The sequence below is a fragment of the Ursus maritimus genome, unplaced genomic scaffold (assembly GCF_017311325.1).
Source record: "Ursus maritimus isolate PB19 unplaced genomic scaffold, ASM1731132v1 scaffold_20, whole genome shotgun sequence".
In the NCBI taxonomy this organism is placed as follows: domain Eukaryota; kingdom Metazoa; phylum Chordata; class Mammalia; order Carnivora; family Ursidae; genus Ursus; species Ursus maritimus.
Genome location: NW_024424453.1, coordinates 30,477,496 through 30,549,584, shown reverse-complemented (window position 1 = coordinate 30,549,584; position 72,089 = coordinate 30,477,496). Strand labels below are relative to the sequence as shown.

General features: G+C 40.7%; 1 protein-coding gene and 1 long non-coding RNA gene across 2 annotated transcripts; one reads left to right on the top strand and one right to left on the bottom strand.

Moving 5' to 3' along the window:
- Nucleotides 1-10,576: 10,576 nt before the first annotated feature.
- LOC121104279 lies at nucleotides 10,577-12,019 on the top strand. Its single transcript, XR_005836572.1, has 2 exons — nucleotides 10,577-11,255; nucleotides 11,675-12,019. It is a non-coding gene; the product is annotated as an uncharacterized LOC121104279 (long non-coding RNA).
- A 4,928-nt stretch (nucleotides 12,020-16,947) lies between these two features.
- Nucleotides 16,948-58,786, bottom strand: MRPL3 (mitochondrial ribosomal protein L3). The gene is made up of 10 exons (XM_008708703.2): nucleotides 58,544-58,786; nucleotides 57,351-57,535; nucleotides 55,088-55,179; nucleotides 53,094-53,192; nucleotides 43,892-43,991; nucleotides 41,714-41,774; nucleotides 28,829-28,937; nucleotides 23,970-24,047; nucleotides 21,961-22,038; nucleotides 16,948-17,456 (listed from the first exon to the last, which is right to left on the bottom strand). The coding sequence occupies exons 1-10, from the start codon at nucleotides 58,633-58,635 to the stop codon at nucleotides 17,304-17,306; spliced, it is 1,047 nt and encodes a 348-aa protein (XP_008706925.1). The 5' UTR covers nucleotides 58,636-58,786; the 3' UTR covers nucleotides 16,948-17,303.
- Between the last annotated feature and the right edge of the window lie 13,303 nt (nucleotides 58,787-72,089).

Below are 72,089 nucleotides of genomic sequence, written 5' to 3'. Positions count from 1 at the left end.
GAATTCTATGATCGGGGCCTTAATAAATCTTATCTAGAAGGAGGGAGGACGAGAGCAAGGCTAATGCTGGTCTTGACAAAGAAGCAGCGGTCACTACTCTCAGCCAGGAGAGCGGGATGTGTGGCCATCTTCGTGGTTTGGACAGTGTTCGTGTGTTGTGTGCGTTCAGACACGTTTGTAGGCTGCTTGGTTTGGTCTCTCTCCATCAGGGTCGCAGAGAGGCCCAGTCTGCCGCAGATGCTCCGTGCACGTGTTGGGTCTGATGGGGGGACACCAAGCCAGGCTTCGGGCCTCAAGGCCTGCCTTTCTCTCTTTCACCCCACACAACTGACCAAATGTTAAGAGAAAGAAAATCCCAGCTTTCAGTAAACTGAGTCTGCAATTGTGACATTCCCGAGAAGGGTTAACAAATTTCCCAAGCTCCCAACAGCAGACATACGATGACTTTTGAAGACGAATTAAAATTTCATGTCAAAACCGTTTAAATGCAAGAGCAATGAGACACTTGAATTTCACTTATTATAGGTACAGTCTGGAGACACGTAGTCCCAGAAGCTGACCTACTTTAAAACTGCGATAATCTTTGGGGCAATTATCTCCTGGATACTAAATAATTTACTTCTAAATTCTATTACAGTTGCTGGTTTTTTATTAACAACACACTTCCTATTCTCATAACAGTGAATATATAGTGACCTCCCAACATTTTAGTTATTTTAGCAAATGAATACATCTGGAATAAATATATGATTCCCGAATTCATACTATTCAGGGTAAAAGCAAATAATGTCGTGTTCATGCCCCAAGGAAGGTATCAGGGCCCTATTGCCAGGCTCAGCAGGCTAGAGTGGGAGCACAAAATGCTGGTCCTAGGCCTCTAAACTAAACTCCCGGCTTCAGCCACATGGGGGACTTCCCTCCCAGGCCCTAGCAAGTCCGCTCTGGGTGGGCAGAGACGTGCTGCCCAGTTCATGGCTGGATTCCCAATGCCTAGCACGGTGCTTAATGAATTATTGGTGCTCAATAAATGGATAAATAAATTACTTTAAAAAGTAGAGAAACAAAGCACAGTTCTGGAAAGTCAGCTCTAAGGGACTTTAGACCTTGTTATGCAGAATACGGTCTGTGGAACACAGCGTCAGCATCTGCTGGGCTCTTGTTAGAAATGCAGAATCTCAGGTTCCACCCCAAGTTACTGAATCAAGGTCTGCATTTTAACACGGTTTCCCAGGGGATCAGTTAACATGTTAAAGTTTGAGATGTGCAGGGGTAGGCATATCTCCCCTGGTGTGTCTCAGCTTTGGCTGGCTATCACGGTGGGGAGCTTTTTAATACCTATGAATACTTGGGTCCCTTTTTCAGAGATTCTGATATGTGAGCAGGATTGAAGATCAGTGACTGCAGCCCTGTCATCGTGTGACTTGAATGAGTTACTTAGCCTCTCTGTGCCTCAATTTTCTTATCTGTTAAATGGGCTTGCCAATGCCCTCCAGCTAAGGACCATTAGGAATACACTCTTGGAAAACGAAGTTGATTTAGTGGATTGCAGCAACGAGGGAAATAGCATTCTGCAAAGGGCTAGGAGGCATTTCGGAAAGAAGGTATTAGGAGGGGGTTGTTGCAGGATTCGAACTCCTATTAGGTGATTTGGGAGAGAATTCAAAGAAGTGTGATTTTCGCTGGTGGCTGTGGCTCAGAGAGCTGGGATACCGGGGCTGCACCCTGGGCCACGGAAGGGGTGGCCACTGCTGCCAAGCACAGCATAGCCCAGCTGGAGGGCCTCCCTGCCCACCTGTCAGTCGGCAGCTAATGCTCGCACCGTCTCAGAGTAAAGTGGATCACCGCCGATGAGGAGGGCTTAGGTTCTCTTACTAAGGCTCCCGTAGCTGGGGGTGCTGTGAACCGTCCCTAATCTCTGATTGCAAAGAAGGGACCGCAGAAAGCTGCTTAAAGAGGTGTTTTAACCAATCCTCTTTTTCCCAGTCATTGTACTGCAGCTGGGACAGTTGGAAAGCAGCTGTCGGTGGAAAAGCATCAGCAGTTACTGCAATGGGAGAAAAGAATCATTTGCAGGCTCTTTGACCGGAGTTTGGTGAAAGTACCCTCACCTGTGGCAGCAGTTGTGTGTTGATGGGCTGGGCTTCTCCTGTATGTTTTATGCAAAAAAATGGAAGTGATAAACCATTTCTTAAAAAAAAAAAAAAGCGTGGTTTTGTTCCATGGGGTGCTGAGAGCAGGAGCGATTCTATTACACCTTTATAACTGTTATCGCTCAGAGGTGAGAGGAACAAAAATCGGTAAAGAAATGGTCACTTATTTGAGCTGGGCGAGGTGAAGACTTGGTTATGTTGATGGTCTCCTTGGCGCTCAGACCCAGTTTCCGAGGCATCTTGGGTTTTGCCTTGTTCCGTGATAGTCACAAAGCAGCCTTGTCTGTTGCTGGGCAGATGAAGTTGTCTGTGCCCAGAATGAAAAACATATAAAAATCATTAATGGTTGGCCTTTTCTTTTTTTGGCACTAAGTTTTAGAACTCCAGTGTGCATTCTGTCTTTATACCATATCACAATTCAAACCAGTCAGTTTCAAGTATTCAAGAGTCCCATGGGGCTCGGAGCTCGCGTGTTGGGAAGTACAAGCGTTGAGAGTTTTGAAGATTAAGTTAGCTAGCAAGGTAGTCCCAGTTTTAGCTATTGTTACTGTCACTGATGCAAGAAAGGCGGAACTGACAGGAGCCTCATCTAGACTAGAGCTGGAATGAATTTCCCGGAAGAGAGTAAAATATTAATTCACGCCAAGAGGAGTCCAGGGGGCGTTTCGGGCTGCCGGGAAGTAATGGCTCTATAAACATCCATTAGATTGAACTTGTTCATTGTGTTGTTCAAGTCTCCCATGTCCTCACTGATTTTTGTTTGCCGCTTCTATCAGTTAAACGTACCTGACAAAAATATGTTCACATTTTGTTCTTTTGTACTATGATCCCAGATTTGTGATTTTCCCCTTGTAATTCTATTTGTACGTGCTTTACATATTTTATGTTAAATTGTGAGGAGCATAGCATGTCACGATAGAGCAATCCATTCTTGTTTCCCTTCTGTCCGTTTCTATTTTGTTATTGTTTTACCGTGTTGAATAGAATTTAAATTTTAGTCATCGCTTTGAGCATCCTAAATGCATTGATTTTCAGACTTTTGTTGTGCTGCTTGTAACCTTGATTTCATTCTGATTGCTGATTGTATTGGCTTTTTCTTAGTGTTTAATTTCTTCTTGTGTTTTTAGAATTTTGGTTTTGAAAAGGAGACATTTCATTGATTTCCCCTTAAAAATGTATCTCCTCTCTGTGTTTACCCCATTGCTCATCTGTCCTCATCCACGGTTTTGTAGTTGTTTCTACTTTGCTTCTGGGCCCTTAGTCCAAAATGATTTCAGAAGAATCTAATCTCTGGTGTTAATGGAGACATTGCAAATCCAGGTACTGAGCCAGGGGGTATATCTCTTGGTTATAAAACTTAGACTGGGATCTCTGACACAGCAAATGCCACAGACGACAATAGTTTTGTTTGTGTTTCTTTTCCCTTGTCTTCATTTGACGAGGATACTGGAACGGGCAAGCCCTTCCCCTAGCTTCACGTAACCAGTTAGCTTTGGTTTCCCTTCTTGGGGCAAGCATTTTGGTCCCTTGACCCCATGCTCTCATTTTCTTTCTTATTCATGTCTCAAGAGACATGTGCTTCAGGTCGTTCCCTGTTTTATGTTGTTGTTCCCCCCACCCCGCCTTTCCTGGTTTATTTGTTGTGGGACCCAGCTATGCCAACTCACATATTTTGACTATCGCTGCTGTGTTTGGGAGCAGAGAGGGTGGGGGAAATGTGATCTCATTTAACTCTGCTGATGAGAGATCCCAACTTGCCCTTTGTAATATGTCCCTTTGTTACAGAAGCCCCTGAGTGTGTAAGCTCTTCGAGGGCCAGGGCTGGGAGCCGCACACTTGCTGTCCCCAGACTTAGCCCAGTGCTGAGGGCACGGGAGAGGACCCTCCATGATTGTGGATTTGATTAAGTACGCGGACCTGGGTGGTGCCGGCCTTCTCTTGCAGCCCCAGGTCTTGAGAATCTGTCATCACCGTCCTTTTAAAAAAACTTCTTCTCAGAAAGATAGCATGTGCTCATTGATTTCTTTGTCCCCTAGGTACGGCTTTCTTCATTTCTGTATTTGTGCATTAAAAAAGAAGACCAGGGGTGCCTGGGGTGGCACAGCAGTTAAGCGGCTGCTTTCGGCTCAGGGCGTGATCCCGGCGTTCTGGGATCGAGCCCCACATCAGGCTCCTCCACTATGAGCCTGCTTCTTCCTCTCCCACTCCCCCTGCTTGTGCTCCCTCTCTCTCTGGCTGTCTCTATCTCTGTCGAATAAATAAATAAAATCTTTAAAAAAAAAAAAAAAGACAACCAAGCCAGTTTCAGATGAAAGCCTCCCAAAGGTAAAATCTTACATAAATGGTCAAAGAAGGGAAATTAGGAAGACGGGTACTGGGCGCTCCCCTCCCTCTCCAACTCCCACATTTCCGGCCAAGCCTCGGGGCAAGTTCCCCGGAGAGCTCCCTAACCAGCCTCGCTGTCCATCCTTCTCCGACTTGAATTCCTTCGGCAGCGGAGGGTAAGTTTTACCATCCTGTTGCACACGGTTCCAGGGCATTCTAGGATAGTTTCGTTGTTTCGTGTGTGAAAGTTCTGAGGCAGATTTTGAAGCGAGTATTTCCTGCTATCTCGCCACCTCCTTCAGTGCATCCGTCACTTCGCACTCCTACCCTCTCGTACAGGTGACTTGCTCTCAACTCCCCGTTCAGTTTTTTAAAAATTAATTTATGATTGAGGTATGATGTGTATAAGCGGACACATCGGAAGTGAACAGCTCACGACATTCTTATACATAAACCTATGCACTCACGTAGCCGTGACTGAGGTCAAGCTATGAGACGTTTCTGGAACCACAGACTCCTGCGAGCTCCTTCACAGTCGCTCTCCTCACCCCTCTCTGCAAGGTGACCTCCAGATTCCTATTCTGATTTCTCACATCATTTATTAGTTTTGCCTATTCTTGAACCTCACATAAATGGAACCATAACTGTGTGTACTCAAAAAAAACCAAACTTTTTTATTTGGAAATAATTTCAAATTTATGGGGCAGTTACCATAACAGTACAAAGAACATCCATGTGCCTTTTACCCCAATTCAGCGATTGCTAACATTTCCCCCACATTTGCTTTATCGATCGAACTATCTATCGATCTATCATCTAGCTGTCAGTCATCTTCTGCATAAACGTATTCTCCTGAACCTTTTCCTGAACATTCGCGAGTAAGTTGCATTCCCCATGGCTCTTTACCTCTAGATACTTGAGTCTGCATTTCCTAGAAATAAAGAAACAAGAAGAAAAAGGAAAAGGAAAAAAAAAGATGAAAAAGAAAAAATAAAGAATTTCTCTTACACAGCCACGGTAAAGTGATGGATTAGAGTAAGTTCGACATTGACACAATACCTTCAAGTTCATATTCCAATTGTACGAGTTGGCTCAGTGTTTCCTCTTTCCAATATAAGATCCAGTCCAGCATCAGGTATTACATTTGGTTGTCATGTCCCTTAATCTCTTTTACTGTGGTATATCTATACTCAGTCTTTTTTTTTCCTTTTGTCTTTTATAAAATTAGACATTTTTTGAAGAATTCAGTCCTTTCTTTCTTTTGGAGGTAGTTGCCTGACATTCCTTAACGACTGGATTCAGGTTATGCATTCTCAGCTGGGCTCCTACACAGGTGACATTGTGTCCTTCTCAGTGTCTTATAGCCAGTGACACATGATATCCATCTGTCCCTCATTGGCGATGTTAATTTTGATCAGCTGGTAATCACTCTATAGTTGGTATTTCCCCTTTCAACGAATAAGCAATCTCTGGGGAGCCTAACTTTAGGGCCAGGCAAATATCTTGCTCCCCATCAAAATCTATCCCCCTCCCCCTTGATTTAGTATCTGTTGATGATTCTTGTCTGAACCTACTTCTCACCTGCCAGGCACTGTGCTAGACGTGGGGACACAGAGGGGAAGCCAGACCAGAGAAAAGCAAATAAAGTCAAATGAAGAGAAGGAAAAACAGTCTTCATTATGCTCATTTCATTCCCTTGTGCAGGGCCTTTCAGAGGCCCCCTTATGTAACCCGTGAGACACGGCCAGTCATGGGGACACAGAAATGAGCAAACCACAGGCCTTGCCTCTGGGAGCGCACGGGAGACTAAGGGGCTCCCGGGTTGACACCTAATGAAGTGGGGATGGAATGATCATGAGCTTCTCTATCAAATTTCAAAAATCTTGACTATAGTGTGGCTTCCTGGAGCTTGGAGACAGCGGTCTAAGGCAGGTAATAGGAAACCCTGCTTGACACAGCAGGTGCTAAAGTGCTGGCTGGAAAATTATTAATGCAGTCTGATGATGAGCTTCAATGAAATGTTATATGACTAATTCATAATGTGTTAACTTGCAGCCTGGGGAAGCAGCGTGTATGCCGGGTAAGAGCACGTGGGGCAGAAAAAAAGCAAGGAGAGCGTATCTGACCATTTTTTGGGAACATTCTTTGCGAAAAATATAACTTAAAATCTGGAAACTTTTCCTGAGAGCTTCACTCTCTACATCCTGCCCCAAGGGACAAAACTGGGGACAGGACAGGGATTTCCAGGGGCGTCACCTGAAAGCACCGGGACGTCTGCTTTCTGTGCTCTGTCATACACAACTAAGATCATCGGACACCACTGGCCATTACAGTGAAGGGCCCTGAGAAGTGCTCAGCAAATGTCTTTTGGCTTTATTAGCTTCTCAGCATCTTTTAGGAAGCTGTCAACTCCTGGGATGCGGCCTACCTCTCCTGTGGCTCTGCCAGACTAGGCCTGAGCCCCCAGACACGAGCATTATGCACCTGGTGGGGAGAAACGGCCCGGGTCACCGCGCAATTGTGATTCTAGGCTTAGGCTCCCTCTGCGGCTTACAGTGATGTCCCCAGGCCGTAACTTATGTCTCTCCCTCCTTCTTTTCTTCTTCCCTCCTCCTTCCTTCCATTTCTCCTTCCCTCCCTCCCACAGGTATTTGGGAAACACTCTAGTGTTTTCCTAACTCCTGCACTTAAGTCTTCAGTAAGCAAGAATTTAATGAACATTTATTTTGTCCGTCTAGTCCTGCATAAATGGAAGGGAGTAAATTCTTTCCAGTATTTACATAAATCAGAGTGGAACCTGAGACTCACAGTTCAGTTTCAAAGTAGCCTTTCAGGAAACCTTCCAGCTTAACTTTTTTCTTTCCTTTGAAAATGTGGTATGACTTACCCTAAGAGACGCATACAGAGTAGGACTGTATAAACCTGGGAGTATAGACCAAAATATTGGTTGCATGCAACATGGATAGAAAGGAGGGGGTAAAGAGAGATAATTATCCCAGAAATCAGGCTAAGAATAGTCAGTTCACTTTTACTATTTTGGGGGGAGTCAAGGTAGAGGCACATGAAGGATAAAACCTTCCTTTACCTGATTCGAGGAATCGTACTCGTTTTGACTGGAGAGAAACAGATCTTTCTAAGTTACTCCCTGAGAGGACGTAGCATGCCGTCTTCTATATGAATGTGGACAATGTCCTCAGCAGCAGGGCTCGTGACAACCCCTGCCCTCTTTGGACCTTACAGACGTGGTTTACTGCAGATACACTCAGCCCACACCAGCTCAACACTGCCAGCCTGAGCACTGCCGTTCGCCAGGCGGGCCCTGTGCAGCCAGCCTCCTCCCCCCTTGCCGTGCGATGGCACACCCTTCTGGGGCTCTGGTGCAGAGACTTGGATTCACCCAACCTCCCAGCTTGAAGTGATAGGTGCTTTCGCGTTCCCTTCTGCTTGCCGTGCAATGGCCTGATACCATCACTCAGGCATGAGCTCTTCCTAGAGATTCTGGAAAGTCCAAACTGGTATTAAGAGACTTTGTGTGGCTCACTGAGGAGACAAGTCCTTAGGGGTCGAGGGAGAAGAGTGAAATAAAGGAAGGTTGGGCACTGACCACCCTGGCACTTGGGAAAGGAAAGCATAAAAGCAGCATCCCCAGCTGGAGCCAGGGGAGAAATACTAGGGCGCCTGCTTAAGGAGGACATCAGGAAGTGAGGGGCCAGCCATTTTTGTCTTAAGTAAATAGAGGAGATTTTGAACATATTTAACTTGGAACAATGTTTCTGAGGGGCAAGTTAGTATTACATGTCTTTTGAACCAGTGATTTTGCTTCCAGTAATTTACTTAAGGAAATAATTAATGATGTCCACAAAGGTTTAGCTACAAAGATGTCCACTGTGGCATTGTTTCCAACTGCAAACACACACAAACACACAAACACAAAAAACTCCCAAACTTTAATGACACAAAAAGATCTATTATCAACTGAAAATAAAACACTTATGAAACAGCAAGCACAGTATAATCCTATTATGCAAACATACACATACACAAGCAGGAAAGTTCTAGAAGATGTCAACAGTCTTAGTAACTGCAAGATGGGATCATGACGTGTTTTTCTCATTTTCTAAATCTGCACAATAAACAAATATTACTTTTACAGTTCAAAATAAACAGTTTATTTTTAAGTTTTAAAAATCGTATTACTCATTTTCTTTGGTGTTCTCATAAAATCAAACTGGGTGATTGATCCATAATGACCTTTTCCCAATCCTTACTTACTCATTCAGTGGGTTCTCCAAATGTCCCTTTATCATTTCAGTGAAAACAGGAAACTAACCCTGGTTCAACATAGACTCAACAAACCAAGAGCCCAGGAAATAACAAAGAGGACCTTGGCCAGCCAAATAATTCCACACAGACACCAGCAAAGAGGAAACAGTGGAATTTTCATGGTGGGGGGTGGGGAGCACTGAGATCCTGAAAGTTCAAATGATTTCCTGCCTGATGGTGAAAGAAAAAGATCACTAGAACATTTTTAAAAACCTGCCAGATCCTTGACCTTCTGTGTTGGATAAATTAGGTCAACCCAACTTACCAAATAAATAGGAGAAATGACTTCCATAGACATTCTTCCTAGGCCTGCCCACCCATGAAGAGGGGTGCAATGCACCTCACCACCCATGAGATGGAGAGAAAATTGGGATATCGGCCGTAAAAAGCTGTGAGAGTTCTCTATTCAATTAAATTTTTAATCGATGGTTATTTTTTAAAAAGTTGGTTCAGCNNNTTTAGTTGGTATGACCTCCTTGATATCCTGGAAACTCAGGATTTTTTTTTCATACTGTTCACTGCCTGAAGCTATTTGCAGGTCTAATCAATATCTGTTAGTCAGGCTCAAGACCCTGGCTCAGTTCAAAATAATTGTTTTGGAGCTGGCTGAGAGGGTAATACGATCGTCTTGACCTGTGCCAGGAGTGAAAGGGCAGAAGTTCTCATGCCCCCAACCCCTCGACCCTCTCCCCTCTGAGGGTGGTAAAGATAGCCCTGCCAGGAGAGCAGTTTCACCCCATTGTAAATAGGAGGGGCCTCCACCGAAGGTCCACGGTCTGGTGGCAAGAGACCCCACACACGCCCCACTCCTCCTCTCGCACTGACTTGTACCCTACGTGGGAGAAACTACCCCTCAGGAAAGTCGTCTAAACATGTCTATAGGTGCAGCGAGGAGGCACGGGGCCCCTGTCTCCTCATGGTGGAAGAGTGGGCGAACTCAGTGGTATCCACCAGAACGGTTAGGAAAACTCGGGTGCCTGGAAGCTGGGGCTCTGCCCAGAATGCATGAGTTGGAGTGCAGAGGTCACCTTCAGGTCTGGGCCAGCTCAGGTATTGGACGAGGCAATGCTACATCGTGTCCGAGCCTCAGTCTCCTCGTGCGTAAAGTAGAGGTGATGATAACACCTGGCGGCGTGGCTGAGGACTGAACGAGCCCCTGTGTGCGAAACATCTGACACTTGGTGGGTGTTCAATAAATGCCTCATCGTTCTGACTGCTGACCTTCAAGGCATAAGGAGGAGGGGCCCTAATGCGGCCTGAGAGGCGGGATTCCCTGAGAAAGATGTCAGCCCTTAGGAAAGTGCTGGCGTAGCTTCACCCTACACCTGGCACGCCATCGCCACATCAGCTTCCTGGGATTGTTCTAAAGCATTCAGCCACGAGAAGAGAACAGCCTTGATCTATCCCCATTTGCAGTTAAAGAAACTAAATTTATGCATATAATTCTCTCCATTTTCAAGATTTCCTCTCAGTAATTTTCCCAGAACCTTTGATATTTGCTGCAGGTACAGGACAAGCGAAAGAAATGAAGAAGCAAATATTGACAACAAAATAACTAAGGGAAACATTCCGACGCGCTAAGGTTGACAGCTTGTTTCACTTGGGATTTTTGTATCATTGAGGTGAGATACTAAAGTAACACATTTCCAGAGCAAGCTGAACAATGTATTTTTGTTTTTTAAAGATTTTATTTGTTTATTTGGGAGAGAGAGAGAGACAGATCATGAGAGGGAGAAGCAGACTCGCCGCTGAGCAGGGAGCCCGATGCGGGGCTCGATCCCAGGACCCTGGGATCATGACCTGAGCCGAAGGCAGACGCTTAACAACTGAGCCACCCAGGCACTCGAAATAATTTAATACATACTTGTGTATGAGGCTACATCCCAGTTCATAATAGAGGAAACCAAACGTATCAATATTTCAGGTTCTCTTTAAAGGTAGTCATGAGTCTCAGCCGTGTGGAGGGACATGGGGACATCAGGAGGCCTGATTTTAGTACAAGCTCTGCCAGTCCCTTGTTTAGTGAGGCCCTCTGCAAGCCCTAGATTTCTCATTCTGCATATGTTCGCAGTTATATATTGATGGTATCTAACATTTGTATAGTTTTACAGGAGGGTAAGCACTTTCCTGGGACAGTACTCCCGTAAGTACTACGCACATATAAAGCATTACTATTATTACGTTTATGCAAACATTTCTCCAGTGGGAAGGGCTTCTAGGAGGCTCCCAAGTTACGGGCCTGCACACCACAGATGAGCTGCCCGTCTACACATCATGTCGTTTTAGGCCACGGGTTCTGAGCCTTGATTGTGCGTCGGTGCTGCCTGGGGAGCTTTAAAAAATGCCGATGGCTGGTGCTGAGCCCCGAGATTCCAAGAGCGCTGGACTGGGGTTCTCCAAGCCCCCTGCGTGGTTCTGACGTGCAGCCAGGGCGCAGGAGCCGCGTGTTCGCTGAAGGTAAGACCTGCTTTGTAAACCACCGTGACAATGACCTGTGCCTGATGGGCTCCCGTCCACGGTCCTGCTGTTTGAGTGGCCTCGTCATCGCCGTGCAGCTCAAGGGCTCCTGGGCCACAGCACTTTGAGTCTCTGTGTGGGAAGTGGCGTCTAAGAAAGGGCTTTGGATCATTAAAACCCAGCCTTCTTCCCACGGCAGGGGTGTCCTTATCAGCTACCGGCTAGGGGCTGAGCCGTGCATTCCTCCCTGTTCTAATTTTACAGGTAGAAAAGGGTTGGGTTTTTATAAAACAGATCTTTTCCTGTTTACATTCTTTTTATCAGTTTTTTTCCTTTACTTCCTTCCTCAGCTTTGACTCATGTTTTCCTAAATACCCATTTTTCTCTGTGGGTGCTGTCGCCTGGGTTCTCATTCATAGGTATTTGGGCAGCAGGCTGGCTGTTACCAGTGCTCGTGACCTCTCTGAGGAGGGGAAGGACCCCCCTACTAGGCCCCAGTACCCCTGTGTGAGGGGAAGCATCGCTTCTGTGCTTCTCCAGCTGGCGGAGCAAAAGGGACCATCGGCCAACAGCCCTGCGGCCATGTTTGCTTCATCACCGGAACGCATGCTTGTAGATGAGGACATTTACGCTGGATGCCCAAGAAATCCATTTTTCTTGTTCATTCTGACACAGTCCCTTTATATAGTCATCCAGGCCTCTTTGTCAGGACATTCGTGATGAGTAATCCATTCCTTCTCAAATAAAGCAGATTTGATGCACTGTCCGACCTTGGTATCTTACCTCTTTTCTTTAAAAACAACAGACTTTCGCCCCAACACATACTTGGTGGTCATACAGAGTTCGCTTTAGGAGGCTCGAGGTCACAACTATCCCTTTCACTCCTCCAATCAAAGCCAGGAAAGAACAACTAGGGGCCTCTCACGCCAAGAGGATGCTTTGGCCACCTGAGTTAAAGTCGTTGATTTGCTTTTATGGAGTTACAGGTTGCATTCGTTGAGATTAATTTGGCTTGTCTGACTTGCATGGGCCACCTCATTAGTCTAAAAAGAATGAAAAACAAGGCGTGAGGTGGACTCCTGTAAGTTCTGTGAAACATTTAAAAGCAGAAAACCAAATGATGAGAAGAAGGCTGGCAACCCCGCACACTCAGGACTCTGGCTGTTTTCTGGAGGGGTGAGGACACCCCAATCGGGTCCTCTTCTTTCAGGGACTCCTAGACAATTGCTAGAGGCAAAATCTGGGTGGCTGGCACATTTGTCTTGTAAGGCATGCTCTGAGAGACCATGGCCCTTTCCAGGGCCAAGCTCCCACCTGGTCTGGTAATAATCATTATTATTACCAGAAGCAGGCAGATGAGGTCTTGAAGCATATATGGCAGTAAAACTGGAAATAGGAGAAATGTCTGCAGACTCAACATGGTAGAAAATTCCAGAAAGCGGAAGAAACTTTATCCATCATTAGTCAAGTAAACTGTCTTGTGAAGGACTGTTTCCTATATAGAAAACAGGCAGCCATGGAGTGGCATATATGATTCTAAAGGTCCTGAAGATGCTTGCCCAAGGCGCCTCACAGCACGGTGACCTACCTCTGTCTGTATTTAAATGCTCTTTTTGGTGCAGCAAAACTGAAATCAGCAACATGCCCTTCCTCATTACTAAAGTGCTCCACGACAGAACTAGTTCTAAAAACAAGGTAAACAGTCGAGGTCCACTCTCCCTGCCATGCTTCCTGCAAGTCTTGGGGAGAACTTCCAAAGTACTGACCTCAGGCGACACAGGCAGGGATGGGCATTGTTAGAACACTAGCAAGAGAACGGAATCATCCGTGGAAAAGCAAACAACAAAGGAGCCGACGGAAAGCATCACACCGCAGGCTAGACCACGTTGCAAGGTGGAACGGTCCAAGAGGCCAGTGGTGGATATTTCCACTGGGACGAGGATGAGGAGTGATGCGGCCGCTTAAAGGCATTCACGCGAGCATCCATCCCGGAGAGCCGAACAGCAGACCCGGTGTCAGAGGCTGAACGCCGCTCTCCCCCCGGCCCCCCGCAGTGGGTTTTGTTGTGATACAGTTCTCGCAGTCTCTGTGGGCAGTGACTTAGGACCAAGGTCCAGTTTTGCCGCAAAAACGAGAGACTTTCATTCTGACACATTTCTTTTGTTCTCAGAGACGTTCTTGTGATGACTAAAGCTGCTGAACATGAGACGACGCTCCCACAGGCTGGTGGGACTGACCCTGCATACCAGGAACCCTGAATGGCTGCTTTAACTAGTGTGTGAAGTAACACTTCGCATTAAAAAGCAAACAAAAACCCCCCCGAAACCCAAACCCCATAGTTTCGTGCATATCTCATCGTATATCCTCAGATGCACTCGGGTTCCATTCACAAATTTCCCCTTGGAAATAAGCTATAAAAGTCATCCTTATAGTCTATCCCTTGTGAAAAGTTGAAAAGCAGGTCTGTATCTCAGCACTAAAGGTTACAGAAAGCACTATTTATTGACTTTGAAAAACTTAATCTCCTTGCAAATTATATCCTCACATCTGCTGTGGGTAAGAAATGCTTTCACTGACATTTTAGTGTTTGTGACAGCTTGTCACCGTCCAATTTCCCCCCATGCCAGGGCCCACTGTGGAGACAGGACTAATCAGCACTCGCATTTCAGCCTCAGCTACTCTAGTAAGGTTAGGGTCCTGGAAAGGAAGCAGGACAAGCAATGCTTAGTGTAACCCTTAAGGCAGATGTGCCTCGACCAGGGGGCCTTCCCGAGGCCTATATAATTTATACAAGGTTTAGCATTTACCGATTTTCTAACTAATAGGACCAACTAAGGCTGGAATAAATGTCTAATTTGAATGAAGTTTAGTTATAAAAAGGTTCCTAATTCAAATCTAAAGGAGTAAATCAAGTTCCAGCCCAAATCAGGACTGGAGTGGGCTCCACTGCAGAGAACGAAATTGCCTCCACATCCGTGCGATGGCCAGTCCTGCTCAGGAGCAGGCTTGTGGCCCGGACTCCGAAGAGTGAGATGAGCGGCGGGGTCCAGACCATGCACTCCTTATCCGTGGTAGGCTGAGTTTATTTGATGACAGGCACTGTAGCCAGAGTGACCCGAGGTTCTTAGCAAATCACCTGTCTTGCTTAGTGCTGGACCAGGCCGACTCTGGCTTATGTATTCCATGACTCTGGAGGCTTCTTCCTTTTCCACGTGGGTCAGAACACAGCTCGGGTTACTTCTTCTGGGCTACTGAAGTTTGCAGGAACAGTACCCAGATCGTCTTCAGTGGGTACAGTACCTGTACAGGGCCCTGGCAGTGGGGACTAGGCGGATGAAGGTGGGGGGTGGAAATGCTTTGTTTCCTGGCTCTCTTAGAAGACAGGGTTCATGCTCATTATCTTAAAGGATGATCAGAAATTTTCTCCTTAAAACTCAAATGCAGATCCAAAGACCACTTGAAGACTCTATAGACAAATGGTAATGGTTCTAGGGCCAGCCCTCTAGTGGAGAGGGCTCCCTGCCTTCCTCAAAACACTGCATGTCCAGGGCAAATGACTGCTGAACAGCTCCTTGCTCACCCGTCATCTGTCATCTGGTTACCTTCAGGTGCTAGGATTCTTTTCTCTCCATCTCCACGAATACTTTATACTGAAACAAGATTTTATCTTCTCCCAGCAATAATTGTTCATTCGCCTTGCAAGGGAACAGCTGCTTCTCTTTGGTTTATCAGCAAATTTCACGCATCTCTAAGTTCATTAAAATCTTTTGACCAAATGCAACTGAAGTAGTAGAATTAAGGCATACGGTATTCCGGATTTCAAAGTTAAATAAGTGTAAGTCCTAAGGGTAGTGAGGGGCATAACAAACTAATGGTTATGATTTTGTATTTTGGCTCTTCTTGAATTTACACGTTCCCATGCATTTTCAAATCAGTTTGAATAGTTCAATTGGTAAGTCCTGTTGAGATTTTAAAACTAGGATTGATTCCTTTACGATATTAATTCATAACCATGATATTCTTCTCCATTATTTGTTTTCTTTTATATCCTTCAATAAAATTTTATCTTCTCCAATAAGACCCCAGCACATGTTAGGTTTCTTTTCTAGGCAACGTTTTAAAAAACTGCCATAGTGAAAGATATGCATTCCCCGCCCCATAAAATTTCTCAATTAAATATTGCTATTTATATATTAATCTTTTCAGTCACCGTTCTGAACTGCCTTCTGATGGCTTGCCAGTTGTCTTTGATCTTCTTGTTAGGTATTTCTTAGATATTGTTCTCACTTCGTCATATTTGTATCATTACTTTCTCTTGTAATGGAACTGACAAGGATGTCCAGGAACAAGAATGTGTATCTTATCCCTGAATATGTTTGAGATGATCTTTTAACAAGTCCAGGAATTTCTAGTTTGATAAGTTATTCTTGTTTTTAATGAAAAATGGTACAGTGGCCAAGACTTACTCCAGTTTAAAACAGTTCCTCTTGAGGAACTCATGAGTAAAGAGAACTATGTAAAAGATCAATGCTGTTCGACTTTGGTACCAGGCAGCTCAGAGGCAAAATGAGTATAACTCTGCATGTCTGCTCATCGACGTTACATCGTCACTGTTCTTTCCCGACTTCCCACCTACTCTTTTTTCTTTTTAAAGATTTGAGAGAGAGAGCATGCCCAAGAGCAAGTGGGGGGAGCAGAGGGAGAGGGACAAGCAGACACCGTGCTGAGCACAGAGCCCAGTGCAGGGCTCGATCTCATGACCCTGAGATCACAACCTGAGCCGAAACCAAGAGTCGGACACTCAACTGACTGAACCACCCAGGCTCCCCTTCCGTCCTATTCTGATTTATATTATCCTTGGTGTTTTTCCTCTTCATTTACTATTTTATTGTATGGATTTCCTGTCATTTGCAACATATCTTAATGGTTTAGGTGGAGAATAAATGAAAACTTTTTAAAGTTTTAAAGATGTGGCTACATTTCGATTTAAAATAGAGAATGAGAGAAATGTAACGAGCAAAAAAAAAATACTGTTGGATATTTCAAGAACAAATCCATTAGTTATAAGGAAATTATATGGAGATCTAACAGGATGATTAATAAATCTCTTGGGTGACCATATGAATCAAGTCTCAGAAAACATCGGGAGTTAAGTTGGATTCTGTGGGTCCTCAGGAATCCGGTACGGAGGAAATCCAGTATTTCAATGAGGCCTGCTTATACTTGCATTGTTAAGCTTGATTATTTGACTTAAGTAACGACTAGTAAACACATCTTAATTTCATACAATGAAGGAAAACCCAGGGGCCAGTAACATTTTCAGAAATAGGTCCTTCGTAAGTTTGTTGCATGTACAATCCCAGGCCATTTCAAATCCTTCTGGTAAGGTAACAGGAAAAATGATTAAACCTATCTATAGTTGAGTGATCAAACTAAAAAATATTCCTCCCAACAGAAGTGTAAACAGGATCCAAAACTGATGATTTTATTGTTTTTCCTTTGTCAGGCCTTTATAACATACATATTTCTGTAATTTAAATGAAAATCGTACTTCCTTTCTCTGTTTAGGGCTCTAAAAGTATTAAGAATGATAAAAATGAATTTTAGGAAATGGTTTCTTTTTCTGAATAGGTTACCCCACAGTTCCCGAATGGTCTGCCACTGTTCCACAACCACCCTTCACAAAGACAAATCTTTCATAAAAGAAGTTTAATTTGTAAACATCTTAAGGTAACTTGAGGAATATGGAGTAAAAAAAGAATGCAGCCCACAAATTACAAAGAAATTTAAATTAAAATTAAAGCTCATACATAAACTGCCAGTCCATTTAAATTTGGCATATTCAATCTACTTAACTGATCTGTTTAATGTGGTAATTTTTTTTTAACATAATTTAGTTTGGGGGATGAATGATATATTTATGCCCCTGACAAAGACGACAAGTTTGGTATTATGATTAAGAAAGGAAAATATATTTCCTGGTTATATTTCTCTTCTGGCTCATGAAAGCTCACAAAATATGTTAAGGTTCTGCCACGTCCAACGAGGTTAGGTAAACGTAATGGAAGGTGCGCTGGGCTGACACACATTTTCATCATACAAATCCTCTGGTAGTTGTTCTTCATCTCCATCAGGAAAATATGTAGGGAATGGGAGATTCTTACAGAAGTCCTTATATGCAGGCAGATTAGAATCTCTGATCTGTGGGGAGGGAGACAAAGATCTTATTAATAAGTATTACCAATTAAGTTACTTAAAGATAAGGTCTGTTTTAATCACTAATAATTAAAGAATATCTGTTCCTACATTTTCTAATGAATAACAAATGTTATATGAAGTAAAAGGAACTCAATGTATTCTTTTTATTCCAATAAATTTAATTAATCCAATGACAGAAATACAGCCTTCCTCAAGTTAATCATCTACTCATAATAACATTACTCTGATTATTAATTTATATCTTACCTACAACTTACAAATCTCTAGAACTGCCCAACAGGATAAATGATATAATTACTATTTAGATATTAATTCTATCAAAACTATGTACCTAAAAGTTATTACTACCCACTTATTGATTTTATTATCTACTCCTATTACGTATTTTTATTTTTTTATTTTCTATCATAGATTTTTTTGAGTTGAGGTTTAAAAAAGTAACTTTTACCTAGTATTTTTGTTAGTCTTTAAGTCAAGGGGCACATAACCAAAAACATCAAGTTTTATGAAGGAAATAAGCTTACATTTAACTAGTACCATTATCATTGAGAAGATAAGGACAAAATAGTATTTAGCAAAAACAATAATAATCCACAAGTCTTTATCCTAGCTCTGTTAACTCTTTATAATCTAAAAATATGCTAATTGTATCTGTGAATTCATAAACCAAGGAACAGTTCAGATATTGATATGATCTAGAATGCTGGGCTTTATTTTTGGAAAACGTTATTGGATTCTTTAAAGCTTCTGACTCATTCTACAGCTTTCATTCAGAGAGAAATAAAAAAAAATTACATGTAATTATACACACAGAGTAAAATAAGGCATAATCATTTTGGCAATAAGAAACGAATAATTTGGTTGAAATAAGTACACAGCTGCTAGGAACAGCTAAGTACAGAAAAACATCTATTTTAATCTCTCTCATTAAAATTGTTCCAAGAAATTTTCAGTAAGTTGCCCAGAAGAAAATAAACTTGTTTAATTTTTTTTTTCCAATTCACTAATCTTGGGTTGAACTTTAACTTGAGGAAAAAAAAGTCATATTCTTTTACCAACTTAAACTGTCTCAGAATTTAGAACTGAAAACCCAAGCAAATAAACAATAAAACCAACAACAGCAAAACTTTCTGTGCTAATTTGATAAATGTGAGAATTTAGTCATAAATGATCTAAATAGCAAATTCTCAGTTGTTTTTACATTTTGATAGATCTATCCTCCCTGAAGAACATTTCAGACAAAAGCACTGCTTATATATTCTAATTGTAAATGCTACAGTACTATACATTCATTGATTTGAAATATAAATGATGACATTTTATTTAAATCTCTCCTGTCTTGGTGGCTCTAAGGCTGAGGGCCAAAGCGTGTAAGCCATCTTTAACAAACGTGCTAAGACTCTCTAGTATGTAGTTTTGTGCACTTAATCGAACCTCTGGCTTCATTATTTCCCGGCCTTTACCGAAACTCCTCAACTCTCCAGCTCATTCTTTTTGTATTTATGGTATATTGGCAAACCAGTTCAAACCCTTTGAGGAAAGGTGAGGGCTAGGACACACACACAAACCAGGAAATCTAGAATAAACTTAAATTCTAAATTAGGGTATAGGACTGAGCACACACAAATAATAACATACACAACATAATGTTGTAAACAAGTTCTTTAGGCTCTTAATACATTTAGTGAATCCACACAACAACAAAAATGCTTACATTGGTTAAACGGGTTGGTCATCCCTAAGACTATCTTTACTAACTTTAGAATACAAGCAGAGAAAGACAACTATCATATGGCTTCTCTCATCTATGCAACATAAGAACTAGGAAGATCGGTAGGAGAAGAAAGGGATAAAGAAAGGGGGGGTAATCAGAAGGGGGAATGAAGCACGAGAGACTATGGACTCTGGGAAACAAACTGAGGGCCTCAGAGGGGGAATGGGGTGGGGGATGGGATAGGCCGGTGATGGGTAGTAAGGAGGGCACGTATTGCATGGTGCACTGGGTGTTATACGCAACTAATGAATCATCGAACTTTACATAAAAAAAAAAAAGAAATAAAAATAAAGGAAAAAAAAGAATAAAAAAAAAGGTATTGGTAGCCCTGTACTCTGCGAGGTGGCGGGGGCAGGGTGCAAAAGCTCCTAGGGGATGAGAGAACATTAAAGAGGCTGCCTGTCCACTAGGACCTGCCTCAATCCCCATGGGCAAGGGGGCTCTTTCACTTGCTATGGAATCAACAGGAAGAACAGAAAAAGTGGGATGAATGTTTTCAAAAAGTGTACGGCACTTCTGACATTTAAAACACAAGCCCACAAAACACTCACCAAACCCATAACTTAATGTTTCGAACAGACATTTGTGCAAGGTTACAAAAGAAACTTGCTTAGACACGATATTTCAAAGATTTTTTTTTCAAATGAGTTTTTTTTTAATCAAAATACGTTTCTTGCAAATACATTCATTAGTGTGTTGACAGTTCAAAGTGGACTAGACATTCTTTGATGCTAGTTTCTTTCTTTTTCTTAAAGATTTTATTTGAGAGAGAGAGCACACGCACGCATGCAAAAGTGCATGGGGAGGGGGAGGGGCAGAGAGAGAAGCAGGCTCCCCAGTGAGCAGGGAGGCTGATGTGGGGCTCAATCCCAGGACCCTGGGATCATGACCTGAGCTGAAGCCAGACCTTTAACTGACTGAGCCCCCAGGTGCCCCTATGCTAGTTTCCTGAAAGATATTCGGGACTCCTCCTTTGGAATTGCCTTTGGTATATCTTCTGAACGTCTGTCTTCAGTAATAGCAAGCCATCGTCCATTCAGAGGGCTGAGTGTTTGGAGGCAATCTGTTGTCGAAGTAGGTGGACGAGCACTGAAAGTTGTTGACTATGAACGGTTTATAATAACCAGTGAGAATATCACTGCACATATTATGGTTTTTCAAGACAGCTGACCTATTCATCTATTCAGGCATCCAAGAAAATGCTGAGGTGTACCTGAGAAGTCATAACAGCAGTAAGGCTCAGCTGGAAAGCCAGCCTAGAACTGTGTATGCAATAAAATGGGGAGAAAAGGGAGATTTGATATTTTTGTCAAAAATTTAAAAATTCACCTGCTATGCAGTAAAATTTTATTATGGAAAAGAATCATTTTCCTCTTTTCTCTTTTATTAGATTGTGATATTTATAAACATGCAATAAACCTGGAATGTGGAGGGATACATATAATTATGAAGCCAAAATGTTCTAAGTAGTACAATGACAACATGCCAGCCTCAACGATGTGTCTTTGTGTCTATGACCAGGTCACTTGGAGAATGGAAACCCACTTAAATCTAAAAACATGCAAAGTAAAAAAAAAATAAATAAATAAAACAAAAAACAAAACCAAAAAACTTGTAACAATTCGTTTAAGATGTATTTTTTCTTTAAGAAAAATGAGAATAATCCAGTCAAAAGGTTAATTGCTGAAAGGGAATTTTAATTACTATAAGACTAAAACAAGTATCATACTTCATGCTAGTAATGGAATCCACTTTAAGAAAAGAAAAGAATACATAAAGACACAATCTGAAAAATCTGAGGTTTAAGTTTTTAAACATTCTTGCTGTTACTATTGGAAAATTAATAAAGAACATATTTCCGGGAATAGCTGGTATCAATTCTACTATACATTTATTTTCAGAATGGAAGATTCAAAATTCAAAAGTGATTTCTCGCGTTCTAAGTCCAAGGCAGAATATTTATTTTCTATTTTATTTGATAGACATAAGTCTGTGAGAGTGCAAGAGTTTTTTTTTTTTTTTAATTTTTCCCGTACATTTGTTTTCTTCTTTTACTTGTTTTTGATCATAAAAATGAACATGTATTTTTAAGAAAAACACTAAAAAGCATAATCAGAGCAATGCTAGTATACAATAACAATAAAATAACAGTAACAAATCCCTCCTTAAAATGTCTACCTTTTATCACCTTCCTTTTTTTTTTAAAGTTTTATTTTATTTTTCTTTTAGTAATCTCTACACCCAACGTGGGACTTGAACTCATCACCCCAAAATCAAGAGTCACCTGCTCTTCCAACTGAGTCAGCCAGATGCCCTTTACCACCTATCTTGTTGACTCTCTCACTGAATTTCCATTTCATGTATTTCCAGTGCCTGTGTCAACGTATTTTGTAAAAAATTAAAAGTTCTTTTTTGAAAGGATATTGATATTTTGGCAATAGTTATCCTAATATCCTTTTTGTATTTCTAAAGAGCCTCTACATATTCGTCCTACCCTTTATGCAGGTTCGTGATTTTATAAACACAGGATCTGGCTATTTTGTACAATTTTTTCAGTCAAGTGCTACTGAAAAGTGGAAAAAAAATTAATTTAGCAGATAATGTGGAGAAACAGTCACTTATTTTCAAGCCACACTTATGGGTCAAAGGAGAATTTATGGTACACATTTATGTATCCGAACAATGGAAAATAAAGACGGTTTACATACATACCTTTACTAAGCAATTTTTATGTCCAGGTACAGAGCCATTTACATAGATTACATTGTGCTTTGTGTTTATTCTCCATACCTAAAGAAATGAAATAGAATTTTAAGAGTTAAAAATTTCAGAATATACTTGTATTAAAACAAGCAATATGTTACTAAAAGCTGAGGCTACAAGTAGCCTATGAAGTAATCATCATATTAGCACTTCAAAATGTTGAATGAGAACAGGAAAAATTCAAATCCTATTGACGACTTGTAATACATGATTGTAACAGATATGTCTTTTGGAAGTGGTAGCAAACACTCATTTTAAAGATTTATTTATTTTGGAGAGAGACAGAGAGAGAGAGAGCATAAGTGGGAGGGGGAGAGGGAAAGAGAATCTCAAGCAGACTCCATGCTGAGCACAGAGCCAGATGTGGGGCTCGATCCCATGACACTGAGATCATGATCTGAGCTGAAACCAAGAGTTGGATGCTTGGGGCGCCTGGGGGGGCTCAGTGGTTAAGTGTCTGCCTTCGGCTCAGGGCGTGATCCCAGGGTCCAGGGATAGAGCCCCGCATCGGTCTCCCTGCTCCGCTGGGAGCCTGCTTCTCCCTCTCCCACTTCCCCAGCTTATGTTCTCTGTCTCGCTGCCTCTCTGTCAAATACATAAATAAAATCTTAAAAAAAAAAAAAAAAAGAGTTGGATGCTTAACCGACTGCACCACCCAGGCGCCCTGCAAACTCTCATTTTAAATATAAATGTGACTGAACAACCAAGACTGCTTGGATATTTCAATGGACTCTGCTGGCACCATTAACAAGTGGAAATTCAATTTTATTTTATTTTTATTTAATACTAGCTTGCTGCAACTAGAAACTGGGGAAGCCACAACCTTTCTGGGTCTAATTTTCAAAATAAGTGTGCTGAGCAGATGGCCCTTGTGTGGGTGGCTTTTCATGTGGAGAAAAAGCTTATACAAATGGGGGAAATGGTCAAGAAATGGTAGTGAAAGAACAACTCACGTGGGAGGAAAATCAAGTCTGACCCACAGCTCATAGTTACTAATGGCTAAATGTTAAATACTATGGGAATTGGGAAATAATCACACACGTACGCATGTGCAAATACACACATGCACAGCAAACACACACACACAAATACAAACCGGTGATCTCTCATAGACGTAAAAGTAATAGAAGAGAAAGAAAATGCTAGATTTAATTACACAGAATTTAAAAGCTCCGCCGGCCAAAATTTATAAATAAAATGTATCCAGAATAGGGGCTTGAAGAACATGCACCAAAATGTTACAGTGTTTATCTTTGGGTATTGTTCTTATGAGGAGCTACTTTCTCCTTTGTACTTTCTATACTTTGAAACATGTACACATACATATATAAACATTCGTTATTTGTCAAATTCCTCAAATTAGTAGGGACTGAATTTAACTCCCCCCCAAATATATATAGTTATTTTATAAAGATGGATATATACCACAATGCTTTCGCTCCTACTATCTTTTCCCTCCTGTTTTGATGGGTCTGCCTCTCTCCTCCTCCTCCACATCCGCTTCTATCCACCCACACACTTGACATATAATCCAAAATACTCTGGCACATATTTCCACTTTTCTCTGTGCTTATGTAACAGCACAGTAACGTATACATGGAGGAAGCTTTTGTTCATTCTTTATAAAAGCATAGTATTATACACAATGGTCTAGAATCTAACTTTTTTCATGCACCGTCTTCTTGTGGAAATCTTCCAGATCAAACAGTAGGTGACTTTTTCTTTTCAATGACCACACATTCCACAGTTTGGATGTTAAATGAACACACTACCACGATTATGGCTACAACACACACACACACACACACACACACACTCTCTCTCTCTCTCTCTCTCTCTCTCTCTCTTCAGGCATTAGAACAATCCCACGCAGACACAGGTGTGGTATTTCCTCTGGTGCTTTTACATTCAGGTATTAATTAGACTATGCCTAAAAAAGAGCCACTTCAGAAACTTACTTTCAGTCCATATGCTGTCCTATCTCTGTTTCCCATTTGTCCAGGCATTTTAGTTCCAGGCCAGACTCTGGCAACATCCTACATAAGAAAACCAAAATTAGCACTTTGAAGTACTCTCAATTTTCCATAGCACTGATCAACCTGAAATGCAAACTGAGATGCGAGTTATTAAAAGGTTTCACTTTTCCCTCATTCTGCTCGGCCCCAGTAAGGAACCAAGTTTGGATTTAGACACAATGACCTTTAGAAAGGATTTCCTTCCTAAATTAGATGAGAGCAACAAAATAAATACAGACTAAGAAACAGATACAGGAGAAAAACTCAGTAACAAGAGTGGCCACTGTGCTAATACTGGTTAAGAAGTAGAAAAGAAAAATCACAGGATGTAAACACCCTTCACACCAGCAAAGAACAAACTTGACTGCCTGGTCTGTTTTCACTAATCTTCTGCATTAACTGACTTAATGGACTCCATCTACACCCCTACTGCTGGGATGGGCCTACTCCCCCACCCTCGCCTTTGATGTTACTTTACTTCCGCAGAATGATTAAAGGACAGAGTTAGTTATTAGAATACTGAGTCTGTTTGTCCAGCTCTGGTTGTCTGATTCACAGAAATCAAACAGCTTCACATGGTTTCTCTGATTTTGGCTTTGATAATGGATAATACTACATCTAAAGAAGCAAATTTGAATTACATCTAAAACAGGAAGCTTCTCATGACACACGAATTCCTGGAATATAAACACTTCTGTATCACTACTCTGACATTAACAGGCAAAACTCCCAGCGGAAGTAGCTCGCCATAGTATGAGAGTTGGTAACCAACTCAGATTAAAAGACAATTCTGCGCATTATAGACTAAATATCACTCTTATTCATTCTCCAAACACACTCTGTGATAGGTATACCTTGCTTAACATTACATTACTGAAAAAGGACTCTGCCCTCCCCAATTAAATCTACATTCTCATTAAAAGTACACCCTCTTAGGATTATAAAGGAATTGACTAGCTAATACTTAATGGCAGTATTTACAAACACAGAATGGTACATTTCATGACAAATAACTAACTTGAGGCGTAACAATAGGTTCCTCTACATGACTAATTTTAAAAGAGCTTTATTGAGGTATAATTCACATACCACACATTTTACTCTTTTTTTAAGTATACAATTTAAAGATTTTAATATATACAGGGAGTTGTATATGACTATAATCTTAGAACATTTTCATCAATCTAAAACAGAAATTCCAAAACCATTAGTAGCCAACCCCTCCAACTCCCCCCAACTCTATGCAACCACTAATCTGCTTTCAACTTCATAGATTTGCCTGGATGGACAGCTCATGTACATGGAATCATACAATATGGAGTCTGTGACTGTTTTCAAGGTTCGTCCATGTTGCAGGATGTATCAACACTTCATTCTACTTTATTGCTAAGTATTATTGTATGAATCTGCCATATTTTAATTATCTGTTCATCAATTTATGAACATTTGGGTTGTTTCTATTTTTTGGCTATTTTGAGTAATGCTGCTATGCACACACAAGTGTTCTGTGCATGTTTTCACTTCTTCTGGGCATACACCTAGGAGTGGATTTGCTGGGACATCTGGTAACTTTACACTTAACATTTTTAGCAACTACCAAACTTTTCCAAAGCAGCTGTTATCATTTCCACATTCCTATCCACAATGTATGAGGGTTCCCATTTTTCCACATCCTTGCCAACATTTGTTACTATCCATCTATCTTTTTAATTCTAGTCACCCCAGTATGTGTTGAAGTGCTATCTTACTGTGGTTTTGGTGTGCATTTCCCTAATGGCTAAAGATGTTAAGCATTTCTTCATATGCTAGTCGGCTATTTGTATATCTTCTTTGGAAAAAAATCTATTCAAGTCCTTTGGATTGAATTGGGTTATCTTTTTTTAAAAGACATGTATTTGAGAGAGAGAGAAGGGGGAGAGTGCACAAGCCCACTTGCATGAGTAGGTGGAGGGGTGGAGGGAGAGGGGGAGAGAGAATCTTAAGCAGACTCCCCGCTGAGCATGGAAGTCAATGTGGAACTGGATCCCAGGACCCCCGAGATCATGACCTGAGCCAAGATCAAGAGTCGGATGCTTAACCCACTGAGCCACCTAGGCACGCTGAATTGGGTTATCTTTTCATATTCTGGATTAAAAATTTTAGCAGATATATAATTTGCAAATATTTTCTTCCATTCTGTGAGTTGTCTTTTCATTTTCTTGATTGTATTGTTTGCAACAGGAAAGTTTAAATTTTGATGAAGCCTAAGTTATCTGTATTTTCTTTTGTTACTTGTATTTTTGACACCCTATCTAAGGCTTCGCCTAACCCAAGGTTACTCCTACGTTTTCCTAAAAGACTTTTATAGTTTAGCTCTTAAATTTACATCTATGATCAACCTAATTTTTATAACAATTTATTTTCATATAATTTATAACTGCATAATTTCACATTCATAAAGAAGTTGCAAAATACAAAAAACTCTCATACTCTACGCAGATTTACCAAGTGTTTACATGTTGCCCCATCTGCTCTACCATTCACTCTCTCTCTGTATATGCACATCTTCTCCTGTATGATCTAAAATCTGACGGCATGGGGCGCCTGGGTGGCGCAGTCGTTGAGCGTCTGCCTTCGGCTCAGGGCGTGATCCCGGCGTTCTGGGATCGAGTCCCACATCAGGCTCCTCCGCTATGAGCCTGCTTCTTCCTCTCCCACTCCCCCTGCTTGTGTTCCCTCTCTCGCTGGCTGTCTCTATCTCTGTCAAATAAATAAATAAAATCTTTAAAAAAAAAAAAAAATCTGACGGCAGACATGATGCTCCTTTATCTGCAAGTATTTCAGTGTATATTTCTTAAGAACAAGAATATTCTTTCATATAACCACAGTACAATTATGAAACTCAAAAAATTCATGTTCTAATCTGTAGTCTACATTCTAAATTTTGCCCCCATGATGTTCCCCCCAAGTCCAGGATCCACTTCAGAATTCTACACTGTGATGAGCTGTCCTGTCTCTTTAGTCTCTTCAGATCTGAGCAGCTCCTCAGCCTTTCTCCTTCATGATCTTGACATTTCTGAAGCTATTTTGTAGCCAATTATTTTAGAGATTATCACTCACTTTAGGTCTGATGTTTTCCCATGATCAGATTCAGGCGATGCATTTTTGGCAGGAATCACCACAGAAGTGAGGATGTGTTCCTTTCTGCTCTTTTTGTGTTCACTAGGTTAATCTACTCTAAGGCTATTATCTTTCCCTTTGTAATTAATCGATGAGTTGTTTTGGGGACTCTATATAACTTGTCTCCATCAAGTTTTCACCACTTGTTTCAGCATCCACCGTTAATTCCTGGCTGAATCAATTATTCCTATGATGGCTGTCAAAAGTGAAGTTCTAACTCCAACATTCCTTCTACATTTATTTGCTAATATTATACTGCAAAGAAGAGCAGGCCCTTTTCTCCCATTTATTTATTAACCTATCCATTCACTTATTCATCTGTACCAGTGTGAGATCATCAATTCTAATTTTATTCCATTTTCTGTCATTTTTTACATTTTCGGATCAAACTGTCCAAAGCTTTACAAGTGGGAGCTCATTTTAGCTGGCTGCTATGTCCACTGCATGTGCCATCATTTTTAAAGCATTTCCTTTTTTCTTGTTATTTTAATTTCTAAAGGAATTATTTTTTTATTGAGGTCTGATTGATATAAAGCATTACATTAGGTTAAGGTGTACAAAGTAATGATTCGATATTTGTATATATTGTGAAATGGTCACACAATAAGTCTAGTTAACATCCATTACCATACATACTTACAAAAAACTTTTTTTCTTGTGATGAGAACTTCTAAGATCTATTCTCTTAGCAACCTTTAAATACGCCCTACAGCGTTATTAACTATAGCTACCATGCTGTACATTACATTCCTCACTTTCCTGAACAAGCTATTTTGGGTTCCTCTTATCCTCTTCCTGCCCCATGCATGAAACTGGCCATTTCTCCAAAAAGCCCAAGTTCCTTTCAGTGGGCAATGACATTTAGAAACCAAGATCTAGGCTCTATGTGTGGCTCGCTGCTAGAGAGTACTTTTGCTTTTAGGTTCTTTTAGCAGAGAGGGCTAAGGAATAAACACACACACGCATACCTATCTATACCTATTTCTCTTTCTTTATATGCACATACAATAAGTGTATATGGATACCTGCAATCTGAATTCAGCACTACAGGGTTTGTTCTAATTTCCCTCCTTTTCATGCCGGAGTACCCTTTTCCAGTAGTGAAAAACTTGCTCCCATTATCAATATATTTACTTACCCATTCAATCCTACAACTTACAGAAAATTATTTCAGAATACAAAAGTCGTTCTCCATTTTCTCTGCTCTTATTGTTTCCCCATTTCTTCTCTACTACTTTTCCCTTGCACCATGATACTCTCCTTGACAATCTTTCCCAACTGCCTGTGTTAAGGCAAAGATGAATTTGTGAAGGAAATGGTGGGGCAGATGGAAGGACATTCTAATCCATGATTTCTTGCAGCTGACTTCAGAGGGTAGGATGGGAAACAGAGATGGAAATGAGAAAGTAGGCAGGAAAGTACAGAGAATACTGGCTCTAAGTATGGGGGTTATTACTAAATGATTCAAGTCTGGTTCTGGAAAATAAGCGAGGCCAGGACCCATAAAAATGTGACAAGTACTGTGACCCACCTGGAGTCAGATTAAAATTATGTGACCTGACCCCAAGGACAAGACTAAAGCACTCTAATGTGCAGAAGCTGAATATTTAGCATTAAAAAGGAGAACACTAAGTTATACTTACACCAGTTGAAATCGCTCCAGGTCTCCTGTGGGTTTTTGTTTGACCATGAGTAGCAGGCTGGCCTTTAAATCCCCATCTTTTCATGACGCCTTGAAAACCTTTACCAATACTGAACAAGATAAACAGTAGAATTTACATAATAAACAGAGCATAAAATATTCCCAATTGTGCATTTTCTTAATAGTACCTTAGAGTTTTAACAACACTGCTTATCTAAATACCTAGGAAAAGCTATGCAAGAAAAACTGCAAATGAACATTTCTTTATCTACGTCCTAGCTTGCATCCCTTCCTGGAGCCTCATTCCATACGACATGATTAATTCAAGATGATGAGACAAGAACAAGTTAAGCAAAGGGAGTTCTTTCTGAGCAGGGAGTTTTATCATCATAGTCCTGTGAAACAACACAGTAAAAGTGATAAATTTTTAGAAATTCCTAAGTACTCATAAGCTATGGGGCAGGCAATCATTAAGATCCCCATCTCCTGGTTTTCGTGCCCCTGTGTAATCACCTCCCCTGGAGTCTGGGTGGACCCAAGAACTCATGTCTAAAGAATAAACTATGGCAAAATGATAAGATGTCACTTCTGACATTAGATTTTATATAAAGAGATTACGGCTTCCAACTTGGCACACTCTTCCTTCGAGGCTCTGAAGGAAGTCAACTGCCATTTCCTATAGAGCGTCACGTGGCAAACATGTTTCCAGCCAACAACTGTGGTCCTGAGGCTTGCCAAAGGCCACATTAGTGAGCTTGGAGGCAGTGCTCCCCAAGTTGAACCGAGATGACTGCAGCCTTGACTGATGGCCTGACTGCAGCCTTGTGAGAGACTCTGAGACACAGGCACTCAGCTAAGTTGTACTGGGATTCCTGACCACAGAAACTGTGAGGTAATAAATGTTCACTGTTTTAAGCTGTTACATTTCGGGGTAATGTGTTAGGTGGCAGTAGATAATAAGATAATAAATAAAACAATAATAATGCCCTAATCTTGGACAAATTTTACTTCTATAAGATATCAGAAACATCCTGGTCTCAAGGTTTGAATAGGAAGCTCATACAGAAATAGAATCAGAGACTAACAACTTCTTAAAAATCTGTAATATCAATTTTTAAATGCAACCACTCTATTTTCAAATTCTGCTAACTAGAGAAGCATTCTGTGATGCAGGTAGAAAGCGGAAAATACTAATAAGGTTCAAGAATGATTAAAGTTTGTTTCTGTCAAATATATCAGTACAAAGATACAATAAAAGGGCTAGAATGAATTGCAAGACTGTACTGGACATATTTTTATACTCTTAAGATACACCTTCTTCGCGTTTCACTAGATAATGTGTCAACCTATTTTTATTTTTTTAAGATTTTGTTTATTTATTTGACAGAGAGAGACAGTGAGAGAGAGCACACAAGCAGGGGGAGTGGGAGAGGGAGAAGCAGGCTTCCCCTGAGCAAAGAGCCTGATGCAGAACTCGATCCCAGGACTCTGGGACCATGACCTGAGCCAAAGGCAGACACTTAACAACTGAGCCACCCAGGTGCCCCGAAGTCAACCTATTTTTAACGTCGTATTCCCTAACTCTAACAAAGCTAACTATTATAAAACAGTGCATGGTGCAGGCCACTAACAAAAAGGACCAAAACTATAAGATTATAAAAAACATGTTATTTCCAAAGGAGTTTGCTAAGCATTTAACAAAGAATTATCAGAGAGTAATGGATCGAAGTAAGCCCATACAAATAATTGTTTTAAATATGTCAAGAATTCAGCATAAAAATACTAATAACCTATGTGTAGAACCTAACAGCAGGATATTGTCAAATTGCATATCAAAAGTTACTTGTATATGAATAATTTAAATGTAGTTTACATCATTTTCTTCACATTAATCAACTGAAAACATCATTTATTGTGTGCACATAATTCTGCTTTGCCTCAAAAACTCAAAATAATACTTATTCCTGGTCAAAGAGCTAAGACAGTAATTTAACATACATTAAATGAAAAACCCACTATAAATTTTGCAAGGAGATTAACCCCTAAGAACAGAAACTATGATAATCAAATATTTTACTGAAAGTTTGCTTCAGAAACCTAAATGTTTCTAATTAATGCTGAATTTTAGAACACATTTGAAAAATAAAAAGCTTGGCAATTTAAAAATAAAGAAGAAATACCTACAAAGTCATTTGAGCCTACGGATATTGTCTGGCAAATAACACTTTAAAGATAAAAGAGGGGACTGGCAACACCAACCCTAAACTGAACATGTTTTAAAAATACCACATTCTAACACTGGCCATTCTTGGTAGAAAGTTTGTTGGTACCTTCTGAGTTCTCAAATTGATTCATCGCTTTACTTAGAAAGAATGCTAGTGTGTGCACCAGTAAACCAAATGCCAGGTAAATTACAGAAGATAATTTAGCTCATTTTAAGAGTAAATGCTTATAAGATGAAAATGGTATCCTGAAAGTGCTAATTATCTGTCAGCTAATTACAGACTGTTTTTCAATCTAGCTCTAGAATGCATCATGTTGTTATACTGTGTACAATGGGAACCTCTTCAATAAATAACCTTTAAACAAAAGGATAATGCAAATGACATGACAAATTATTGGCTTAATTCAGATTATGGAGAATAGAGTGCACCTGTTGATCCATGGGTGGTTCAGGTATCTATTCTACTGGTTCTCTCGGTTGTCACCCAACAGGAGAACAAAAACAAAACAAAAGCCAAGAAGAGAAGTGATCTATACTTAGCATACCCAGGCACATTTCAAATATAAGGTTTTCACAAGGTCACATAAAAGAAAACCTTTATATAACAATGATACGCAGCACATAACACACATGCTTTATCTCCCCTACCTCTTTTCTGCTGCAGTTTTTAACTAGCAGAAAAAAATCAAATAAAGGAAAATTCAAGTCAGAAAGAACACAATGTGAGAAGTTTCACATTTAGTGAGATAGATCAGAAAATTAGGAAAACATAAAAATATATTTAGAACATTTATACTTGATAAACCAAAAATTCATTTAAAAAACTCAGAGATCCTATTTAAATTTAGGAGACTCTATTGCCCTTGTTTCTCAGTCCATTTCCCCTTAGTATACTTTAAGCTCATGAAGGGCAGGGGATTATTATTATTTAACCCTTGTGCCCAACCTAGAAAAGTCAGAGTTGTTTTGTTACTAGCTATAACTGTGTCTTAGGAAGAAAGATATTTACTTTCCTTTATTTTGTCCTGTAGTTTCCAAATGTTGTGTAATGGGCATGCCTTTTATAAAGTTTATGAAGATGGTATTAAGAAAAGGGGAGGAGGGCCTTAAAGGTATGACAGTCATAAGTAACTCACAGAAGAAAATGCATAATTTAATGTTTCCCAATGTATTCTAGAAATCTCCAGAGATTACTGCTATGTGAATTTCATTCCCTTGGTAGACTGCGTCAAAAGCACAAATGGCTACCAGCCCACACACAGGTTTTAATACAAACCCATCATGTATTTCACCACTTTGTGGGGGAAGTGCCCCAAATGCATGATTCTAGATATATTTGTATGGGGGATAAAAGAAAATGTCCAAAGGTGAAGAGTGCTCTCAACTCGATTCATTCTGAGTCCTTGAAGAACTTGCCCCAAAATTCTCATCACTGAGGCTGTCCTTGACATGGGCTTCTTTTATCTCTTTCCTTGGTATCCCTCTTTCTCCACTTTGGGAAGCAAACTGTGCCCCTTTAATTCCCAAATCCAAGGCCTTTTATTAAAAGAATGTTTTATTATGGAAAATTTAAAAACATACAGAAAAGCAGAGAGACTCATACAATGAATCCCTTATATCCCATTACTCAGGGGCGAACATTAGTCTGTTTCATCTATTCCCCTCCTCTGTAACTCCAGTTGATTATTTTTAAATAAATCACAGATATATTATTATTTCATTCAAAAATATTTTAACATGTATCTCTTTGAAGGATCCTTTTCAAGAACAAAACCACAATACCATTATCATAATCTAAAAAAATTAGTAATTCTTTAATATCAAATACCTAGTCAGTATTCAAATTTCTATGGCCTTTCTAAAAATATAGTCCTCTATCCTTCCTGTTCACCACCCTCCCCTCCACTACTCTCAATCATTATTTCCTATTTTCCTGCTTCCCTAACGCTCCTTGAGACACTCCTTTCCCCTTGCTCCTACATGAAAAGATGGTCTTAGAGACTTGTTCCTGACCCTCTTTTCAATAGAGTTTACATCAGGAGTTGGCAAACTATGGCCTTCAGTGGCCACTTGTTTTTGTAAATAAAGTTTTATTGGAACACAGCCTTGTACATTTATTTACTTATTGCCTACGGCTGCTATGGAGCTATAATGGCAGAGCTGAGTAGTTTCAACAGAGAACATAATGCTTGTAAATCTCAAATATTTAATATCTGGCTCTTTGAGAAAAAGTCTGCTGACTCTTGAGCCTATTAGTAATAAGCTGGAGTTCCACAAACCTTGCCCTCTGGCAAGAATTCTGCTACTATCCCATCCCACAGATGCACTGACCATATCCAACCAGAAGTACCCCAGCCATTCAATTACAATGTTACAGAAACAGAAACTTAACATCTGTCTTTCTTCAAGCTATCCTCCTTCATAGCCACTAGAGTGACGTTCCCAAGATGGCAGTCTTTTCACACAAGCTGTCCCCTGCTTTAAAAAGCAAAACAGCAGCAACAACAAAAAGAAGCAAAGTAAACCATAACCTTAAGTGGTTCCCAGTAACTTCTTTAGCTTGGGGCATATAAAGCCTTTTATAACTGGGTCCAGTCGACCTTTCAAACACCTCCCATCACAAATCCTCATGATAGCAGATTATTCCATGAATCCCTAAGTATGCCACTCTCTCGTCTTTGCTCATTTTTTTCCTTCAGCCTCACACGCCCATCTCACTGCATTGTCTTTCTACTCTTATCATGAAAAGAGAACCAAAAGTGTTAGTCAAGTGTCACAAGGCCTACGAAGTAATTGATTTTCTTTATTAAAAAGAATCAAAATTCATACTGTAAGTAGAGGTTTTTGTATCAGAATCATTTCTAAATTGAGCTTTCAGATTCTCTCTTTAGTTGACTTAAAGCTGTAAAAAGTTTAAGTAGTCACTTTTACCTAATCTCTCAGGGAACTACTAAATGGAAGAGAGGACTCTTGACTTCTCTAACGATGCCCCAAGATCAGGCCATATTTTTATGGAGGTGAGGGTGGGAAGATGAAGAAATCATGGCTTAAAGCTAGTTTCTCTAAGGTTAAACATTACATATGAATACAGGGAAATGGAGATTCACATCAGGTTCTGGCCAAAATCATGACTTGGCTGCTTCTTTATGAAGCTGAACCACTGAGAACAGATTAGAGTAAGATGGTATCTTTACTTGTGAAAAAGTAATGTGGAATATAAAGGCATAAAGTACAAATCAACAATCAAAAGAATTTCCTGTAGGATATAATTTAACATTACTTTGTTGTGTTTTAGATTCAAACCACCCAAAAAGCTTTCAATTAAAAAACTTTTTTTTCTAGTAAACAAAAAAGTACAGTTTTTACTAAAATAAATTACATGCATATAAAAGGCCCTATTAGCTAATTCACTATCTTCATCAGGATTAGCTTTTAATTTATGATAAACTAATAAGGCACAAATGTTTTAATCTTTAATTATTGCTTCTCATTTCAACAAACTCATGCAGATAGATGTTATCTACCTACTTTCATCTCCACACATTCCAAGGATAAAGCATCTCTTGAAGACCCCTGTGAACTCGGGGAGTCAATTTCTACCGATTCAGTGTTGTCTAAACCATTTAAATCAGTGATGTACAGCTCCTGAGCCCACAGGTAAGCCATGGTGGGCTTTTTCAGTTGCTTTGTGTTCTATCACATTTAGTTAAAAGCTGGCATGGAAGAGCTGTATAGCTGTTACTCTCTCAGATGAGTTTGTGACAGCATGACCTGAAATGCAGAATGCATTCTGTTTCTGTCTAAAAACCATAAACCTCCCATCAATATCTGGGACCATTTTTATCAACAAGTGACTGCTAAGAGTGCACTGCTTATAGCTTTCCGACTTCAAATCTAGTTTATTCAACAGTACAAAGAGCCAAATGTGCAGTGATTCCTTTGAGTCCTTTTAAAAAAGGAAGCATTTCCTGGCTGTCCTAAATAAACCCAGAAAACCACATTTGCTGTCCTAAGTTCAATATGCATGTCTCAAAAAAGAAAACTCAAATAACTAAATAATTTCATAGTATCATGGAAGGACATAACAGTTTTCTGCAGATTGTCAGCCACACCACTTCTTTCAATAGACCAGAAGACCATATTGCTGTGTATTGCTGAATCTACTGTTATGTCTTACTTCTTCATTAATATAGATAAGAGTGAGGAACTAGGAACACTGAGGGATTATTTTCTGTAAATAAGTTTTTGAGACAAAAGCAATCTTAGAAACCACACAGTCCCATGCCCTTATGGTAAAGACCATGAAATCTGCACTCAGACATGTTAAACCACTTGCCCAAGGACAAATCCCTGGTAAATGGAAGCATTTGGCCATGCTTTCAACCCAGGTAATACTGCCTCTTGGGAAAAAGATTAGAGCAAAAATATGAAAATGTCCAGCACATCGGAGTGGCATGAAGCTATTTCAAAGGCATCCTCATTACTCAGTAAATTCTAGATGTAGCAAGTAATATGCAATCTTAAAATTACCTAGAGCGCTTTGTAAAGCTACAACTTTGCTATACAAGTCAATTTTAAGAAGGTAACAACTAGACACATTAGAAAATCCCACAAAGAATTCCTAATAACTTCATGTTTTTATTAATTTTAAAAGACATTTCCTATTGAAAAAAAGGATTTTTCTTTTTAAAATCTGAAACAAATTAATAAGCAGTAATATCAACAACAGTGATAGTAACCAATACTCCTGAGCATTTCAGACATGCCAGGCCTTGAGCTAATAGCTTTCTGTGCATTATCTCATTCAGTCTTAACAACATGGCTATGAGGTAGGTGCTATAATTATTCTCATGTTAAAGATGAGGCAACAGAGAGGTTGAGAAAGCTATCTAGGTCACACAGCTACTGAGAAGCTAAGCCCATGCTTTTAGCTATTTCCTATATTGCCTCTCATTAGGCCTTAATTTTGCTGGTTTTGAGTTAAAAAAAAAACGCTACTTCATAGGGTTAAAAGCAAGGCTATTATAAATGATTACTATACACATTTTTAAAGCAAAAAACAACAAAATATAACCCTAAAACACCACCCTCCAAACTCTCCTTTATCTTGAAACAGACATTCACTTTTGACTGATTTAAGAGGGATTAGTTTTTCTAGAGATAATTTCCTTCTACAGTTTAATCACTCATTTTGAAAACTGTTTCATTACTATGCTTAAAAATGTACTGCTTTGAAGAATAGTATATAAAGTAACAATAAAAATGACATAAAATTGGAAATGTACAGGGCTAAACAGCAATTGTATCCTGAAGGCAGCACATGTCTTGTTTTCCCCTCCTAGTTCAGAGCAAACATTTGCTAAACAGAAGAACAACGGGCTAGTGCAGAAGGTTTCTGACAGTGTGAAGGACTAGGCATAGAGCTCAGAGTCTTTGCTCTTTTAAGAATCCACCTAGTATCTCAATCACCTTAAAACTTTGATGGACAACCATATTTCTGCACATAATATGTTATTTTAATGAAAGAACCAAATTAACCAAATCTCAGCAAAAGTGCAAAGGTGTTCTACCAGTCACCTAATCTCCCCCCACTCCTTTCACTTCTACTACCAGGGATAACACTATCAAGGTAAGTGCCTGTTTTTCTATTTTGAGGCCAAAGGGCAGTAAGAATTGAAAGAGCACTGACAACTTTAAAGTAGTAAGATTATGTCTGAGAATATATGGATTGTTCTACTTAGCCTAGACTTGGAGACAAGAATGTTAGATTATCCTTTATTTAGAAAGAAAAGAATCTTTTAAAGTAGCTGAATGAACTTCTTCTTTTTTTTAATAGTAATTTTTTATTATGTTAGTCACCATACAGTACATCCCTAGTTTTTGATGTAAAGTTCCATGATTCATTACTTGCGTATAACACCATGCAATACATGCCCTCCTTAATACCCATCACCAGCCTATCCCATTCCCCCACCCCCCGCCCCTCTGAAGCCCTCAGTTTGTCATATGGTTTCACTCATTTACGGGACATAAGAAGTGGGAAGATCAGTAGGAGAAGAAAGGGAAGAAGAAAGGGGGGGTAAACAGAAGGGTGAATGAACCATGACAGACTATGGACTCTGGGAAACAGACTGAATGAACTTTTTCTGACTTCAATATGGGCTTCAGAATTTAAATAAATAAGGCAATAAATACATTTCAGACAACCAGAAAAAAAAAACAAAAAACCCACCTTACTTGAGGTATGCCACTGTCATGAATTCAAAGCTTAATAAAACACCTGGCAGGAAAGCGCACCATGCCCACCCATTATAGAGACAGCACCACCGCTGGTGTCCTTCAAGTCCTTTCAGACAAAGACCTAACCATTTCCCCCTCATAATGCAGAGTGCATTTTTAGTTTTCTTTTCGTTTATTCTTTCTTTCGTTCTTTTCTGATTTCTTTCCTTTTTTAAAAAAAACCTATGAAATATAATAAGCACCATTAAGATTCACCAGAAAACTATGGGCTATGGAGAGGACAGAATCAACAGTCACACTCCATTTCACCCACTATTTACATATTATCCATAGGTGTTTCCTCCTCAAAACTGAGAGTGAAAGGGAGAACGTTAGACCCCAAACCATCATCTATTAGAAGTTAACGCTGGAATGTAATTGCCATTGCAGAACAAGAATAGAAACTTTAAAAGGGTGCTAGTGCAGGGTGTGAGGGACACATCATGATACATGCTAGTCTTAAAATCATATTTAGAATGAATTACACAAAACTGTCATATTTCAAAGACAGGGCTTTATTAGCTGTTAACAGCATAATGCAACTAAAAAGTTATTCTGCTAGAATGGGTTTATATATTAGATGTAAAAATCTTTCCCATTAATCTACATTGAATTTAGATTCTCAAACCCTCTGGATGAAAAACTATTTGTTATAAAAGTAAAAACTAAAATGAACTCTGGTAAATATGTATTTATCTCACACTCCAAAGTAACACTGGTAAATACTTATTTGTATAGAGAATTATACCCAAATTTGGCACAGGTAAATACAATGTATCTTTCAATGCAAGCAGATTTCCCAGTGCAATTATTAACAGAGAAACATTTAAAAATTTTAGGGATGTCTTCAAGAAGAAGCTGCTACTGTTGGCCACTGGTCACTTTAAAAAAATGCAGACAATTTCATTCTCAAAGTAGATAGATTCTATTAACACTTAATTTTCTTAAATTATATAGTATTTTGTTTTAAATTTTCTTAGTTATTTCTAAAATACATTTAGTCGAGCAATTAAAATTGAAGGTATAAGGTAAAAAAAACTTGAAATACTCAAAATGTAAGTGTAGATTTAACAAATATAATTATTACAGTATGAGAAAAAGGAAGATTTTCAATTAGAGGTTAACCTGAGGTTTTTCTTTTCGAATGGAAAGATGATGATGAAGCCAACTGATTACTCAAGAGACCAATTTTCAGTTTTAAGCTAACTAAAATGCGAGTACTAAATAGGCCTACTTTTATTGACACTGTTACTTGAAACTGGATTGATTAAATTTGCTTGCTTTAAAACTGATGTTTCTATGTTATAATTTGGGTACAGGTTTAGGGAAAGGAAGGGATTAGTATTCTAAGCTGGGTAAAGGAGTAGGAAGGAAAAGTGGTTCCAATAGCCCTCGACTATTCTCCATGTCCGTGGACTAGAGAATCCACATCACCTGGGCACTTGTTAGAAATGCAAATTCTTAGATATTACCCCGATCTACTGGGAAAAAAAAAAAAAAAGATCTGTGCGTGCACATGCGTATGTGTGTGTGTCTGTGTGTGTGTGGCTGCAGGGGGAGTGGGGGGGAGCCTCGGTAACCTGCTCAAGTGTGACAACCACTACTCCTGCCTGTAAATCCATGTCACTGTACAATTTTTTCTAGCAGGATTCATAATCAAGAAGATGGGGCTCAGACATTTCAAGACATTAGAAATAGGGGCTGGAAATGAAGGACAAAGTAGTAAACTGTTGGCTGTAAGTGCGCCACAGTAAGGGACTGAGAGTACTTGGAGCCTATTCCCAGAAGATGATGGTTCCATTTACGGTCAACAAGGAAAACATTCTCCCTGGCTGTGAAGAACTTCGACTCCCCCAAAATGGGAAGCATCAGAAAAAGAAGATAGAATTTAAAAAAGAAAAAGAAAAGCAAGCATGCGTGTGTGTGTGTGTGTGTTCCCCACAACCTGTCAGTGGCAAAGAGAAGAGGCAGCAGCAAGCAGGACTGGATGCAACGGAGGATCCAATCCCTGGGAAGGAATTCAAAACAGCTCCTCATGAGAAGGACAAAGAGTCCTACAGATTTACAAACACGAGCATCTTGAGGCCATAACAACATGTTAGCTACAAGAGTCACTGGAAATATTCATCTTCTAAAAAGTCAAAGTCACCTGATCTCAGATAATACCACATAAAGACACATCCACCAGAGTAAAGTACGCACGTGTGTGGGGCTACTCTCTCCCCTGACTGGTGCACGGCGAAAGTCAAACAGAACACTGTACTGCAGCCCACACAATAGTGAGGATCTTCTCAGATGAAGGTCCTCCCTTCTCCAGAGTTGAATGACAACTCCCTTAAATCCCAGGGCTAGTTGTTCTCCCAGCTCTTATCAGCTACCTAGTCCCAAGGCTGGCACAAGGCTTTACAGTCTTGTTTTCTTTTTTCTTTTTTTGAAAGATTTTATTTATTTGACAGAGATAGAGACAGCAAGTGAGAGAGGGAACACAAGCAGGGGGAGTGGGAGAAGAAGAAGCAGGCTCATAGCAGAGGAGCCTGATGCGGGGCTCGATCCCACAACACCGGGATCACGCCCTGAGCCGAAGGCAGACACTTAACCGCTGTGCCACCCAGGCGCCCCATATAGTCTTGTTTTCTAACATGATCTTAAAACAAAACCAAAATACTTTCCTTTTCACTTTATACTCACAAGAAGGTTGAAGTTTTAAAAATAACTTTTAAGAAGCCAGAAACCCAATAGTAGCATATGAAATAAAAGCATCTGCTCAACACAGGCATGTGAAAAGCTTGGCTCTAATCCAAGCTAGTCACAAATCCCACCACAAAGCATCTGCTAGCAAAGGTCTCTGACTTTGTAGGACTTCTCGGAGTATCTCATATATTCTCTAAACTACGTAATGGAATTCACACACTATTAACTCTGTGCAAATTAATGGAATTACTGAGGTACTTTATTATATATAATAATTAATTCAGAAATTAAAAAGTAAAATCATCTGATTCACAACACAGACATCTCCCCAACTAACCAAACCAAAGCTTCCCAGCTCTACTGAGTTCTTGACAAGGGAAGGCCAAACAAAGAAAGTTACCAAGTGATTTTAGAGGCCCCAGTAAGTAGGAATGAGTCTGCAACAATCAGGAGGCAGGAAAAAAAAAGGGATAAATCCATAATCTCTCTAAAAAGAGCACCTACTGTACTGTCAATCTATCTGACTCCATTTCTAAACAGCTTATCAAAGGTAAGGGCTGTTTGCAATGGCTCATATTTGAAAGTAGGCAATAACGGTGTGGAAATAAAGTGCATCTAACTGACTCCATTAAGGAAACTAATGCTGGCACTTCTCTGGTTCACGTGGATAAAAGCTCTTTGGCTCAGTCACTGTGATTGTTAAGACTATCCCAGAGCACATGTGGACCACTGTCAGAACTACACAGGCTGCAGACCTTGTCGAATGACAAAAAAAGAGGAAATCGAGGCACACAGAGAAGTAAAATTATCATCTGTGTTGACAGAACAAGAAATAGGAATAGTCAAGAGCTGATATTTGTAGTTTAGCTTAGCCGAGTCATGCGGATTCTACTAACATATACTGAGCAACTTCCATATAAGCACATGTAAGGGCTCAGTTACTCCTTCTATCGTGAAGTAACTGTAACCAAATTTTGAAAAACTGCTTCTCCTCCCAGTCTGAATATGACTCAAAGTCAGCATTTCTGTTTGAGTGACGATTAAGTGTTGATTTCTCCCAAAATAAACCCGTTTCAGGATAAAAAGTTTTTTTTTTTTCTTATGAAGTGTCACTGTCTCATTTGTCTAGTACTGAGAGATAACACCACGCTTCCAGAGGCTTAAGGTGTAACACTACTTCCTGCTTCTGATAGGCTCTTAACACCGTTAACAAAATGTTTTATAGTTACCCTAGGGGAACCTTAAGCAAAACAACCATCACAAACAGTATAAAATGTTTCTAATTTAACTGTTTCCTAGAGTTGGAAAGAACCAGCAATTACTAGATGACACAATCTCCAAAGAACTCCACAGCACTGTTCGTTTATATTTCACCATCAAACTGTATATAGCCTTTGGCCTTAAAAATAGAAGTGGGCCCAACCCACAAAGAACCTGAGTAATGTGACCTTTCTTGTAGTCCCATTTCAAGAAGCATACATCTCAGTTTCAAACCTGTAACTTCACGTTCGCATACAACTAATTCAGTGCAATTTAAAATCTAGTACAGTCAGTAACATTATAGAATTACAAATGAGAATAATGGTTACTTAATCTTTACTCACTGACTTAAAAGACTAAACTTTCACTCGAGCTGTTATGTTTTAATATATGAGGAAAACAAAAGGAAAAGAACCTGTTCTGTGGACCTACGTTTTGGCTGTGACATCCACATACTGTCCTGGGCGAAAATGAGCAGCATAAAGAGGGGTACCTTTATGAAAAGAAAACAAACAACCAATATGAAATTTGTCGGCCCCGAACAACTTCACTAAACATAAACTACACCTAGGAAGCCTATCGGATTTCAAAAACAGTAGAAGATTCTCTTCACAATTATAATTATTAGAAACATCAAGAATAAAATAATAAAACCGTTCATCAAACATTCGTTAATTAACTGTACATGAGCTGAAGAACAGTATGTCCCAGGACGAGGCACATGGTGCTAGAGTAGGCTAAGAGACCGTGGGTGGCGGATGGGCTTGTGCCTTCACAGAGGCCAAGGTGGTACTGGCTGAAATGGGCAATTCACATGACAAACACAGTGTTCGTGCTGGTAAATTCACGAGTTTGACGATTCTTAGTTGTTTTGGTGAATAATAATATACTCGCTTAAGATACCTTTCCTATTTCATATAACGAAATTAAAACAAAAGAATGACTCAAAAAATGCTGTGGCTGGACCAAATCTTTTTTTAACTATTAGAGATAAGTTATCCCAAAATAGGAACTTTAATTGTTTGAACCCAGGTCCATCGTACACCAGGCAGTCATCACGGTATGTGTGATATCCACATAAAGCCCATATATATCATATTTTTGGTAGATTAGTCACTGTGCCAATAATATAGTTATTCAAGTGCATGCCCAGATAATTTTGAATTCTGAAAAATTATCATTATTGATACCCCCAGTTTTATATACTAACATTTCCAAAACTAGTTGTATGTAAATAGAATCTTACTTAAAATGCACCAGAAAAACATGTTGTTTAAAGGAATTTTGTAAGTGAAAGCCCTTCACAACATTTTGTTTGTATCAATTTGGAATTAACACTGTGAGAACTATTTAATTTGACAATTAGTCTGCAAATATATATAGGGCACTTACCATATGTACAGTTAGAAATACAAAAGGTAAGACATGTCTCCTGACCTCAAGAATTTATTATCTAGGTGAAGAATCAAGGTCAACACCATCAAGTAAGAGACTTCTTTTTTCTTAAAAAAAAAAAAAAAAAAAGCCATAATCAATGTAATAGAGAATGTAACTGAATGCTAATTATGGCTTGTTTAAAACATGGAGTAAAGTACTATGGATTTCAGAGGATAGTATCCTTTAATGTAGGCCGTAACCTACATTTGGATGGGCAAAGAAAAACCCTGAATTAAAAAAATAGGGGAGATTAAAACTGACTGAATTTCTAAGAGGCTGAATGACTTGACCTGCTGACTACTTTTCACCCCCCAAAACAATTCCACATGGTTTGAGCAAGCCAAAAGTTAATAGGGACTTAAATTTTACACTTGTTACCCTAATTTCATTCATTTTAGCTTCAAACTACAAAACTTGCACTTCAAAAAATACTTTTAATTCTAGCTTATATCAAGGCTGATCCTCTGTCACTCCAATTAATAAGGCTTCTCGTAATTTTATTTTACTTCATGAAATTCAGTTACTAAAATACCAAATCTTAAAACATCCTTCTATCTACTTGTTAGAACTCAAGTTCAAGAGATCAGGAAGCTTTTCTTAAGTTCAAAGACGTCAAAATGCTGTTAACTACATAAACTGACATAACCATGTTGCCAAACTGTACTTTTTGACATTTCAGGGAGTAGGTAAAATACTTCAGAATTTTTAAGTTAGAATCTTTTCATTGAGGTGCTGGTCAGTCACGTTCTGGTTTCATGAGAATTCTTCTATCTCAGTGAGAGTCTAGCTATTCTTCACTTATTAAAATGACAGCCTACACAGAGTGAACTTCACATTTTAAAGGTTAGTGTATTTTATAAAATAAAAAGGTAAAAAAAATAAAAGTTAGTGTATTTATCCGGAGTGGCTTTTCCAAATGTGAAATTCTCTGTATGTTAAAAACAAAAGCGCTCCTCCCTCTTTAATGAAAACAAAGAGTTCTCTACAGTTCTTTCCAGTCAAAAAAGAAAAAGACTTGTTTGTCCCTAGTGATTAAATCAGATACCGCTTTGTATTTAAAAATAAATGTTTAGGACTTTGTACTGTGGATTCAGCTTTACTGAAAGGCCTAACATTAAACAAATCACATATTTGGGTATTTTTGCCTCCCTCCTCTCCCCAACCTCAGATTACCTGGCTTAATCACAGCATTATCTGTTACATGAAAGATTTTAACTTTCTGTTTTGGCGGCAATCCAAGTTCTTGGTAAAATTCCAATATAGATGTAGATTTCTAGAGGAAAAGCAGCACACATAAGTAACCCATTATACTAAAGGTGGAGTTCAATGCACAGAGATCTAAACCAAGTCCTTAACAACCCTGAGAACAAATCATTAAGAGCACTCTGTTCCCCTAAAGAACAAAGAACACCATATTCTTATTTAAGGGGGCTGAGATTTTTATCTATAACCCATTACACCCAGGATCCAACCAGGTGCATGGTGGAGCTCATACACGCTACCTGGTGAAAGACCTCTTTATTCTGTAGGAAAATAAAGAGTTGTGCTCATATTTGAATTCTGACTGCAGACTGTAGTATCAAGAACCCCAATCCTGGGGAATTCAACTCTGTCTACTCTGCACCTGCTTCCAAGCAGCTGGAAGAAAACATACTGGGTCACATTCAAATGTATGACCACAAACTTCAAAGTGAATCCCAAATGTGGTCTGGCCAGCCTATATTTCCCTACTTAGATCCCTCTCACATTCTCCAAAGCCCCTTTACACAACCTCTTTTAAAACCTCCAGCACTGTTCCCTCCTTCTCCCCTCCTTGAGCTGACCACGTTGCTTCAGATTTCACTAAAAAACCAGAAAAACAGGAGCATTTCCCCAAGGTCTTATCATCCAATCAAACTGCCGGCACAAGCACTTACCTCCTGCCATCCCCCCACCCCACGCCAGAGTGCACGAGATGCACACAGGGCACTTTTAGAAAATGCCAATGCCAAGGGCCTTCTGTTTGGAGACTGTAGCTTCACTGATCTAAGGTGTCATCCAGGTGTCAGTGTGTTTTTTAAGCACTCCCTATGATTCTGATGTGAAACTGGGGCTGGAAATCACAATGACAGGTGAACCGACCATGCTCTTATTGGAAGTCAAATCCCTCACTGTGTACTCATCCCACCCCTCTCCCACCTATTCAATGGCTTTACTCCTGAAATTGTCCCCACTGCCTTCTGAATCACCAATCTCCCCCTTTCTACTGGCACTATCCTATCAGTATACAAAGATGTCATAATAACTCACATTAAAACAAAATTTTCCCTTGACCACATAGTCTCCTTTCCATTCCCCCTTACGACAATGCTCCCTGAAAAACTTCTGCTGAATCTACTTTCTATCTTCCCATTCTCTCAAACCCACTTTAATCAGATGCCTGCAGCCCCTAAATACTCAAAGCAAAGTGCTTATCAAGGTCACCAACCATCTCTATGTGGTCAAATACACTGGTCAATACTCACCTCATTGGCTCTACCAACAATGCTTGGCACAGGTGACCACTCTTTCCTTGACACTTGCACTCTCTCAGCTCTTTCATATGCTAATAACTCCACATTTCTAACCTCAATCACAAATTCTACTCTGAACTACAAACTCATTCATCCAACTGCTAGCTCAGTACATCAATCTGATGTCATACAGCAACTCAAGTTTGATTTGTCTAAAACTGAACTCAACTTCCCCCCAGAAACCTGCTTTCCTTTGGTTTTCCAAACCTCAACAAATGGCAACTCCATACTTCTGTTGCTCGGACCTAAAATCTTGTGGTTACCTTTGACTCTTTTCTTTGTCATATCCCATGTCCCACACGTCAGCAATTCCTTTAGCCTCTATTTAAAAATAAAACCCACATCAATTACTTCTCACCTGCACCTCAAAGCACCATCTTTTGCCTGGATTATATGAATAGCCTCCTAATTGGTTTCCAAACGTCCACACTCCTGACCCCATGGTCTATTCTCCAGTCACAGGCTGGCATGATTCTTTCAAAACTCAAGCTAAATCTTGTCTCCACAATGGCTTCCATATCATGCAGAATCAATCCTAAATCCTTAACATGGTTTATAAGGTGCTATACAATCTCACCTCAACTACTACTCTTCTCCTGGCTCACTCTGCTTCAGGTACAATGCATTCTTTACATTCCAAGAACCCATTAAACAATAACCTCAGGTCCTTTGCACATACTATTCCCCCTGCCTGGAATGCTTTTCAGATTTTTGCAGGACTTGCTCCCTCACTTTATTCAGGCCTCCATCTAAATATTAACTTACGTTTCTGATTATTCTATATCTAAAATAGCCCCACATTGTCACTTGTGATCCCCTCAGCCTACTTTATTATTCTACAAAGCACTTCTATTTGCTGTGATACACATTTTTCATTGTTTATCTTCTAAGCCACGGCCTCCCTGTTTCACCCCCAATCCCATCAAAATACGAGATGCTTGAGAACAGAAACTTTAGCTGCTGCTACATCCCCAGCTCCTGGTAGGTCCTGCTGCCTGCTTTTTCCTCCACCTGTGCCCTTTTTTCTGCACTGTAAATATCCTTGAATAAAAAAAAATATCTTTGAATAGAAAACTTTATGAATATTTCATTTCCTTAAAATAATGTCCTGGGTCTTTTTCCTTTTCTTAGTTCTTAAGACTCTTGATACAGATTGCTAGAAGACTTGACAAAAAAGGTGTGCCACTTTCTATTTCCTGATGTGAAGAGTGCCTCTCTCAAGGAACTATAACCAACACAGGTGTATCTATCTTCCTGATGCTCTTTCCCTCTCAACTTCCCCTCTCACCACAAAAGAAACACCTGCAGGTCCCCAAGGAACCACAGTGCTCTATGCATGCTTACCTATGTCTGCCTATGCCAGTCTCTTGGCCTATAATTCTTCCCCACCCCTGTATCTCCAAAGCTCATTAAAAATCTGTTAAATATACATCTAGTCTCAGCTCCAGTAATATTTCCTGCCCAGATTCTTGCCTGGGCAGCCTTGCCAGAGCACATTACTCCTTGGTCTATGCTATCTCTAGACCTTGCCTATATCTCAATTATTGGCCACATTACCTTACACTTATCAACTTACGTGAATGTTTGCATGCCTGCTGGAGCACCTGGATGGCGAGCTGTTTTATTCACCTGTGTCTGCAACTTTAGAGCTAAGCACATTGTCAAGTCATACACTGCAGAAGTGAGCTAAATGAATGGTGAAGACAGAAAAGATGGAGGACACACATCCACCTGGGTGTGAAGTCCCGGTTTGCCTCTCCAAGTCACCACACCTTTCCACCCTTGCTGCTGCATCAGTTCTTCGCACACAACATTACTGTGTTTACAATGTTATCTTCAAGACTAGTTATTAAACAATTGTAGGCCTAAAATAAAGATCACGACTTACTCTGAGAATGAACAAATCTTCAAGAAACTAAACTAATGTGAAACCAAACCAAGAGTAATCTGTAATCAAAAAAAGCAAGAACAGCAGCAATGGAAAGACCCTAACCAACTTAAGACGATGCTGATCATGTACTGATAACCAAGCATCACTGCCCCCAATGCAGTGGAGTATCTGCACAGCCAGTCTTAATTATAAAATATGTGACTACGCAGCAAACTTTAGTTACTTGATGATTTCAATTTAAAATGTAAACTGTTAGTACCACTTTGTAACTTACTGAGAAGGCTGCCTTTGGTCAACATGAAATTGGGTAGCACTGGCCTGTAAGCATAGAATGTTAATTTCTGGATCAGCCCACAAGCCCTGGGAATGTCCCTGGGGCCCCTCCAGTGGAACCACGCAACAGATGCTGAGAAGCCCCACCCTGGATGCCCATGAAAGGTTGTTTTGAACCTCACAGTGTTCCCTCAAGAAGCCATCCTTTCCTCCTTTACTCCAAGAGTGAGGACGTAAGTTCATCCCAGCCATTCCCTATAGTTTTGCCTCCCACATGTTGACATCTAACACTTATATTCAACACCACCCTCATCAAAGCCCCTACTGTTCTTTTCTTTTTTTTTTTTTTTAAGATTTTATTTATTTGTCAGAGAAGAGAGAGCACGAGCACGGTGAGGGGCAGAGAGAGAAGGAGAGGCAGACTCCCCACTGAGAGCAAGGAGCCCAACTCGAGACTTGATCCCAGGACCCTAGGATCATGACCTGAGCCTAAGCCAGATGCTTAACCGACTGAGCCGCCCAGATGTCCTTAGGCCCCTACTTTTCATCTGCAACTATGCACACTTCCTTCACATCAAAAGTAAATACATAAATTCTCAATTTAAAATGTGCCTCCTTGCAATTATTTTCCTGATGTATCAGATTTAAATTTATTACATTTTAGAACAGACTTTAAATTTATTTTTGACATTCACATATTCTACCTGATGATTTTTAAAGCATATTCTTTTATTGATATCGGTTGCTAAGTATGCAAGGAAGCTTCTAAGAAAAAACTTTTACTTTTTCAGCAACCAAAATACAGTAAGATAAACATCTTGACCTAAGTAACTACAGACTGAGACATAAAAGGTAATACATACTTCCTGATTATATTCTAATTTCACTAAAATTGAATACTTTAATTTTTTCTTTTAAAAATCAAAATATCATAAAACTAATTAGGTGTCAGTTGTAAGAAAATCCAAATGCTCAAGTTGAATTGAGAGCAACAGCAGTGTAACAGAAGTTTTTTTTTTTAACTTCCAAATAAATGATTTCAAAAGGCAATTTAAAAGACTGACAGCAGTGTCACACTTGGATAATCCCATCTATGAGGCTGCATTTTTTTCTTCCCTCTTCAAAGTTCTCTGCAATTATCCTTCTCACAATGAAAATGCTTCTCTGCTCCTAAGATAAATTGATTTAATCAACTTTTAAGGCCACTTAACTTCCTATGTTTTTATTTATAATAAGTTACAAAAATAGCAAAAGCAAAACAGTCTAATTTCTGGGAGGCCTAAATTCTTTACAGAGTAAAAAAACAAAACAAAACAAGACAGTTCTAGCCCTATTATAAATAAAACTATTTCAATCAATTCATTTTAGGATACTTAACTCTTTGATATTTTATATTCATAGGTCCACTTGCTTTTAAAACCTTCTATAACCAATCTACTTGCAGTTTCTCTGAGGGTTACAATACGCAAGAGGAAGTTTGCATATTTTTAGTTTTGAAAATCTTTTTCCTTTCTGAACCAAAATTCTTTAACTTATAAAGAATTCTAAAACTTAATTTTTACATCTTATTCTGAAGAAAGGTCATTCAAAGGCAAAGCTTTTTCTTAATATTGTAATACATGTTCTCTGGACCTAGAAAATTTATTATCTTTTTTCTTAAAAATATTTTAGAGAGACAGAGCACACACGAGCAGGGGAGAGGGGCAGAGAGAATTTTAAGCAGACTCGGTGCTGAGGGCAGAGCCTGACAGAGCTTGATCCCACAACCCTGAGATCATGACCTGAGCTGAAACCAAGAGTCGGCTGCCAAACCAACTGAGCCACCCAGGAACCCATAGAAAATGTATATCTTTAAGAACAAGAAAGACCCCTGTAGCACTTTCCATACCAGAGAAGTAAATAAAAAAATCTGTGTAAGGTAAGTGGGTGGAAATCCACCACGACATAATACAGCATCCAAATCACCTTGCCGTGCGGTATATTCACTAAAGAGAATAAAGCTTAAAATACGTAGACCACAGTCTCAAGTATGAAAGTACTATTATTTCTGAAATTTTTAAAAGATTTATTTGAGAGAGAGAGAGAGTGCGCACGCACAAGCAGGTAAAGGGGCAGAGGGAGAGGGAGAAGCAGGCTCTCTGCTAAGCAGGGAGCCAGACTTGGGGCTTCATCTCAGAACCCTGGAACCATGACCTAAGCCAAAGGCAGATGCTTAACGAACTGAGTCATCCAGGCTCCCCATTTCTGAAATATTTTAATTCTTAGTATTAATAAAATCTGTAGGACATCTTCCTCACTAAGTAAAATAGAATAAATTTAGCTGCCAAACACATTTTTGGGGGGAACTTTTGTTTTTTCTTGAGAACTAAGATATTAGAGAACGAATGGAGACTTCTAGAACTAAAAGAGTCCAATTCCCTGTTTTTATGTGTAAGAAAATGTATACTAGAAAAAAGTGGAGTGAAGGGAGCTAATGGTAGAAGTCAGAATTAGCACTCAGCTCTTCTGACCCCACATCCACTTGTTTTTCCCCTATCTCATAGTTCTGGGAAGTAATGTTTACAGATCTGTTGGAGCAGAATGGATTATCCCAACATCATGTCTGATTTACAAATATCAAGGCAATAAAGTTATGAATTTACAAAACTGGTAATGAAAATAAAGATGATGGTGCTAAACATAACAAAAACACAGAAGTACAATCAATGAGAAAACAGTGACATCTATCAAATCAAAGAATTGTTCACATGAAGACTGGCATGTATTTACATATTTAAAAAATTCAAACATTTTAAAAAATCTGACATTTTTTAAAGTTTTCATATATACCTCACTTTCCTTTTCATACTGTGAAACTATTTAAAACTATTAGCCAATAAACTGTCAAGAATTAATAGCAGACTAAAATATACATAGACTATACTACCATAATATGCAAAAGTAGCTAACTTCTCCAACACCAGGAGATGGGCCTAAATGGCCTCTAATCCTATCAAACTACAGACTCCAATGATTTTGACCACCTTGAACTCACTGGGTAAGTATATCCCACTATTTATAGGACAACTCCACCTGAATTTTCTGTGAACACCTCACACACTTCTTTCCTCCCAAACTTCCCTTTCCTTGTTGCTATTCCAGGTTATAGCATCCGCACTGAGCCAGGTACTCAGGNNNNGCTCTAAACCTGTGTCCCCTCCCCACATTCTCACTCAGTCTTGTACAAATCCCTGCCCTCCCCAAGCCCAATGCAACCACTGTGGTTCAAAAGCCTTTTATCAACTCTCCCCAGTGCTTAAAATAACTTCCTAAACGTTCTCCCTGCATCCAGATTCTTCTCATTTAGTTAACCAAGGTTAACGATTTGACGACATCACTGTCCCAATTACAGAATTCAAGAAGCTCCTGGGAGTCTACAGAATGAAGTCTAAACTCCAGCACTCGGCCCCCACAGGTGCATCTCTGCACCTTTACTATCTTCCCCCACTGGCTCCACACTCACACACTAAGATCTCATATGTCACACTCCTCTTCCCAAGCGCGCATACTCTCTTCCATGTGTCTCTCCAGAAGCTACCTGAAGCAAGTAACTTTACCCTCTACGCTGCAGTATTTGCCCATCTGCAAAATGGGGATAAAAATACTACTTACCTAAGAGGTCTGTTACCAGGATGAAATGAGATTTTTGCAATGTGCCTGGTATGTTAACAGGTATTCCTGCTGGCAAGCTTTTTATTTTCTGGTCTCCTCTCTGTGAAACCTTCTAGGATTTTCCCAAGCAGAACTGGCTGTCCCCCACTCTATGCTTGTTGCATGTGTAATCCTATATAGGGATGGCGGATTTATTTGTCCACCTTTCCTATCAGCCTATGAGTACCCAGAGGGTGAATGTCAAGACACAATTAAGAAAGTAAGGCTCTAAAGTCTGAACATCACCCCACCTCTTACCAGTGGGTGGCCCCGAAGGAGTTCCTTAACCTCTTTAGCCTCAGACGCTCAGAAATTAAATATCAGGCTTATTGGTTATGTATCTGGCATTTAATAAGTGCTCAACAAAGTTAACTATGACGACAAAATAGGAGGCACACAATAAATACATGCTAGTTTTGACAGTTGTACAGTATGGGTTGCATCCTATTTACCATCCATGTTCATTTCATCAACAATATACAACGGAAAAAATGTTGATCTTAGAGATAAGGAGTATGTTTTAGTAAACCTTAGGATGTTTCGTTACCTATTAGTGAAAAGCATCACCATTTCTACAAAGATATTCTCTGCTTTTAGTCATCCAATAGAGGATACTAACTGCACAGATTTTTTCAAATTTAAGCTACATACTCAGCATTCTAATAGTATTCTACTTGGGGGAAAACTGCTTTATTTCTAAAAACCTGATGCGGGTTTGAGTATAGCTCTATCCCAAGTACTGAAAGTTCCTTCTAGAGAGGGCCTAACCTGGGTGCTTCTCATGGGCTCCAGGGACTTAAAAAATGTTCAGGTCTTAGGATTGTTATGTCACCCTTTCTTTTTTTTTTTTTTTTTTTTAAAGATTTTATTTATTTATTCGACAGAGATAGAGACAGCCAACGAGAGAGGGAACACAGCAGGGGGAGTGGGAGAGGAAGAAGCAGGCTCACAGTGGAGGAGCCTGATGTGGGGCTCGATCCCAGAACGCCGGGATCACGCCCTGAGCCGAAGACAGACGCCCAACCGCCGTGCCACCCAGGCGCCCCTATGTCACCCTTTCTACCTACACCTGAAATGTTATCGATTCTCTTCACGTTGCAGAGAATCGTGCCTGGGGTGTATATATCATGGGACAGATCTGGAAGCTTATAAACCCAAAACAATGCTGTTTGTATGTGATGCCAGTGCTATTAAAGTTCTTAAGGTGATGAATATAGTTTTTTCCTTCTCGTGGTCATGACTAGAAAGGACTATGTTTTGCATCTTCCTAGGAATTATAGTGTTTGTGAAAGTATTTGAATTGGTATAAAGTTGTGGGATTTTGAACTTATGTGGAATATGAATAGACTCTACATTTTAGTTTTCCATGTGTGTTTTAAGAAAATTGCAATTTTGATGGTGAAACAGACTTAGAGAAATATACACAACAGTGAAAAACGACTTATTGATTGTATGATATATTGTACTATATTCTCATATTTATAGTGATAATTTCAGATTAAAAAAAATTGCACACAAAAAGTTCCTTCTAGTATATACAAATTAATCCCCCATGTTGCTAGTGTCAGGTATTGAGACAACTTAGAAAAAAAACTAAACATAAATGACAAAATAGCTACCATCTATTGAGTATCTGTGACATGCTAGGTACATATGAAAAGTCTCATTAATCCTGGTAACAAACCTCTTAGGTAAGTAGAATTTTTATCTCCATTTTGCAGATGGGCAAATACTTCAGCTTACAGGGTAAAGTTATTTGTTCCAAATACTGAGGAGAGGTACTGGAACAAACTCAAATTCTCTCAGAATCCTGGGCTCGATGGCTTCACTAGACTGCTTTCCCTCAAAGCCACAATTTACTTCACGGATAAACACAAATTTGTGACTATGGAATAGGCTCAAAACTTAAAGAATTCAGATCTGAAACTAATGAAATGTACTCTTGTAAAGAATGAAAATACATCCTTACATGGAAACGTGATACAGTTTTTCCTCCTACAGTTAGGGCTGCCATTTTTCCGTTATGGTTTTCCTTCGGAGTATATTTTAGAACGTGACAGTCTTGTACCTAAGGAGACAAATATAAAAAAACTAAGTCATGTGCTAAGATACATTTTAACATATCATACCAGCCACACTGAAGCCATAGAACAATTCGGAATTTTCTAAAGTTAATTATCTCATCATTTCTCTAACACCAACTACAATCTTAAAATATAGAAGTAACCTTTAAAAAAAGTCAAGTACAGATAGAGCATACAACAACACATATAGAAAAGTTCCTAACATATAAATATACAACAGAATGAGTGTTTATGAAGAAAATATACATTTACCATCACCTGTGTCAAGAAGTAGACTCCACAAAGCCTCTATGTGTCTTTCTAGTAATCTCCCTCCCCACCTTTTTTTTTTTATTACCCCTAGAGCAGTGGTTCTCGAAGTGTGGTCCTCAAACAAGCAGCATCAACACCACTGGGAACCTGGTGAAAATGCTGATCCTCACGCCCCAGCCCAGACCAACTGAATCAGAATCTCCTTGTTTTCTAAACCTTTTAGGTGATTAAGGCTCGCTGAAGTCTGGAAAGCACTGCCCTACAAATAAATACTATTCCTGACACATGGTAATCATTTACTTACTTTCCCTTACATTTGCTACCTTTGAAAGCATGTAGTTTATTGTTGCCTGCTTTAGCCTTTGTATAAACAGAATCGTATTGTATGTACTTTCCTATGTCTTGCTTCTTTCACTTGTTTATATTTCTAAGTTTCATCCATATTGTTGTGTGTAACTCTCTTCTGTTCATTTTCATTGCTATACAGCATTCCATTACATGAATACCACGACTTATTTATCCATTCTGCTATTGGACATTTGGGTTATTTCCAGTTTTGGACTATTAAGAACAATACTGCTACGAACATTGTTGTAAAGTAATAAAGTTCAAGTTTTCTATTAACACTCAGGAGTGGAACGGCTAGACTACAAGATTCACATATCTCAACTTTACCACATAATTATGCTAAATTGTTTTCTGAAGTGGTTGTACCCATGTACAATTCCACCAGTCATTCCTGAAAGCTCCTTTAGTTCCTTAGAGTTTTAGAAACTATAATCTTCTCTTTGGTCATTCAGAGTCAATAAAAATGTCCTAAGGCCTGTAGGCCCCCTGGGCCTATGCATGAGCTCTCATGTTAATCACCAACATCTGTCTAATCACTTGTCTAAGACTAGGCCCCAAAGATGAACTCAGGTGTCCAAACTGATTTGGGGAATGATGGTCTCCTAACTCTCTCAGTAATCTTTTTCTAATAATAACCATAAAAACAACAGCAGGCAATGTATACTGGACATTTAACACTGTTCTAAGTGCTTGACATTTATTACCCTGTGCAGCCCTCACAAAAACCTTTGAGGTGGGTAATAATTATTTCTTTTACCAAATACAACTATATCTTTTGCAGAGGAGGCAGAGTGTTCCAAGGAACACAGCTAGGAAGTGGTAGAAACAAGATCTGAAGTCAGATACTCTGGTCTCAGGGACCACATTCTTAACCATTAGAGTTTGTCTTATCTCAGAGAACAAAATGCTGCTTCCCCAGACAAGAAATGTTACATTCTAAGTTAGCAAAGAGATCAAAATTTTAATTTCGAGTTGAAAGAATGAAAAGAAGATGAGACTGAGATTTTTTCCAATTATGAATTCAACTGGTACACCTGTGAGAAGCGAGGTTACAATCTTTTTTTTATTTATGGTCGTAGTTATCCTTATGCCAGTATCAAGAAGGCCACCACTCAGGCAAGAGTGAAACATTCACTGCAACAGAAGTAAAGTTCTTTAATAGCATTTATGCTTGACATTAGCCCATTCTTTATCACACAGTCACATGTTTCAGGATACAAATACTGTCCGTTCAGGTTGGCACAAATACAGATCTGTTACATCTTTGTTTTTTTCTTACCTGAAGTAATGTAACCACGTGCTTTCGACCATCTTTGGTCCATAAAGGCATCATACCCAGCTTCAGTGCGATAAGGCCTACTCTAGAGGAACCTGGTAATTAAAAACAAATCAGTGTTATTACAAACTTTTTCAACATTTGCCAACATGAAACAACAGTATTTCCTATCCCATGATTTTATTATTTTTTTTAGCATTTTTTTCTTTAAGATTTTATTTATTTATTTGACAGAGAGAGAGACAGCCAACGAGAGAGGGAACACAAGCAGGGGGAGTGGGAGAGGAAGAAGCAGGCTCCCAGAGGAGAAGGGAGCTCGATGTGGGCTTCGATCCCAGGACCCTGTGATCACACCCTGAGCCGAAGGCAGACGCTTAATGAATGAGCCACCCAGGCATCCCTACACCATGGTTTTAATATGAGCAACAGACAGTTAAGAAACATGCTAATATATTCATAGAGTAAAACACTACTGTTCCTTAGAGATGTGAGAGACTTCAACCATGGCTAGGTAACATACTGTTACTCAGTAAATCTCGGTATAATGAATAAATATATGAGAACTGTACAAAATAAAGAAAATAGGTAAACTGATATATTCTGGTTTTAAAATAATGGTATTAATAGAGGACACGATACATCCATCATTACACTTTGCTTTTCTAGTATCAATTCTTATCTAACCTCGTTAATTAGAAAACATCTACTCAAATTCTAAGAACTTAGCTGGAGTTAAGGGATGACACAAGTGGTCAAGTTGCTAAAATATGTCAGCCTCCATCACACCACTTAGATTTCTTGCCTACGTTAGTAAAGTTGCTCCACTAAGAACTTTTTTTTTTAAAGATTTTATTTATTTATTTGTCAGAGAGAGAGAGAGCGCGCACATACACAAGCGGGGGGAGCTGTAGGCAGGGGGAGTGGCAGGCAGAGGGAGAAGCAGGCTCCCTGCCCCCTGCCGAGCAAGGAGCCCGATGTGGGACTCGATCCCAGGACCCCGGGATCATGACCTGAACTGAAGGCAGTTGCTCAACTGATTGAGCCACCCAGGTGTCCCTAGAGCTTCTGATCACTATACAATTCAAAGGTCACAATAAACCCCAACCAGAGACCACACTCTCAACAGGATAGGCCTTTATTCTTGGTCTGGCTACACATGTGTTTAGTAGACTACTAAGCACAAAGAGCTGATTCTGGGGTTATGCTTGGCAAACCTGGAGTGCTAGAGCATTCCAACTGAAAACATCTGTGTGACAAGTGTAGTTTAGATCATACTCCTCTAGCTTTTTCCCCTGATTTATTTTAGATATTTTTTTATCTGAAGGAAATAAGAAAACATACGCAGAATGATTTTCCTTTAGCCTACAAAACAGCTTCTTTTTTTTTTAGCAATACTTCTTTTATTTATTGTGTGTTTTTTTACATTTTTTATTATGTTATGTCAGTCACCATACAGTACATCCTTAGTTTTTGATGTAATGTTCCATGATTCATTATTTGCGTATAACACCCACTGCACCATGCAATACGTGCCCTCCTTAATACCCATCACCGGCCTATCCCATTCCCCCCACCACCCTCCCCTCTGAAGCCCTCAGTTTGTTTCCCAGAGTCCATAGTCTCTCGTGGTTCATTCCCCCTTCTGTTACCCCCCGCTTCATTCTTCCCGTCCTTCTCCTACCGATCTCCCCGCTATTTCTTATGTTCCATAAATGAGTAAAACCATAGGATAACTGTCTTTCTCTGCTTGACTTATTTCACTTAACATAATCTCCTCCAGTCCCGTCCATGTTGCTGCAAATGTTGTGTAATCGTTCTTTCTGATGGCTGAGTAATATTCCATTGTATATATGGACCACATCTTCTTAATCCAGTCATCTGTTGAAGGGCATCTCAGCTCCTTCCACAATTTAGCTATTGTGGACAATGCTGCTATGAACACTGGGGTGCATATGGCCCTTCTCTTCACTACGTCTGTATCTTTGGGGTAAATACCCAGTAGTGCAATTGGTGGGTCATAGGGTAGCTCTATTTTTAACTTTTACAAAACAGCTTCTTGAGGAAGTCTTGACTGCCATCAGACAGTCACTAATAGTAGACCAGCATGCTGGAAATAATCTTGCAAACCAAACCACAATGAAACAGACACTCTTAAGACATGAAAAGTAAATTCAAGAGATGATAAATTCATCAATCACCATGATTTTGAATGTTCCGGCCATACAGTAACTAGGAAATGAGAAACCATCAAATATAAAATAACTACCTGGTTCCCATGGATGTAGAGGCCACGGTTCATCTTTCAAAGGACACAGCTTACTTGCTAACTGGGCTTTATTTTCATCAGAGACCAACTGCTTAACAAATGGGACATTTTCTTCAGAAAGATGCTCATCCCACCAAGTACCACTCCTGCCATGGAGACTTCTAACCAAAAGCCAGATGTCCGTTCTGTAAAAATAAAAATTAGAAAGGAAATTACAATATAAAAAGTTTCCCCATTTAATGTGGGAAGGGAGGTCACATGAGTTGGAAAGTGTAGTCTGGGCCTTAGGAAAGGATTTGGAATCTGGGCAATTTTTTTTTCCTGACATTCCTTATGATAATAATGGGTTTCGCACTTAAACTGTTAATGATTACCCTAGAGTAAAAGGTCTTCATCTTCTCCTCTGGGATAAACCAGTTTCTAACAGAGCTGTCTTAACTAAACACAGAAGAAGTCACTGACCAATTTGTATGTGTACTTTAATAGTTTACATGCCACTGGAGGTGGCAGAATGTGTGTATGTTCGACTCTGATAAGCCCACCTCTTCCCAGCAACGACAAGGCCTAGGCTGAGAAGATCCATAAAAGACATGATCTCCGAGCACGTGAACACACCAAGGAAGACCTTGTGTCAGGAAGGAGGTGTGTAATTCTTGCACGGAGGGGCAGAAAAGAAGTAAGGCTTTCTGTCGCCTATCCACGTTTCATAGTCAGGTACATTCAGGTTAGAGTCCCAATTCTACATTAGTTGAATGACCTTGGGTAAGTTACTTCCCCAAGCTTCTGTTTTATCTGCAAACTGCAATCGTGACAGTACGGAACAATGACAGTGTCTGCGAAACGAATAACGACAGCAATTCTACCTTGTGAGGCTACACGGGCTAAGGCGCCTAATATACCCAACAAAGCATTCAGTACATAGAAAACGCCCACTAACTGATAGATAATATTACTGCTGTTGGTAATGCTCTCTACCAGTCGCTGGCTCATAGCATTAAAAAAAAAAAAAAAATCACCCCTTCACTCCTTTAATGGGCACTTCCTTGGAGAAACGCTCCTTACTCCTCTGTGCCTGCCGTCTGGTACAGAGCCCCTTCCTCCTCCACCCAGACCCCTCCGCATTGGGCCACCGCACTGCCACAGGTCTGTGCTTTGCAGGGATCACACGCCCACACCGTCTCCAGCCCACCCACCTGTTTGCCGAGCCCCCGGCAGCACCCAGGCCGCCCGCGCTGCAGCCCAGCACCCGGGCGCCGGCCTGAGCCAGCAGCCTCCAACCAGGCATGGAGTGGCCGGGGAGGGCTCGCCCCGCTACTCTTCCCGGCACCCCGCCGCTCTGCTTTCCAGGCGTCCCCACGCTGCAGCCGCGAGTCCGCCACGAGCCGCCCGGTAACGTCCCGCCAGCTGTCTGCAGCTGCCCTCAGTGATCGGAAAGGAGCCCCGGAGCCACTTCCGGCCCTTTTCTCAATGCATTCCGGGCACCAGGGTCACCCCCCGGAACTAGAGTTCCGCCTCCGGATAGTCCTACCTTGGATCCGCGTTAGAGTAGGGAAGGCAGGGACTGACTGATTTGTCTCTCCAGGGGTTGAAACAAAAGGGATGTTTGGAGTTTAAACTTTGCAAGAATGAGGCGAACTAGAGACAGACTCCTTAAGGAAGCGAAATCACTTCTCACTAATATGTACTGTGGGGCAGCTCATTGTACTAAACAAATCTTGATATTGTTACACTGGTTTATGTTGAAAACAGCCCCGAAAAGAAATTGTTATTTTTATATTATAAATGAGGGAACAGAGACTCAGAATTTTGGTGCTGGTCCAAAATAGTACATCTGGCAGATGGACAGAGCTGGCACTGAAACCAGGCCGGCGTGAATTAACTATAGAATATGGCCAAGGTGACGATGTGCGGCTTGCAGGGCTGAATCATGCCGAGTATTGCTACTTCTGTCTTGGTCTCTTGGATTGCTCCCTGTGGGGAAAGATAGCGGTCATGTCCTACAGACACTCGAACAGCCCTGTAGAGAGGCTCCTTTCCAGCCAGAAGTGAGCCACCAAGAAGTGGATCCTCCGGTCCCAGGCAACCCTTCAGATGACTGCATCTCATGAAAGACCTTGAGCCTAAACTGCCCAATCAAAGAGCTCACAGGTTCCTGGCCAGAAGAAATTGCTAAAGAAAATAAATGATGACTTTTATTTTGACTAAGTTTTAGGGCGATTTGTGATGCAGCAGTAAGTAGCTAATATACCTTCTATACAAATAAACACTTGTCCTGTGTTCCAGACCCAGCCTAATCAGCATGTGTGCACCTTGTGTACTCATTCTACTTCTCAAAAAGTCCATTTCCTTATTTGTTAAATGGATGTTGGTAGAAATTTGGAAACAACTTAAGAATTTAGCTATTTCAACAGTCTTTTATTATTAGTGATCTGGTTAGCCTGACTTAAAATCTCCAGGCAATGGTCAATTCCTGGTCACTACTTGGAATTCAGGAGGCTCAAAATCTTTGCTTTGTTTGCTCTTCCATTCAACCAATTGCTATTGCGATTACCCTGGACACTTCCAAACAATACTTTGGGCCTTGGGGGAAAAATTACATCTCTCAATTCTAGCCATGCTGCCTGGCTTCCCAGTTACATAAGAAAGGTTCTTCATTGAACGAGCATTAACTTGAGGCATGCTACATGTAAAAAGCTGGAGGAAAAAAGACTTTCTTATCACTGCCAATAGCTAACATTTCTTGTGCATATGGTATGTGTTCAGTGTTGTGGAAATCCACCAAAGACCACTGGGAGCACACCTGAACTCTTACAAGGTTAAGTTTAATTAGGTTGGGACAGCAAAAGAAAGCATACATCCGACTATGTTTCTATGAGTTGGAGGGAGGGGGGCTTGTTATAAGATTTGGACTTAAGCTGGCATCAGGGAAGCTGGGACTCATTTGGGGACACTATCAAAAATCAAGGACAGTTAAGCAATTGGGCATCTTGAAAATTTTGTTCTGGAGACAAGAAAAACAAAATGAGACTCGAGATGATGTTAGTATGAAGGTAGAACTCACTCAGAAGAAGGAACTGTTAGTCGTTTTGTAGCAGTGGTGTGGCCTTGGGTATGGTCTGTTAGAAATCTTGTGTTGACGTTCCATTATAAACACTGTAGCCTGATTACTAACAGAATTCATTTTCACTCTTTCAGTTTATTTTCCCACTTAATCTTTATAACAATCCTATGTGCTAATACTATAATTATCTCCATTTTACAGTCAAGAAAAAAAAATCGCAGAGAGATTACATAACTTAAATAAGGTCATTCAGGGGCGCCTGGGTGGCACAGCGGTTAAGCGTCTGCCTTCGGCTCAGGGCGTGATCCCGGTGTTGTGGGATCGAGCCCCACATCAGGCTCCTCTGCTATGAGTCTGCTTCTTCCTCTCCCACTCCCCCTGCTTGTGTTCCCTCTTTCGCTGGCTGTCTCTATCTCTGTCAGATAAATAAATAAAATCTTAAAAAAAAAAATAAGGTCATTCAGCTAGTAAGTGGTAGAGTCAAGATTTAAATCTCAGTTGGTTAATTTACATTTTATATTCATTTATGCTGTCTCTTAGTTCACAGTATGTCTTATATTTGAAATTAAAAATCTTTTGGAGGTGAGTTTAGACTTTCCATTAAATTATCCTTGGCTTTCTTCCATTTTTCTGAAAGTCGTGAGAATTTAGCATGTTCTAAAATCAAGAGAGATGTTGTGAAGGTGATCTGAGCATTGGATGGGGGGATAGATGAAATGAACTTTAAGAAGCTTTGAACATTGAGATTCGATTGCTAGCTGAATAGGAAACTTGAAAGGCCATATTGCAAAATCCATAGATGTTCATTCAGTAAGATGATGAATTCTGTGTCAGTGTCCTGCTGTAAGGCCAAGTTACAATTTTCGACTTCGATATCACACCTTTAAAAACATAATTTTTATTTATAAATTCTTAAGTCAGCCCGCAGATTTTAGGGATCCAAGAGATGACCATACTGGAAAGCTGAAAAAAAAAAGAAGAAGACAGAGGAGGAGTAAGAGGAGGAGGAGAAGGGAGGAGGAAAAAGAGGAGTTTGGCCATATAGTTACGTGGGTTTGAAGTTTCTCAGCATCCTGCCCTCCTCTGTTGTATTCAGAATGGTTCTGAAACTTAATGTAATTAAAGCCATCTACATTGCTTGAAAATTCTTCGATGACTGGACAGAAGTGTTAGCTCTAGACAGTGGGGCATCACGTGCCAGGGGACCAAATGCTTTAAACCAAAGGCAGGTCCTTTTTCGCGGTCTTTCTCCTGATGCCGATGTAGATCTGACGGCTGGACTGTGGTTCTAGACCAGTGAATATTCTTGTCACCTGGAACCGTGGTCAGGGTGTCCCCTCTGAGCCTAGAAGATAAAGTCTTGAGAAATTCCCAGAGACTGAGTTCATTTGGGATTTTGATTATTCTTGGAAGGGGTCCCAGAAGGATGAGAAAGAACTAACAATCACTCTTGCTGAGTGGCAGGCACTGCTCTAAGTGCTTTACATATGTTAAGTCACTACTCACCTATCATGTAGGTACTATTATTCTCATCCTCATTTGCATACGTGGAAATTGAGGCACAAAGAAAACCAGCAGCTCACCCAAGGTCACAGACCTTAAGTTTGTCAAGTGAGTGAGAGTTTTAGGAGTTGAGTCAGGCAAGGTGACTCCAGAGTCCAAGTGTCTAACTGCTCTGTTGTACCGCCTCTTTCCCAAGAAGAGAAAGTTTTACAGCACGATATTGGAACACTGAACCTGGCATTCAGAGGTTGCCCCAGACAAACAATAACTGGGGGTGGTTGTGCTCAGTCTGCATCTTTAGAGGCTTGATAGGCCTGGATCAAATTCCGCTGGGCTCAGGAGGGAGCAATGAGGCCAAACTGCTTGAGCTACTTACCCATTGATCGTCTACAACTTTCTTGTCAGGAAAGAAACAGGAGGCTCTGTGATGTCCTAGATCAGTGCCTTTCAAACCTAAAGGTACTTAAAAATCACCTGGGGATCTTGATAAAATGCAGGGACTGACTTTGTAGGTCCGAGGTGGGGCCTGAGAGTCTGTATTTCTAACAAGCTCAAGGTCATGTAGCTGCTGGTGAGCAGACCAACTTTGAGCAGCAGGAAGAATTCTGAGACTTGGGATCCAACCTCAGCTCTAAACACAACTAGCAGTGTGACACTGAGTAAGTCACTTCCGTCTCTGTTTCTTCATCCGTGAGATGGTAGACGAGTAGAGTTTGTTCGGCTACTGCTCCTTCCAGGCTTTTTAAGTGAACTTTTTTGTAGGAGACAGAATAATGCTCCCCACAGTTATCCACATCTGAATCCCCGGAGTCTGTGGAAGTGTTCTGTTCCATGGCAAACAGGACTTTGTAGATGTGATTAGGGTTAAGGACCTCAAGATGCAGATATTATCCTGGGTTATCTAAGTGGGCCCTAAATGTAATCACATAAGTCTCTCAGCTTCAATCTGGGGAACCTTCCTGGTTGCAAGAATAGAAAAAATGTAAGACAGATGTAATGTGGAAAGGATACAGCCTGCCTCTGCTGGTTTGGAAGATGGAGAAAGGAGTCTGCAAGTCAAGGAATGTGAGTGGCCTCTAGAAGATGGAAAAGGCAAGGAGTGGGCGCTCTCATCCACAAATGCATGCAGCCCTGCCAACCCCTTCATGTTAGCTCAGTAAAACCTGTGTTGGACTTCTGGCCCCTAAAACTGTAAGATGATAAATTTGTGTCATTTTGTGCCACTAAGTTTGTGGCAATTTTTTATGGCAACAATAGAAGATGAATAGAAACCTTTAAGCCCGAAGTCCTAAATACTGGTAATTCATAGAATAAACAAACCTTGATTCTGGACCATTTTGAGATGTGACAAAAAGATAAAAATCCCTGTTGTATTTTCAAGTTTACTTTTGAGTCTGAGAGAACGAATTCTTGGCAAGAAACTTCGTATCCATTGCCAATTGCATTATTTTGTACATACATATGTTAGAAATATTTATTGAATATCAACTAGGAAACATATAGTGCTTGGCACATAGTACGTGTTCAGCAAATATTGGTTGAATCATCAAATGAATTTAAATCACATCGCACTAAATGCAGGGGGTAATAAAATAATCATGCTAATATCTGCTCTTTAGGGGACATTTTACATGCCAAACACTGGGCTCAGAATAGACGCCATCAATAATGATAGGTATGGTCACTATGTTGCATAGGTGATTGTATGTGCGATTACAGAGACAGGTAAGTAACTTGCCCAATTAGCTAATAAGTAGCCCAGCTGGAATTCAAAACTTAGGTCTGTCTAACTCCCAAACCCCCAGTCGCTCTACTCTTTTGCTTCTAATTCAAGACAGAACGAGCTGAGTCCTCGAGGAGCCTACAGTGCAGCACGCAAGACAGAGGAGGTAAAGAGACAAGATGAGAAGTGCCAAAGTCAAGGTATATGTACAAAGTTCCCCAGGTGGGATACTCAGAGGGCAGCTAACGTCCGAATTACTCGTTGGGGGAAGAATAAGAGTGCTCAGGGACAGAGTAGGCTCCAGCCACTCTTGCTGGGTAATAACCCACCCCAAAGTTTTGGCATAGGACAACCACCATTTTATTATTTGTGTGGCTTCTGTGGGTTAGGAATTCAGAAAGGGCACAGAGGGGATGGCTTGTTTCTGCTTCTTGATATTTGAGAGCTCAGCTGGGATGACTCAAAGACTGAGGTGATGTCGGCTGAGGGGCTGAAATCATTTGAAGGCTCATTCATTCCGAGTCTGGTGCTTGATGCTGCCATCAGTCAGGACCTCAACTAGGGTGTTCTCCGGAACATCTCTGTAGGGTCTTGCCATGGGCTGGCTTGGGCTTCCTCACAGCATGGTGGCCGGGTTCCAAGTGCAAGCATCTCAAGAGAATCAGTTGTAAGCTGCGTCACTTTTTATGACCTATCCTAGTAAATGACGTGGTATTACTTCACTTCAGATACAAGCTGGCTGAGATTCAGGGGGAAAGAACTAAACCCACTCCTCAATGTGAACATGGCAAGATCACCTTGTAAGAAGAGCAGGGGGTTGGGAGACATTGTGATAGCCATCTTTTGAAAATACAATCTGCTACAAATACCATGAAAGAAAGGAAGGCATCTAGGTAGTGGCAGGAATTGACCAGTGGCCGACACATTGGCCATGACAGATTTATCCTGGAAACAAGTTCCGGATTATGTCTGGCTGGTTTACAGGGAAGGATTTATTCCAGATTTTCCTCTGCTCCCTAGTACAGCTTCTGGGTAAGTGTCTAGCACAGCCTCTGTTCAGAGAGACAAAGGCCAGGCTTGTAGGATTGTGTGTGCCCAAGAGGACTTAATACGACCGGCGTGAACAACACGCTCTGCAGCAGAAGAGGACACTGACCATGGAGCAGGGTGAGCCGCTGACCCTGAGAGCCCTTCCAGCTACGCCTGTGCCCCCTGGTGGCAAGGACGGGGCGGCGAGGTGCATCCTGGAGGAGGAGCGGCCAACTGCGAGGGGCAGGGAGGGCACGGCCAGACTTGCTCCGGAGTCGGAGTCGGAGTCGGGAAGGGACGGTGGTTCCTCTATCTGTGGTATTTAGACTCCAGCCAGGCCTGGCAGGGTCGTCATGGCAACTCACCCGTCTGCGCGGCTGAGCTGAGACAGGATTCCCTTAGTAACCGAGGAGCCCGGGAGATGATGCTTAAAATAATCTTTTATGCCCAGGCAGAAATGCCTTTGCAGTTTTATTAGCCACGAAGCATCACGGGGCATGGCTTTCACTCCCACTTTATTTCGAAATGGAACAAAATGGCTTTTTAAAGCAGGAATTTCCAACCCAGGGCCAAATGCTGTCTTCACTCCAGTGCACGTCCCGCTGCAACCAATGAACGTCACCGCGGAGTCTCTGAGAGGAGCCGCTGGTCACTATTATATAAATTACCTCCAAATAGACCAGGCGATCTCTGGCTGAAATCGCTGGGCTCCATCTCGTCTCTTTTCTATTTCCTATTGAAGTCTCACCCAGCCTCTCAGGAGGGCAGATAGTTATGCTTGGCAAGACTCAAACGCTTGGGCCATTCAGCCTGACAGCCCTTACCTCTGACACCCTCCCAGCTCACATCCCTTCTTGAATTTTCCCTCATCTGCAGGGTCTGCTTTCTGCCCGCCTCCTCCTTGACAATCCCCTGGTAATGGGAGCCTTGGCTGTGAATGCCTCTCCTCTCTTAGCACTGACCCTATGCACACATGCTCTTACATGGCATTATTCTCTTTATTATAAGTAGTGAGCAGCCTCAAGTTTAGAAACCGAGTCTTCGCGACAAGACTGCAAACTCTTTACAGGCAGGATAATGCATAGTTTCTCGCTCTCCCAGAAATCCTACAGTTATAATAAGAGCTCCAGAAATAGTTGGAAATTTTAGCGGTGATTGTTGCAAAACTTTGTGAATATGCCAAAGGCCACTGAAGTGTACACTTTGAAAGGGAGAATTCTCTGGGAATTACACCTCGTTAACAAGAAAATTGAAAATATGTGGAAATCTGATGTGAAATCCCAAGAGTGGCAAGAATTAGCGCAGCGAGCGGAGCACCTGCAAACCCGCAGCCGCTATCTTGTGCGCCGTGGGGTGTACGGCTGGGGTGAGAGGGCCTGAACTCGAGTCACCAAATGTCTAACAGAAGGAAGAGGGCTCCGTTTTGCCCATGGACATGTTCTTTCTGCCTCTTCCTCCAGCAGCAGGAGGAGAAGCAGAGGATGTGATACACCGCGTAATGGCTAGCGGCAGTCTTTTTTGGAAGTGGGAAGGTCTGGGTTCAGATCCTGTTGCTGCTACTATTTCTGCGCACCCGGGTGAATCACTTAGTTCCTCTGAGCTTCCTCATCCGTAAAATATGATAAAAAAAAATGCCTCCTTATGCTTCCTTCCAGAGGCAACAGTACCAACTAAACGAAATGATGCACGCAATGTGCTTAACACAGTACTTGACACATAGTACCAAGGGAACAAGTGCTGACTACTTTTATTATTAAAAATATTTATATTCAGGGGTGCCTGGGTGGTGCAGTTGTTAAGCGTCTGCCTTCAGCTCAGGGCGTGATCCCGGAGTTTTGGGATCGAGCCCCGCATCAGGCTCCTCTGCTGGGAGCCTGCTTCTTCCTCTCCCACTCCCCCTGCTTGTGTTCCCTCTCTTGCTGGCTGTCTCTCTCTGTCAAATAAATAAAATCTTTAAAATATATATATATATTTCTATTCACTTTCTCTTAGATATTAAAATAATCACAAAAAATCTCGACTCATCCTTTTTTGACTTACCCATTGGTATTTTCTCCATGAACAATGTCGTCTTGACGCCATCATGCCAGATTCTGAACAAGACCTTAGGGGATCTCTTTGTCATTCTTTGGCCTCAAGTTCCTCTATCTCCATGTTTGCTGATTGCCTCTTAAGACTGCAGAGATGCCGCATGTATAAGAATATTGTTACCATTATTTAAAGACACCATCATCATCATCATCATCATCATCAGGAACCAGAACTCCTTTCTGGAAAGGTGTTCATGCCAAGCCCACTCCTCTCTCTTCCTTCCATCTCCTTCCATCCCTTTCTTTCTCCTTGGAATTCACAAGCCCCAGTCCAGGAGCGGCACAAAGAATGGTCTGCAAATGTTGTCTTAAAGGAAAACAGTCTCCTTGAAGGGAGTCAGTCTTGATGGGAACAGTCATTTGTTTGAGAGAACGTGTGTTGTCCAGAAATGAAACTACTGTTACACATAATAGCAGTAATACTAGGAATGAAGATGTTCATGACAAATTTAATTGTACGGCCATTTATACAGTGTCTGGTGTGATGCTAAATGTTTTGCAAATACTATTTCATTTAATCCCCAGAGCAATCTCTGCGGAAAGCACTATGTCCAGAGAGGTTAGGTAAATTGTCCAAGACCACATATCTAGTAAACAGCCCTCACAAAACCGTGGCCTAGTTCAGCCTGGTTTCAAACCCAGGTCTCCCAATTCCCATTCTGTTTTTCCAGTCTACATGATGCTGGGCCTTTGCTTTGCTGTCTTGGATGAGTGAAAGGAGAAGTTGTTTGTCAAATGTCTCTTGCTTAAGTTGTGGCCAGCAGGAGAGGGGAAAAATGATCTTTAAAGTGAAATATCAACAGATTGGAAGTGTCTAATGTAAAATGTCATTTCGAGTGTGCAAGTCCTTCTGCAAAAGGGAGTTTGGGACTTGGTCAGGCAACCAAATAGAATATATTAGAAATGGATTCCTGGGGGAGTTGATTTGTCACCTAAGATTGGCACTTTCTCCCAGAGGCACAGGGAAGGTCCCAATACTGGGCAGTGGGGAGGTGTCAAGCAGAATAGTTGCTGGTCATAATGGATACTTTCTTGGACTCCAAAGCAGAGTGGCCTTTCCCAAGGAGAAAAAAGCCAGCCTATAAGACAAGGAGCCATTCTCCCTCAAAATTCCTTCAGTTTCCCGCTGCCTCAAACTTCCAGCAAATTTAGAGAACACCTTAATTACCATTTCCCTTCTGCTTCCAAGAATGTGAGAGAGATTTGATCTTAATCTCTCCATTGTTCCACGCGTATAAATCTGAGTACTCTTATTCCTAGTCCTGGAATGAAAAATGCAGTGGCTTATCATATAATGAATGTCAAAGGGAAGTAGAAGTGGTTAGATATAGCATGTCAACAAGGAACACGGTGGGTTTCCCAGAGATGGAGGAGAGATGGACAGCATCATTGCCTGTCGTCTTGCCCTTTCCCGGTGGTGGCAACTCAAGTGATTTTATCCAGTATGGGAACAAATGATCTGTATCTCCTGTTTCTCTTCCATCTCAGGTAAGAAGGGAAATAGAGGCTGGTTGAATGTTCGTTTCATTCAACAAATAGCCAAGTACTTTCCATGTTCCAAATCCTATGTACCATCTGCTATCTGTGTGTTAAATCCTACAGGGAAATCAAAGTTGAACCTGTTCTCCAAGGTCCCAAGGCAGAATACTTACAATAAAATATTAATAGATAAGTCGTATCGTATTAATTTAGATACCGCTCCTCCCTACAGCAGTTCCGTGACCAGAAAGGAGTCAGGGAACGGGGCTGTCTTTGTGGCTGGTGGGAATAGAGAAGAACAGCCGGGCGGCACTGCCTCCCCCTCCCCCTGCCCTGCCATCTGCCCTGTTTGCCCAAGGTCAAGCTACATTAGAAATCTTTGGCTGCAAGCCACAGAAATCCCACTTCAACTGGATTAAGTGAAAAGGGTAGTTACAGGCTTTGGTGGCTGAAAATTCCACGACAAGATGGGAATCAGAGGCTGACAGAGGTCATCAAGTGGATATTTTATTATTTTTGTTATTTTACCTTTTAAAATTTCCTCTATTTTGGCCTCATTCCCACAAGGTGGCAGGATGCCTTCCTATCTGCGCAGATTCCTGTCCTCGCAGATTCCTGTCCTCGCAGTGTGGCCACATCAAAGGAAAGTTACCCTCTGCTGAGAGCTCCAGCCAGTTCTGGGTTTGGATTTTTTGGCCTGGCTCTGGTCACATGTTTATCCCTGAGCCAGTCACTATGATGAGGAACATGCAATGCTGCAGGGTTTTGCATTTTTTTAGCCTACCTTTATTATTATTATTATTATTATTATTATTATTATTATTATTGCCATGCTTTTGTCTTCTAAGTTACACAGCTTACCTCATATGCTATAACTAATGACTTAAAGACCACTTCCTGTGTGCTATCCATTGAGCCCAACATTTTAAAGATATTACCTCCTTAAGTCCTCGCAAGAACTCTAACGGGTAGTGGGTGTTGCTTCCATTCACAGGTGAGGAATCTGAGCCTCAGAGAAGGTAATTCAATATTCTCTGGGAAACCTATTTCTGCCTAACACCCAAGCTCTCGCTCAGAACTGTCATGATTCTGCCTCCTTCAGGAGGGTCAGGCCAGCTTGTTAAGGATCCTTGCTAGAATGGATAAATGTGCATCTGAGGATGAACTGAGATCTGCAGAATGGCTGCTCAGCTAAGCTTATTCTGATCCTGCCCATATTAAATAAAGAGACATAGACGGGGGGCGCCTGGGTGGCTCAGTCGTTAAGCGTCTGCCTTCGGCTCAGGGCGTGATCCTGGCGTTCCGGGATCGAGTCCTGCATCGGGCTCCTCTGCTATGAGCCTGCTTCTTCCTCTCCCACTCCCCTGCTGTGTTCCCTCTCTCGCTGGCTGTCTCTCTGTCACATAAATAAATAAAAAATCTTTAAAAAAAAAAAAAAAGACATAGACGGAATGTGGTGCTAATTTCTGGTCCGTGGCCATATTTAATGATATTTTCAGCCACTTTCAATTCATTTGACTCCTATTAAACTCTAAATGAATCAGTTTCCATTATGAAATTATTTTCTCAGCCTAATCCAGCCTCTCTGGGTGTATGTATTTTTAATAGCCCGCACTACGGTCCACTTGGGTTTGATATTTGGTGCTCTGATTGCTTTCCATGATGCAGGGACTTCAATCCCAGTGGATCCCAGCTTGTTGCCAAGGATTTACCTTTGGACTGTTAATGAATGCAGGAGGTCCTTCGTAGTATTTTTAGGTTACTTGGAAAAATCATTCGGTATGTGAGAGAGAAGAAAAGATCTTCCTTTTGAAAAACACCATACCTTTTAATCATCTACGAAAGAACTTCCTTTCTTAGAAATCTCACCCTGGCCTTCAGGATGGGAGCAATACAGGGGAAACTGTGTCTGCTCATTTTAGAGTGAGCCTGCCAACCTTGGGTTCTGCTTTCAATTGTACGAAAGTGAAAGTTAATGAAGTTACATACCTATATGCATAAAGGGAAAGGGCACTCCGTAGACTATGAGAAATCAGTGTATGTTTGAAGCTATTTTTTTTTTTCTTTCAGAAATTCTTGGGTAAGACTAGAGACATTATTCATCATGCCAGAACTTGAAGCTGTATTTACTTTCTGGGGAAAAGTATTTTTGTGTTCTGTCAACCAGGCGGCAGTTTTGGGATCCTCTTACGCTCCCAGGAATCAGAAACACAGACAGGAGTAGACCGGCAGCCTGGCGCTTCTTTGTGAATCCACACTGGGCTTTTACAATAGAAACCGCTGCAAGTGTAATCCAACAGGAAATGCATACAAAACCTCAGCGTTCTTGGGTAAACTTCAGAGTTCGATTACTCACCCTGAAGGTCAGGGTCCAAGCACAGTTACAAATCCCAACATTTCTTTGTGGCGCTCTGAGAAACTGCAAATGGCAGAAGAACCTTTAAAGCCACAATATGAAGAAGGCTCAGATGTATTCTGACACCGAAAAAAAAAGGGGAATAGGGTTGTGGGGATAAACACGTGGTACTGTTGGTGAATATGAAATTGTTGTAAATATTTAATGAAGTGTTTCTTTTCCAATGAGTTGTTAAATTAATGATGCATTTTATAATCCATGAGTTCTCAGCGCAAACAAGGCATCCAGTTTTAAGTGTATCTTCTTCGCATTAAAATTTCCTTTGTTCAGCTCAAGTATTCAGGAAAGCTTCCGTTAAGTAACTGCTGTGTGTTCTTGGCTTGACTTCAGGGAATTCAGCGAGAGATGAGTCTGTGGGGGTGGGGAGTTGGGGGGTGAAGTATGATTTAAAGAAAAGTTCAGCAGCCCAGAAATGTGGTAGTGAGATTCGGGTGGCAGGAGGTGACTCGCGAGCCTGGTGAGTGGCTGGACTGCCTGCTAATGAACTCGGCTGGGGTATTAGAACATTTGTTTTTGTTTTGTTTTGTTTTACATTGAGGTGAAATGCACATAACATAACACGTACAAGAGAAAATCAGCCATTCTAAAGTGGACAATCCAGTGACGGTTCGTGCATTCACGCCGTGGTGCCCCACCATCTCTACGGGCTCCAAGACCTTTCCATCACTCTGTTCCATTGGGGGTTCTAATGAAAGGCTGGAGAAGTCTGGAAGACATCTGGATTATGTAATTGCATTACATAAACCTTAAGGCACTGGTTACATTCTCCTAAGTTGTAAGCTTGTTGTCCTTAATGGTGTTTGCCTGAAAATCTTTGTGTTAAACTGAGAATTTTGGTGTAATGGAAGCTAATGCCTCGGAATCTGATTTGTGCTCAGCCGCTGCATTTCCCAGAGGACCACAGCGAGGTTCTATCATATAGCTCCTTCCCTCCCATCAGAATGTACCCCCCTTTCCTGATGTATTCCTGCCTGCTCTCGTCATGAATCGAGCGCCAATAATAGGACCCAGGAGTGCAAAGGTGGGTGAGACAGGGCTCTGCTCTGTGGGAGAGACTTCGTTCTAGTTGGAGAGAGAGTTTCTGATGGAGGCATGCACAGGCAAAAGGAGAGAAGGGGCAGAAGGAATAGTTGGCGAACTCCAGGGGCTTCTGAGGGGAGCTGGCACCTGAGCTAGGACTTCAAGATGAGTAGAAGTCAATCGAGTGAAGGGATAGCAGGGGCTGCTTCAAAAAATGCAACAAGAAGAGCTCGTTAGATCACAGTGTGAGGTGGGGTGGCCAGAGGCGGGCAAGGATCAGGCAGCAGAAGTCAGATGCATGTTGTGTTCACAAAAGGGAAAACTGAGACTCAGAGAGATTACCCAACTCTTACGTAGCAAAGATTGGGCTTGGATCCACATATCCTGGCTTGAAAACACTCGGTATTTCCACTGAACC

What these genes read in the sequence shown, in the direction of transcription:
- MRPL3 (XM_008708703.2), bottom strand. Translation starts at nt 58,635, where the DNA reads ATGCCTGGTTGGAGGCTGCTGGCTCAGGCCGGCGCCCGGGTGCTGGGC. An exon ending in GTGGATGTCACAGCCAAAAC is followed by an intron (nt 28,938 to 41,713) that starts GTAGGTCCACAG and finishes TATCTTGTTCAG; the next exon opens with TATTGGTAAAGGTTTTCAAG. An exon ending in GGACAGCATATGGACTGAAA is followed by an intron (nt 22,039 to 23,969) that starts GTAAGTTTCTGA and finishes TCATTTCTTTAG; the next exon opens with GTATGGAGAATAAACACAAA.